Source organism: Lygodium microphyllum, chromosome 14 (genome assembly GCF_053477565.2).
Source record: "Lygodium microphyllum isolate KBCC chromosome 14, Lygodium_microphyllum_v1.1.10, whole genome shotgun sequence".
Classification (NCBI taxonomy): Eukaryota; Viridiplantae; Streptophyta; class Polypodiopsida; order Schizaeales; family Lygodiaceae; genus Lygodium; species Lygodium microphyllum.
This window is the reverse complement of record NC_141148.1, coordinates 125,990,789-126,062,877: the sequence shown is the minus strand read 5'-3', so window position 1 is coordinate 126,062,877 and position 72,089 is coordinate 125,990,789. Positions and strand designations below refer to the sequence as shown.

The 72,089-nt window shown below is 41.2% G+C and overlaps 1 protein-coding gene across 2 annotated transcripts; it reads left to right on the top strand.

Annotated features, from left to right (window-relative positions):
* The first annotated feature begins 39,362 nt into the window (after window positions 1-39,362).
* LOC148026080 (inactive rhomboid protein) lies at window positions 39,363-65,708 on the top strand. Of its 2 annotated transcripts, XM_087693318.1 has the most exons (12): window positions 39,363-39,616; window positions 39,740-40,634; window positions 40,740-41,186; window positions 41,326-41,433; window positions 62,907-62,978; window positions 63,106-63,172; window positions 63,252-63,385; window positions 63,562-63,855; window positions 63,953-64,069; window positions 64,151-64,210; window positions 64,540-64,626; window positions 64,761-65,708. In XM_087693318.1, exons 2-12 carry the CDS (start codon window positions 39,987-39,989, stop codon window positions 65,469-65,471), a joined length of 2,745 nt encoding a protein of 914 aa, XP_087549444.1. In that variant the 5' UTR covers window positions 39,363-39,616; window positions 39,740-39,986; the 3' UTR covers window positions 65,472-65,708. The 2 variants fall into 2 exon arrangements, with proteins under 2 accessions (XP_087549444.1, XP_087549445.1); XM_087693319.1 differs by lacking the exon at window positions 39,363-39,616 and having other exon boundaries at window positions 40,504-40,638; window positions 64,761-65,706.
* The last annotated feature ends 6,381 nt before the right edge of the window (window positions 65,709-72,089 follow it).

Sequence of the window (72,089 nt, the reverse complement as noted above, 5' to 3'; positions counted from 1 at the left end):
ACCTAACCTTTCCATCAGTTCAGAACTCATAATGTTAACAGATGATCCCGTGTCGACAATGGCATAATCTACTAATATCCCATCGACATAGGCTGCAACCCTTGGGCAATGCTTCTCAGCATGCTCAAACCAGTCATCACCAACTCGCGCAATATCCAAAGGTTCTACGATATAACCGGTACGTAAGATCTTTCTAAATTCCTTACGTACTCCTGGGGAAAGCTTAATAAGCTGCAAAAGATTCACATCCGGCTTGACTTTGCAAAGAGAGCTCGCCAAATCGAATTCATGATAATTTGATAGAGCTCGCTTTTCACGCCAAATCATCCGCTCTTTAGGTCGCTGAACTGGCTTTATTGCCTCTTTCTTAACTTTCACCTTCTTCTTTGGTGGTTCCTTATCGGCTTTACTCTCTACGGGCTTCAAAGGTCCCCCTTCTAGGGCAGGATCCAAAACTTGCGTTCCTTTGTCGCCTTGTTTAGGGTTTCCGTCGACAGGCTTATCCATGTCGGCTTCTCTACCCTTTTTACCTCTTGTAAGGACAGCTCGTAGATTAGAGGTTTCAGCATCATTAACGCGTACAGCCTCAATCAAACTAACCCCACTACCACTTGGTAGCTCTTCCACTGTAGTCTTTCGTCGTTGAAGTATTTGTTTAGGCCCGTTTTCTGGCTGGGAATCATTTCCTTGGCCACGATGATTGACAGGCCCTGGTTGCCGACTACCTCGCTGGAGGGAACTAATCTTACTCCAGCAAGTAGCTGCTAGATGGCCAGATTTTCCACAAATATCGCACTTAACATTTGGGCAATTTCTTGGATAGTGCTGCCCACCACACCATTTGCAACTAAACCTCGACGGTGCACCCTCCTCCGGGTATCTACTTCCTATCAAATTTTGTTGTTTTTTAAGGAAGTTGACATCAACAGCTATTTGTCGATACTGCTCCGTAATCATGTCGGTATAATGCTTCATCATGTCCTTAACCTCGCCAAGAACATTGGAAGAACTCGACTCATAGCCTTGGTCATTACCATGTCGCTCCATCGGCCTAACAATTCGATTAGGCACAGGCTGTTGAGCTGCAGGCATGGTGTTAGAATTGACCGCCTGGCCTCCACTACTTGGAGCCATTTGACTGCCCGTCGGCATCGACATGCTAGGGGGAGCTAGTAATAAAGGGACATTCTGTATCATGTTCCCTCTCCCATTAGGGTTAGCCATCGCTATCCCTTGGCCACTACTGCCATTGGCTATTGCCATATTGTTTCCCAATACTAAACCCATATTCGAATTGCCGCGAGAAGCATAGGCTGCTTGTAGTCGGGATTCCACCTCTTGTGCTCGTGTAATGGCAGTATCTATATCCCCCAAGGGAACACTACTCAACTGCAATTGGATATTAAAGTCCAAACCATGTAGGAAATATTGCAATTGGGCAGCTGCAGGGATAGGAATAGAGGTGTCCAACTTACGGAAGACCTCTTTTATCTTCTTCGCATAAGCACGAATATCCTCGTGTGGATCTTGGCGGGTCACGTTGAGTACACACAACCAATATTGCCCACCCCTTTCAGGGGCAAACTCCCTTCGAAAAGCTCCATAAAATGCATCAATGTTCAATATGGTTCCGGCTTCTAAACCATGATACCATATAGCGGCTCTTCCTTTGAGAGTCATGTTGAAGAACATCATTAAATGTCCTTCCTCTTGAATGCGACAGTTGAACATCAACTTTTGAAACTCCCTAATGTGGAGTTCCGCATCTTCCTCAACTAGCCCATTAAAAATGGGTAGCGGGTAACCTAGAGCCGGCAAATCCGTCGTTCCTGCTGGAATTGCAATAGGCTGCGCCATGACGCGGATTGGATTTGCACTAGGAATAAAGACCGGTGGGGTTACACCTCCCGTACTTGACGTGAATTGGCTTATAGAAGGAAGGGGAGCACTAGAGCTTCCACCTTCTCCTAACTTACTGCTTGGGGTCCTAAGACCACTAGATCCACTCCCTCGTAAGGGTTCAGCACCGCTACGCTTAGGGGAATATCTCCTAAAAATTTCAGCACGTCGCCTAGCTCTTTCGTCTCTTTCTTGCTTTTGGATTTCTGCTAGACGATGCGTATCACTAAATAACGGATCAAGCTCAGTATCCTCTGGCATAAACTGCTAGTTGGTCCTTAAACAACCAAGATTCGAGAACCGCCACTTTTAAGCAGCTCCCGGCAGACGCACCACTGATGGACCAAAAAACGGGCCGGCACTGGCTCATGCACTAGCCGGACCTCGTCACTATGCACAAGACAACCCCTCGGCCTCGCGGCCAGGAGCGTCTATGAAAATCTCTGCCTTCCTAAACATTGCGTTTGTAATACGTTGTAGTCCAACTGATCCTAACCCAATATTACTCCTCAGAGGGAGTCCCTTTCACATAGCCAAAAGGCTCGAATCACACACACATGGGGTTCCTCCTACGGCTGAATGCCGTCAACCCTCTGCGACTCTCCTACACCTTGGGGATTGGCCCCTCGATGCGCCGCTCAACATTTAGACATTTCGCACAAACGTCGCTCAAGGTACCAAATAAACGTATCCAGGAATGTACCATTGTCCTTACTTGACTTCCCCTTTATGATCCCACAACTAGCCTACAGCATGGGTATCTCACTCTCTCAACGGTGGGTCAAGGGCCTACTGAAAACAATTGCTATGCATGTCCAGGAGCTAACTCTGATACTTTTAATTTTCTCTAAATGATCATGCAAAGAGGTGGATGCCTAGTGCTCAAACATTTTAAAAACCAGCAGCGTGCAAGTGCAAAACATCTCTTTCATGCTTTTCTTTCTAACCGCTTTATGCTTCACTGCAACACCTAGCACTGAAGTGATCTTCGTGCTACTAGGTTTTAATTTTTATCATTATTATTCCGTCCTAGATGCAATGCATATAAAATCAGCAAATTATTCCTCATGCTCAGCGGCATTTAACCATTTTTTTCACAACTCTACCCTTCCCCGTTTTGATAGTGCATCATTGCATTCATTTCTTTTAGGGTTTCCTTGTCATTTTATGTGGAGAAAGGAAGGGAACACGCACTAAAACATATAAACAAGGCTGAACTGAAGCATAACTTCATGCCCCAGCCTTGTTATACATCAACAAACATAAATCCTATTTTTCTATATTTTTCGTAGCCCCAAATGTATTTTTCCCCTATTTTTCATGGGTTTTTTATCATTTTCCCGCCATTTTCTTCATTTTCTTGTATTCTTTAAATTGCTGAAAATGAAAACCAGTTTGTGGGCTGTGGCCCTTAGTTCATTTGCAACAAAATTGAAAGATTAGTTGATGTGTATCGACGGTTTTCCCCATTTATATGCCCAAAACCCTTGTTTTTCCCCATTTTTCATGCGTTTTCGGGTTTCTTAACACTGTTTCGAGCCATGAAATGCATGTTTTTCATAGTTTCTGGTTATAAATAGTAAGAACTCAGAAGAATCAGCAGCATAATCAAATCTTAGTCCATATGAACGGCATTCCATCAATCAAAAGCATAAAACACTAAATTTCCTTTGTAATTTTTTAGTTTACCGCTTAAATGCGTGTTTCGGGTTTCTTTTCCATGGCTGTAGATTTGGAAAACAGCAACACTTCATGTCCAGCAACATCACAAATCACCATTCTCAGCCCGTGGAGCAATCCGGTCCATGCCGGACAAGCCTCCATCATTCTTTCTTCATTGCTCCTTCCCACACATGAACTGCCTCTTAAAAGAGAGAGAGGAAGGAGAGAGAAAGACTGAAATCAGAATTCTCCAAAGAGGGCATCATTGCGCGAGCGAAGGGCGGCGATAGAGTCAGGATACAGAGGGGAATGAAGGGCAATGATGATTGGGGGGGGTTGTTTGCAGGCTGGAGATGAGATGATCAACATTGAGGGCGCATTTTTCGGACGTGATGGCGCCATCTCCTCCTCCTTTCTCTCACCACGATTTTGCATCTAACATTTCATGTGACTTTTAATCTTGGGCTCCCAAGAGTCACTTACTCATTTTGGCCAAATTTTGTCCACCTCTTCGCATCTTGACCGGTTTCTTGGCCATTTCCCCGTCCGGACTCGGAATCGAGCTCTGAAAAATCCTGGGCGTCCGGCTTAGCATCCCGCATTGGCCAGTAGCTCGTGTCAACCCGCACGACTGTCTGAAAATTTATGAAAAATCAACAAGTGTCGCTCGGGCGCCTTTAAAGCACTTTGGCGCTTAAAATCGTCCTAGATCGAGCCGCCGCCTTTGACATTGAATATTTTTCCCTTGATCTTCATAATTTTTAGCTATTTTTAAGCACTTCCCGTCACCTAAATTCCGCTCTCAGCCATGCTCCCTTCTCAGTTCATTCCCACAACACAGTCTAAAGTCAACTGTGTGTACAACACACATACAAAGATCAACTAACCTAGATCTAATCATGGTTAAGTTAGTGTGACTTAACCTTATTCACTAAGGTCAACAACTGACAGAAGACTAATGAGCTTGAATCTCAACACCTCTGATGATAGGGCAAGGTCAAGACCAAATATGTATTTATTTACCTTAGCAAAATCTCAAATGCCTTCAACATACATGGAGAGATTTAAGTAGGTGTTGGAATAGTCTCTAATAGGCATTCCTCTTTGAGCATATATATACCATCTTCTTTGGAGTCTTTCTTTTTCCAAAGGAGAAAAAAGACATGAATCGTTGCTTGCTTGAACTCCTCCCAAGTGACAAAGTTTTGCCCAATCTTGTGCATGTAACACCACCAAGTATGGGAGTAACCTTCAAGATGAAGAGTCGTGAAATAAATCTTAGCTTCTTCACTTCTAGGATAAAGGGTGAAGTACAATTCAAGCTTATTAATCTACTCCTCCCATTCCGAAGGTGAAACATTATCCCCTTTGAAATTAGTAATATTGATCTTTCCTTATATTCTTTTTCATTGTAAGATGGCTGCCCATAAAAAGGTTGCCTCCATGAATCTTTGTTCCATGAGTTTTGCCTAAAAGTAGGTGGCCCAAAACCATGAGATGAGGATTGACCATTGAAACATGCTCTTGGTTTAGGATGTCATGGGCTGATCTTCGTTCATCATACCTTTCACCTTTATGAGCTTGATTGTTGACTACATTTCCTTTTTGTACCTTTGTGGGTTCATGATAAAAAGTCTTGTAGAATGGGTCACATCCATGATAATCATTATCCCATTGAGCATTGTCTTGTTCCCCTTCATGTCTATGATTATCTTTTGGGCTACTAAACTGAGGCCTTGGGGTATGAATGCCATGGATTTGTGAAGGGTTATGGTTGCCCCTCACTCTAGATGGTTCTCCCCTTTCAAAAGTGTATATAGCTGGCTGAGAACTCTCTTTTATTGGATGGGAAGGATTACCAACAAAGGGGATTGCATGGGAATCTTCAATAGTTTGAGGTTCCCTTTGTGGCTTGCTCCCAATTTCCTTTATGGCTAAGATGAGTTCTTGGAGTAAAGATTTGTTGATTTGCTGCAAATCAAAGATTCACTTGTTTACTTGTGCTATCCCTTGCAACAAACATTGATTCATATGGGTTAAGCCTTCATTCAAAGTCTTAAAACCCTTAGAAAGGCCTTCATTGACATGTCCCAACTCTTTTGAGAGCAAAAGGTAATAATTCAATGCATGCACTTCATGTATGTCATGACGTCCTTGATGTGTGTTGTAAGCAATCCCAATGCTTAAATCTTCATCTATTTGTTCAACATTATGGGCTTCATCTATGTAATTTTGATCCTCTTGAGAGACCCTGACACCATCATTCAATGCTTCAATAATGGGGTCTTTCTTCTTATTCCTGGCCATTAGGAGACAATGATGTAGTAGTGGACAATTTGTCAATTAATCCTCTGTTTCTCTCAAAATATAGCACCAATCCCAATACTTAATAGCTTTATGGAAAGGTTATTATATGGGGATATAATAAATTTTAAAATATATGGACTTGGACTGGATACTTTGGGTAAAACAATGGCAAACAGTGTCCCCATGTATGTTGTTTGGGTATTGTCTCAATATACCTAGCGTCAGAAAATCAGCAATAACTTGAGCTCCCGACATCGAATTGCCAAAAAATTTTATTCAAATCAAATATTAGGATCCCCTCTCCAAATGGAGCTATCAATTTCTCAATTTGGATCAGGACAAAATTTTGTGTAATTGAATCTTCAGGTCTCTAAACAGGAGTTTCCTACACTCTATCCACCACCTGTAAGTACCCTGTTTGTCCCTGTAAGAATACCATGAGTGGAAGAAATCCTTGTAAACCACTATAGTAACTAGTAGAGGGTTATGGTGCACCTATAGGGCTCAAGGATAACTTGTAGATTGGTATGTACCTGCTGTATGACCTGTAAAAAACTTTGTCCAACACCTGTAGGTATCCTAAAACTAGGAGATGCCCTGCACCTCTTCCAATCTTATTCCACTGGGACCTTCAACCACCTGTGGTACCCTGAATAGGGCTGATCATCACTGTTCTATTATTGCTAAACCCTGATAATAGGGAATGTACCTGCACCTAAATTTGAAAATTACATGGGCTCCGAGGCAAGAGGGGGTGTGCAAAGTTCCACCACAATCCAGGTTGTGCACCCCTTTAGGGTCTTAATCCGAAATGCAAGGTCGCCTCTCTTTTTTCTTTCCAACTTTCCTTGCATCCACTTTTCCTCATGGGAACCAACATGGAAAGTACATTCTAATGGCTAATCAAACAAGGATGCTATGCATTGATTGAAAAAGCCTTTAGATTCTTCAATGAAAGGCAAGTGGGTATTGGGAAATGACTGAATTGAAAGGGCTATGGATTAGGGCATTACCCTTTTGCAGTGACTCACTGCTTTTATTATATTCCCACTTACCTTTTTCATCATTATTTCAATCCTATAGCATCAATGTTGAATCATCCAACAAAAATCCAAGTTAAGTAGGCAGAGAATAGCATTTATGCAATCAATTCAACATCAACATTTGAATGGGCAAGAAAGAAATTCATCAAGCAATCATATTCAGTACTAGGATCAATTCTACATGCCCTTTAATGGGAATTAAGAGGTTCTATTACAAGCAATCTCTCTTATGAACAATAGGATTGGTTCAACAATTAGATGAAAATATAGATTAAGTTGAAAGCAATAGAAGAGTAGTAGATGAATCCAACCAATTAATACTTAGCAAAAACCACCATCAATGGACCAAGATTGAAGATTATATAAGACCAACTTTAAGAAAGCTTTATCTAATATGATTGCTCCCATGTAATCTTTAGCTCTCAATCAATAAGATTTCTCCAATGCAATCAAGAGAATCCACTGATTTGATAGAAGTCTACAATAGCTTGTTCGAGAATATCTTTTAAGCTTTGAAGAGTGTAAATTCTTGTTAGAATCAAGGATTCCATGAATTTTCAGACATTGCCATGTTCAAGAGGCTGGAAATGCCTTCAATCTTGAAGAAATTCTTCAATGTAAGCCCAATCTTTATGAAATACTTTCAATTAAACCTTCCCAAGGTTGTAGACAACAAAAGCTCCATGAATTGAAGCCTCAATGAAGCAAAATTTGATGAAGATTGATGGCTGCCCTATTTTTTCCCAACTGAGATTATGAAAATGTTTCAATCTTGCTTGGAAGCTCCAATGTTTTCCCAGTGTTGTAGATACTTGCTTTCCACTTCTTAAAGCTAAAAGAGACCAAGATTGACTCAAAACTTCAAGAAATTGCTAAAATCTTCATGATGTCCATTTTTAGGCATAGTTAGGGTTGTGAAGGAAGCTTCACGACTGAAGGAGAGTGAAAGATCAAGCATTAGAGGGTAAGTACTTCATGTCATAGCTATCCCATTAATCAGCCAAATGAAGGAGAAGCTTGAATGGTGCAAAAGATTATTGATTCTCCAAGAGGAGATGAGTTGGAAAAATGGGTGCAAACTATCCAAGAGCTTCTCCTGCATCACATGATGATCATCTTAATGAAGAACCATCAAATAGGTGGTCCATATATTACCAAGGTATCAGGAATCATCTCCAATAGGTGGCTTGAAGAGAAATGACCATGGAAAAGAGAAATGAGAAGAGATCTCCATGGTAGTTTTCAACAAGCTTGAAAAGAGAAAAGAGAAGCTTGCTCCAAAAAGTAACTAGGGTTTAACCTCTCTAAATCCTATTTAAGCTTCAACTAAGTCCACGATCCTTCAAAATGGCCCAAAATTGACCACAAACCACCAAAATGACCATGAATCCACCATTTTTTTCTTTAGGAATTCTTCAAGACCATCAAATTTAGTCACAACTTACGATAGAGACCTTAACTAGTCACGGTTTTAAAACTGAATCAAACCCTGACTAATTCTTGTCCTCCAGTTACTCTGTGCCTAAACTGTAACCAAATTTACCATGAAGATGACCTTCCCATTGGATCAAAGATGTGCTCTAATACCAATGTAAAGAAGCTAATTCCCACAAGAAGCCATTAAACTGAAAATACAAGAAATAGAGTAAAATGCCAAGAAACCATAGCCAAGGTGGCTAGGCATAAAATGATATTACCAATGTTGGATGAGAATCAAATGATGAGTGGTTGCAGCATGGTATACACCCCAAGCTATGGTGGCCAAGAGTATTCACCCTCTTAGATGGTGGGAGGTTGAGACTTCAAATATGTAATGTTGTAAATGGCAAAAAGATGCTAGGCTAGTTATAACTTAGCCTTTTATACTTAACCCTAGTAGGCTAAATATTGGCTAAGGCATTTAGATACTTTTACTCTATTACACTACTAAATAAAAAGCCAACTGTGCCGAGGAGACCCACCTCCCTCCACTCTTTCTTTATCTCAACCTAGGAATAGATAGTTGTGCCATGGCTCGGCTAAGGATGAGGGCTATGTTGTTACCTTCTTTTTGTATGAAGGTACTCAAAGAAATGAATGATAGCCATTTTACAAGGTGTGGACAGCCCTTTTTGTCAACCACACCTTTAAATATTAGGTCTAATCTCAAGATCTACATGCAAAGTCGTACCTTTTTTAGTAAATCCCTTAGGCCACCCCGTGATGCAACATCAAAAGAGGACCGGGGTACAACCTAAGAGCACAACCTAAGAGCATCCCAGTATCTATGATGTCAATTATGTTCATCTATTTTTTTAAAGAGAAAAACAAAAAGAAAAATAATACAAAAGAAAAAGAAAATAAAAGAAGAAAAGAAAGAAAAGGAAAAGACTAAGTCCTTGAAATCATTTGAATGCCACAATCACTGCACCTAGGATTTTTTACCCACCCCCATCTCCCCCACTTCACACTTAGGGCACCTCAGGGGGGCAAGACTTCCAGACCTGTCTCCCTAAGCCGTGCACTGCACCTACAACGCTACATGATTTGGGTCCTCAAGTATGGGACAACACCGCAGGCTTGCCTAAGGTTCTGACCCAACTCCTAGTTCCACTGGCACCATCCACCATTCTCTAAGAAGAAGAATCCATTTAACACCATCATCAATTTTAAAGGATAGATCCACCCACCATTAGCATGAGGGAGGGACCCACCCCAACACCATCTTGAATTTCAAGGGTAGATCCATCCACCAACACCATCCTCGATAAGGGTTTATATACAAACTCAAAAAGCCATTTGGCTACACTCACCCCATCTTCCAACTACTAGCCCATCAGTGCCATGGGACTAGCACTCGGCTAGGAGGGGGTAATATTAACCTCAGCACAAGAAAAAGTGAAAAAAGTGGAAAAGTGCAAGTCAAGAGCTGAAAGAGATGGCCTAGAAGAAAATTGAAACTAGAAGAGCCCAAAAGCACAGGCATGGCCACAAGAAGGGCGCAACCATTGGAGCCCAAAAAGTGCTAAAAAAGAGAATATGTGCCTTTGAATGTAAAGACATAGCCAAAATCCTTGTAAAAGAGCTCCAGGCTCCCTCCTGTGCAAATTGTAAAGGTAGACGAACGGTAGAAAAGAAGCTGGGAACATAGGAGGACAGTAGGAAAGAGGGCCCTAGCCATGTAAAAAAGGAAATGACCGCCAAAGAGGGAAGAGGGCATGCATAAAAGGTAGAAAGTTAATGAAAAGCTCATTTTTTGGTGTATGGAAAAAGCTCTTCTTCTTCTTCTTCCTGCCTTCTTGCTTGCACTTAAGTGAGGAGTGAGGAGTGTGAGTGAGTGAGTGAGGGAGTGAGGGAGTGAGACCGGGGTGGAGAAGCTCCTCTCCTCTCCTCTCCTCTCCTCTCTTCTCTTCTCTTCTCTTCTCTTCTCTTCTCTTCTCTTCTCTTCTCTTGCATGGCTATGAAGGATAGAGCTTGAAGGAGAGGGATTGAGGTTGTTCAAGCTCACATCACGAATCGTGAAGCTACCGACGTGCACATGAGGGAGGAGGGTGCTCAATCGGCCATCGAGGTAAGCTCACTACACTCGTAGAGAGGGATAGCCCATCGGCTATATGAGAGGTAGCCTTTAGTTCTCGGTTTAAAATGCTTGAAAGAATAAGCGGTCCATGGGTCTTGGCAATTGAGTTTGAGCTCCCATCATGTGGTGAGTTTACCTTCATGCTCAATCAAGTTACCTCCTCCCACAAGCTCTCTTGTAGCTCCACAATCCAAGGTGCAAGCTCAATCCTCAAGCTCCAAGCTCCATGCTCCATTTCCACACACGCAAGAGAATAAGAAGAAGAAGAAGAAGAAGAAGAAGAGAGGAGGAGATGATGGAGAGCTTCTCCACCATGGCCCCTCACCTTCACACACTCACTCCCTCACACTCCCTCTCTCAAGCACAAGCTCAAGCAACCAAGCAAGAAGAAGAAGAAGAAGAGGAGGAGGAGAGCTAGTTTTGGCCACACACAAGAATGAGCTTCTTCATTCTGTTTTTGCCTTTTATACAAAACCCTAACCCAAATCCCCTTCAGGCACCCATCCCTTTTTTACATGCTCAACCATTTTAGCTTAGGTTCTCTTTTCCTATTCCCTTCCTATTTGTAATGTGCCTTCACCCATGCCCACTTACATTTACAAATTGCACAAGAGGGATCCCGGAACTCTTTTACAAGGATTTAGAGTGTGCTTTTATATTTAAAATGTGCCTTTTCTCTTTTGTGCCTGTCTTGAACTTTTAAGGTTGACCCTGTGCTTTTGGCCTTTTTGTCTCCTATTTCTTTAGTTAAGCCACCTTTTTTCACTTTTTCCTATGTCTTTTTAATTTTCTTTTTTCTTTCTTTGCACTGGGGTTAACATTATCCCCTCCTAATCGAGTTCCAATCCCATGGCACATGCAGGTACGTATTGATGAGGGCTCACGTGGTTGAAGGGTTGCCATGTGGGTCAGTGATGGGGCTCTATGGAGATTGGATGGGGAGAAAAAGCATCACAAAATTGAATGAGAGATTGCGAAGGTTGAGGATAGATTTGAGTGTGTAATGGGGCCTCCAATGTCAATGGTTGATCACAATTGTTGAGTGTACCTGAAAAAAACAAAGGAAGTGTACTACTTGGGGGTATGTCTACCTCACCGTGCAATGCAGGGGGTCCATGTGCCAGTGAATTTGGGAGTTGAGTTGAACCTCAAGGAAGCCTGTGGTGTTATCCCACACTTGAGGATCTAGTTTGTGTACAAGGGAGGTGCTATGGGTGTGACTTAGGGAGCCAGGTCTAACGAATGCAAACTCCCTAGGCGTGTCCTATCCTTGATGTGTCCTCACTACGAAGTGGGGGGACATGGAAGGCTAGGGGATTAGGCATGAAAGGCTAGGAGGTTAGGCATGGAGCTAGCCAATCCAGGCCATTAAACACATCTAACTTGAGAACCCCTAGGTGTAGTATTTGTGGTGCTCTGATATTACATGGGAAAGCTCATTATTCCTTTCCTTTTGCTTTGTGTGGGTCTTTTCTATGTTTTCTCTTTTCTTTTTCTTTTTCTTTTTTCTTTCCCCTCTCTCTCTCTCTCTCTCTTCTCTCTCTCTCTCTCTCTCTCTCTCTCTCTCTCTCTCTCTCTGTGATACATCAGGAGGGAGCACACTATACATCATCTTGATGCTCTTCATTAGTTACATTTCGAGGGGACTTAAGAGATTTTCTTAGGAATGTATGGCTTTGCATGTATCCCCTTTGGTTAATCTTACATTGAGAGGGGTAGTATAGAGGAAATGATGATTGCATTTTGAGAACTTGCTATCACTCATATCTTCCAAAAGGCTCAAGCAAAAAGCTGGCAAGAGAGCAGCCCTTAACATTAGGCAGGTCATTGCAAAGATGTCTATCCCTACATTGATATCAAAATAGAGAGGTTGCATGCACTCTTCTCGGGCTACTAGTTTTTGTTTTAGTAGAGTTCACAAGAGGCAGAGGTAATTACAAGTGGTAAGGAAAGAAAGGTTGGGGCATGCCGTGAACTTGTTTAAAAGGTGGGTAATGGAAGGTCAGAGGTCTTGTGCTCCAAGGGTCAGGCATTCTTCACCAGGAGCAGCAACATTGATGTTGTAGATCAAAGGGAAGGCATACTTGCCATACTTTCCCTGGTCAAAATCCACACCGTGGTGCCTTGGGTAAGCCATGTAGGTGGGGTCATCCCTTTCATATGGTAGCATGTTGCAAAAAGCCATCCGTGCTTCAAAATTGGTGTCCTAGATTCTTCAGCACCATTTAGGTTGGGCTTCATAGCCTTTGACCTTTCTTGGCTCTTCCATGACCTTATCCTCCCAATACCTCACAGGCTCTCTTCTCCATAATGTGGCTTTATTACCCTCTCATCCAACCACCTCTTTCTCAACCTCTTTGTGACTTGGATGGCTCCTTCAATCACTAGAGAGGGTAGCACTCAATTTAGGGCAGAAGGGTAGAAGAATTAAAATTCAAATGGTGCGTACCCGTTCTCCCACTACTCCCAATGGTTTAATTCCAATGCCTAATTGATAGGCAATTGTTCCTCATTTACAACATCCGGACATCGGTGATATCTAGTAATCTAGCATTAAACTTTCTCCTCAGGAAGTTAGCCAACTCTCTACATTTTCTTTAGCCTTGATGATTGTTTTTGTAGTGGTAGGATCTTCTTCTTCTTAGCCTTTTGCTTATGTGATGGAAGTGGGGGAGGGCTCTATTCACCAGACTATGCCTTTGGTGTCGACGGGTTGCTCAAAATTAGGCCCTTCACTCCTTGGTGGTCCTACTTGTGCTGCTATGGTTGGCTGCTCTTAGTGCTCCTATTCTCCAATTCGGAGCTGCTCTAACTCCTCTATCGAGAGCTTCGCTTGTAGCAAAAGTTACCTTCATTGCTCCGAACTTAGGCTAGTGCTGTTGATCCTTGGGGTGTGCTCTTGGTGCCCATATTTTATGGCTCTCCTTGAGTGATAGTACACACCAACAATGGCATCAGTCTAGCCAACATTCCTGATCTCGAGGTTCAAATCCAAGCCAAAATGGTGTACACTCTGTTCTTCGATCAACGGTATAATGCATTGATGAACAAAATCAATGTACCAATGCTAGAGAGCATTGTTGCCTGGAGTTAAACCTCAATGGCTTCATGAGGAAGATGATAGAGATGTCTACAAAAGCATTAGCCGCTAGTGGAAGACCAACGGGGGGAGAGTCCTTGGCCTCCAAAGCTAGGAAATCGTTGTCCTCAAAGGCCTCCACCATGCACTTCAAAGGAATCTTGACAGCCATCATAATAGAAGCATTAGGGAAACCACAAGACGGCAAGGTAGTTGGTGAGATGCAAGATAGGTCCCTTCCACACCAAGGATAGAAGCAGTTCAATGAAAGGACCATGAGTGAGGACAGAGGAGAGCAGGAAGCACAATCTCGCCAAGGAAGGGCCAAGAAGTTAAAGAAAGAGACTCCATAGAAGAAGCCAAAGAAGAGAGGGAGAAGAAGGAGAAAACAGATCTACACAAAGCACAAAGCAAGTCCAAAATCATGAAAGAACGACGAAAGAAAGAAGGGATGGGGCAAATAGAATAAAAGAGGAATCTAGAAGAGCAGAGGATGAGAGAAAGAAAAGAGCTGAGGAGGAAGAGGCAGAGCTCAGGAAGAAGGAGGAAGAAGACAGAGCTCTCGCTATCTACCTCTCAATGGAGTAACCTTCAAGACAAGAAAAGTTGGCAGCCATGAGCCCACCCCGACACGAAGGTCCAAGCACGAGCTCCAAGGCAAGGGTTTGTGATCCTCCCTCTCCCAACCATCCTACTATCCGCCACCCCAGTCACACTACACCCACCTAAGACTCCTCTACCACTGTAGATGCTAGCAATGTGGTGGCATGGGTGCAGTTCCTAGCCAACAAAGAGGCGACTCAAGGTGTAAGTGCAAGAACTCATGTGATGGGTGCAAGAAGACAAGTAGTTGTAGATGGGGAATCCAGACGGGACCTCAAACAGTCAAAGATAGAGGCATCTACAACCAATGGTCCCTCTACACTACCATTGTCCACAACCTACGACACCTATGTGTAGGAACTCCTGTCAAACCTGGAACGGGCAAAGGAAGACAAGAAGATAACCATCACTGAGCTCAAGGTCAAAAGGGAGACCATGGCAACCTCTCAATTAGAAAGGACCCGAGAGGTGGCCACCTATCAAAGAGAGATCAATGGGCTAAAAGAGAAGCTAGATGCCAAGGGAGAAGAAGATGAGAGATTGCAAGCCAAACTCACAGCAGAAGCACACAGTCTTATGAGCCTACAATGCAATTTTGATGAGCTAGTGGCACTATAAAAAGAGCTCCAAAAAGAAAATGAAAAAATCCGAGATGCCACAAAATAGCTAGCAATAATCAAAGAAGAGAGAACCCAGCACAAGCATATAGCAAATCTGGAACAAAGGTTAGCCTCAGAGCTTGAAGAACAACAATGCTTAGAAAGAGAAATCAAAGAACAGGAAAAGAGGCTTAGGGCATTAGCCTACAGGCACAACAAAATCCTGGAAGAAATGATGAAAAATTTTTATGACTACGTGAACAGCAGTGAAGAAAGAGTAAGTGCCTTAGCGCACCGACTAGCCCTTGTAGAAGGTAACAAAGTGCTAGCAAATAGTAGGGAAGAAGAGGCTGTAGAGGTGACCTTGGAAGCCTAACAACATGCCTTCCTCTGCACTCTCTTAGTAGATGCCACACAATCTAAGATAGAGGAGGCCATTGAGTACTTAAAGAAAAACTCTCTTAGTAGATGCCACACAATCTAAGATAGAGGAGGCCATTGAGTACTTAAAGAAAAATCTGGAGATCACCCGTAGGGTGTTAGATATGCTCAATGCCCCACCCTCATAAGGTACCACCAATGATCCATGGTGCTCAAAGTTGTAAGGCCCCCATTATGAAGAGAAGCCATATGTGAGCTTGGATATTGGTTGAGTCCTGACTTGTATGTCAGATGAGGACTATGCGATCATATGGCAAAAAAGTGACCATTATGAGTGTAACCTTTGGGCTAGACAGAGCAGTTAAGCCGGTAGTAACTCGAGGCACATTGCATCATGTTGTGAGGTAAGGGAGTTATCACGGGCCCTAGCCAATAGTAAAGGGAATATTCCCTAGCCAACTAGTGGAGGTGCACATGGAAGGTCAACAAACACATGAGCATGTGGAAGGTCAATAGACACATGTGCACATGGAAGGTCAATAGACACATCTGCACATGGAAAGTCAACAAACTCAGGTGCATATGGAAGGTCATCCATCATGATCCCCTTCATAGGCTATAAAGGGTAGATCCCTTCACAATTTTCATGATCTATCTTTCACCCAGTCAAAGTTGTTCTAGCTAGCCTTAAGCTCTTCACCTATCTTCTATCTAGATTGCCATCTAAGCTTCATAGTGGAAGCGCACGGGTGGACAAAGCCATCTTTGTATTAGTTGTTTGGAGCTAAAGAATTTTTGTTATTCTCCTCTTATCTGTTGTGTACTCTCTATCTCTTTCTTAGATTCTGCTCACTGCATTGTGTAATTTTTACATGGTCTCAGAGCCTAGGGTGCTCTAGGGATCGAAGAGTGCGCAAGAGGAAAATGCTTCAATAGCAAAGAGGAACGATGTCGTCTTCCAAAAGCGGTCTTGGTGCATCAGGATGTTGAGAGAGAGATAAAGAGAATGGTTGGAGCAATAGAGAAGAGACGCATACTCTCATTTCTCCTTTTTCATATTATTTCATAACACATATATCAAAGTGAATACAACACTATAAGGTCTACAGACCAGTCACACACAGCCTAAAGCAACTGACTTATTTAATGTCCCACACTTGATGATACAGCTGGATTCTATCGGTCACACATACGAGCTTGAAGTCTCAACACTCCCCCTCAAGCTCAAGATAAAACTTGTACACCAAGTAGCTGTTGGAATCGATTGAACTTATCTTTACCCAAAGACTTGGTAAAGATATCGACAACCTATTCATTAGTCTTCACATGCATAAGGTCTACTTTCCTTGCAAGAACCATCTCTCTGATAAAATGGTAGTGTACCTCAATGTGTTTAGTCCTAGCATGATAAATTGGATTTGTTGCCAGGAGTACACTATTGAGATTGTCGCATAACAAGGTCACTAGAGCATCCACCTATATGTCTAAATTAGTCATAAGCTTAAGCATCCATGAAATCTCACATGTTGTCAATGCAGCACCCCTATACTCTATCACCTCAGTGTGCTAGACAATGCAACCGTAGGTTGCTTCTTGCTGCTCCAACTAATCATTCCACTTCCAAATCCAAAAGCATAACCACTTGTAGATCTACAATCATATGAGCATCGTGCCCAATCTACATCCATGTATCCAACTAGTGTCAAGGGCTTATCTTCCACATAAAACAGCTCATAATCTATAGTGGACTTTATATATCTCATAATCTGCCTAACAGCATCCAAATGTGGCTTTCTGGGCTTTTTCATGAACTAACTTATGAGCCCAATAGCATAACTCAAGTCAAGCTTGGTGATGGTCAAGCAGATCAGACTTCCAACCATCTACATGTACATAGTCATATCATCAATTTCAGCTCCAGTGCTAATGTCCAACTTGACATTCTGAATCAAGAGGTGTATCCAGTGGTTTACATTCAGCCATGCCATATTTCTTCAACATTTCCATGGCATAGTGTTTCTGCACCAGCCATAAACCATTTTCAGCCTTGATTACCTCAATACCCACGAAATACTTCAATTCACCTAAGTCGTTCATATCAAATTCAAATTTCAGCATTCGCACAACATGCTACATCCCCAAGTCATCATCACCTATGATTATCACATCATCAACATAGATAACCAATACTACCATCTGTCTTTTTTGTAAATAGACTATGATCAGCCCTATCAACAATGAATCCCAAACTCCGCAAGTAATTATTGATCCTTACATTTCACGCTTTCGGAGCCTGCTTCAGCCCATACAATGCTTTTTTCAGTTTGCATACATAATGTTGAAAATCAAGGTATACATACCCTTCAGGTTGATCCATATAAACATCCTCTACTAAATCACCATTGAGAAACGCATTCTTAATATCCAACCACTGCAATTTCCAGCCAAACAAATACTTTCGTGTGACTTATATCAAGCTTGTAGCCATACAGCTTTTCAAATGGTGTCATATCATGAATACCTATAGTGGGAGTCCTATTCAAGATATACATGGTTGTCATAACAACATCATCCCAATAATAGAGTGGCATGTTCTTCTCATTCATCATTGCACGCGCAGCTTCCATTAAGACTTTGTTTTTTCTTTCAGCTATCCCATTCTGCTATGAAGTGTAGCTACATGTAAGCTACCTACGTATGCCATTTTCAACCAAAAAATGATCAAAGTCATTTGACACATACTCCCCACCACTATTAGATCTCAAACAAGAGATGTAGCAATTAAATTAATTTTCAACCTATTGCTTAAATTGTTGAAAAACAGTAAACACATCATCCTTTTTTTTCAGTATATAAACCCAAGTATAGCGAATAAAGTCATCAATGAATGTCACATAATACCTAGAGCCTCCCATAGATGCATTATGGGTTGGCCCCCATGCATAAGTGTGAACCAACTACAACAATCGCTTACTATTTCCTATATGCTTGACAAATGGAAACCTTGACTCTTTACCAAACTAACAAGCATCGCAAACATGACCAATATCTGTGTAGGCAAACTTAGGTAGATCTATAACCAGCTGTTTCTTTTGCATCATTTGTAGTCGTTGAAGATTAACATGCCCCACTCTTTTATGCCATATTTCTAAATCTCTAACTATGCCAAAGCCATGGGCAAACACGACTGATTTCAACTGTGGCAAAGTGGCATCAAGAGTAAACATCCTGCCATTCCTATGACCACGAGCAATCAATTTGCAGCCATTACCAAACTCCTCAATGAAGCAACCATGCTTATTAAACCTAACCTACAAATTTTGCTTAGTCATCTAGCCCACAGACAATAGATTTTTAGTAATTGAGGGGACATGCAGTATATCATGTAAATTCTTCTTCTTGCCATCATGGATTACCAAAGGCACTTTGCCTTTATGTTCAATGATATACTTCGTGTCATCCCTTGTGCATACATAGCCATTCCTCTCAGACACCATTTCAAGAAACTAGTCACCATGAGGTCTCACATGATTCAATGCCCCTGAAGTAATATACCAAACAACATCCTTAGGAGACTTCTCAGCACCCCCCTCTTTCACATATGTCATGGCAAACAATCTATCCCCACCAAAAGCATCATCTGTCAAACTGGACGATGCATAATGTCCATGATGCTTGCCCTTTTGATTGCCCTACTTCTTCCAATAGTCCTTGGCAATATGACCATATTTTCCATAGTAGTGACAATCCTTATCCTTATTAGGATTATTAGATGGACGTTGCTACTATCAGAAGCCTCTGCCTCTAGGGCTATATCTCCCCCTACCTCTAAAATTTCCACCTCCTCTTGCATTTGAACCCTACTGGTTATTATGACCATAAGATACATTTTGATGGCCTCCTCTGCCAGAACCATAACCTCTACCACAGCTGCCAACACCACATTGATTCGAATAGAAGATAGCATCCTTGCTCTTAGAACTGCTAGAGCCTGTAGCCAAGCCAAGTTTAACTTCCTCATGAATAAGCAGTGCAACCAGCTCATTGAAATTTGGCATTTCGGCCCTTATAGAGATAGAAGTATCAAATGACTTATATTGAGATTCCAAACCATTTAATGTCACTACAACCATGTCTTCATCTTCAACCTGTGTGCCAATGGATGCCATCTGATTTGCAATAGTCGTAATCTCTATGGCATAATCCTATATAGATCTGCCTTTTCTCTCCATGTTGTTGAATTTTTGCTTTAACTGTATCTTCCTGGCATGGGTAGTTGTGCCTCAATACCTTATCAATATGTTCCATGCATCTGTTGGTGACTTGCAGTTCATGATCTGCATTACCATAGCATCTGAGATACACAAAGATAATCAATGTAGCATCCTACGAGCTCTTTCCAACTAGGCTCGGTGCACTCGTCTTTGATCAGCTGCAGGATTCCTCTCTGGGATTTTAGGTTCACCTTCAACACCTGTCACCAAGTCCAAATATCCTTTACCTATCAAAAATTTCTCCATGGGAAACTTCCATATGGCATAATTATTGCTATCAAGCTTTTCCCCCACTATCTAGGTTATATTGTTGGTTATGTCTGCATTTGTGATGTTACAAACAATGCTTGACTACCTGGAAACCAAGGCTTCTTAGCTGATCAGTTTCAGCTTTCCAATGCAATGATAGTTTTTAGCATCAACCTCTGTTCAAATTAGTGTATTTCAGTCCATGAATTTATCAAATACATTCACAACCAAGTGATATAGGATGTGGGTATATCAATCAATACATAGATCATGTAGATGTTGTAAACTCTATGACATTCAACCTCACTGCCAATAGATATACGTGTATTCTAAAAGCCGTAAATGACGAGCAATTCTTTCACAGCCAAAACAGATATGTATACATGTCATACATGCTCAGAACATCCAAAAACATATGCTATTTCATGCAGGAGTCCATGCATAATCATACGGACATTATTCAGTTCATGTACATCAAGTACAAGTGTCAAATGTCATGCTTGTAGATTGCAGTTAGCCAATACATAGCTCAACCAAGGTTTATTCCAGCCCAAAAGATCCTCAAACCACTTCATACATGTACTACTGTGTGTAGGGGTCAATACATGACCATATAGACAACCATAGACACTCTGTCTTCAACAACAGACAATGTCATAGAATGCATTCCCTATTTGTAACCAGCCAAGATAATATCGATGCATTTGTTTCTAGCTCAAACTTCAACTTTCATGAGCATTCAATGCTCATCTCAATCCTCCAAACCTTCAACAAACATATGCCATGTCATACACTTGACAGAAGCTAACCAGTGTTATGTAATGCTTCAAGACCAATGAGTGCTTGTTGTCCATAGTTTTATGATAGTTTTTAGCCTATCATACACTTCTAGATTTAAGTATTTTCTTCAAGAAATCTCAACTCAAATGCATAAGTCACAATACATATGTCTTCCAAATGTATCTACATTGCAATGGAGCCAAGAATGCATGTCAAATAGCTTCAATACTTCAACCAAGATCTAGTGTATGCTGTATATTCACTGTTTGCAGCATTTCATTCTCTGTTCCAGGTCTATGTACATGTGCATAACCTTCAAACTGAGTTTCCTAGTGATTATTTTATTGATTAGCAACCATGAGAAGCAATTTGGACACCAAGCACAATCATGTGATGCAGCCTAGGGGTGTATTCAACAAGTCTTCAGCACACTGATGATCAATCCTCTCTTTAATGTAGTCAATGAAGCCTCCAAATGCTTCAAACAGGACCCACACAACCTCTCCTTCAAGCAAGATGAAATACCTTCAGCACATACATTGTAAAACAACAATGGCAAGCAGCTTACTATTCCTAGAAATCCTTGGCCTTCAGTCTTCAAGTCTTCTTCCAAAATGCTATCCACCACAAAGCCCATTCATGGCTCTTATACCATGTTGAGAGAGAGACAAAGAGAATGGTTGGAGCAATAGAGAAGAGTCATATACTCTCATCTCTTCTTTTTCATATTATTCCATAACACATATATCAAAGTGAATACAACACTCTAAGGTCTACAGACCATTCACACACAGCCTAAAGCAACCGACTTATTTAATGTCCCATACTTGTTGATACAATTGGACACAACTAAGACTCTGTCGATCACACACACGAGCTTGAAGTCTCAACACAGAAGTGGTGCAAGAGGTGGTGCTACTGTACCGACTATTCAAACACTAAGGATTCGTCAACCAACCTTCAACGAGGGCAAGTTAGAGGTACAAAGTACACCATGTGGAAGTTCAAAATCACAACTATCCTTGATTCTTATGAGCTTTTGGAGACTATGCTGGGGACTGACACAGAACCATAGCCTACCCCCGACCGAACAAATTCTAGTGTCATGATTCCTCCGAATGCAGATCTTCTACTAGCTAGGAAACGAAGGAATGCGGATGCATTGTATACCTTAGGTACAAGCTGTTCTGACAATGTTCTGACTTTGATTCAGCATACAACCAAAGCATTAGAGGCTTGGAATGTATTGAGGAGTCAATATGAAACGTGAAACCAAAGAAGGATTCAAAACTTGGAGAATCAACTAGTAGTGAAGAAGTTTGCTGAAGGAGAGACGGCTGAAGAATTCATCACTCAAATTAAGAATCTGTGCAACCAGATGGCTGGCACTAGGATACAAAAGACTAGTGAGGAGCTAGCTCAGAGGTGTCTTCGAATTTGTCCACAAAAGTTTGATGGACTAGTAACTGCCCTTAATACTCATGTGAGACCTCAAGCTTTGAATTTTGTGGAGTTTTGTGCATTATTGATGGAGGAGGAGTTGAGGCTGAAAGCTTGAGAAGGAAACAACAATGGAGATGTTGCATTTTTTGCCAATGCAAAAGGCAAAGGTAGTTCCTCTGCCAAAAATGATGGTGACAAAAAGAAGAAGGGCGGTAAGAAGAAGTTTCAAGGAGAGTACTTCTACTGCAAGAAGAAAGGACATGCAATCGCAGATTGTCATGTCAAGAAGGTAGATGAAAAGAATGGTACCCTTAAAAGTAAAGGGAAAGAGATAGCCAATACGGCTGAAGCAAAGTTGGAGTTATTCATGGCGACCATTGAGGAAGTGTGCTCCTCGACACAAGAAGAATCTACCACTGACTCATGGGTGTTGGATAGTGGGGTCTCCTGACCAACCAGAAAGGTCTATACATTTCTATGCATCCTCTACAAGAATCCATCACTATGGCGGTTGAAAATGATGCAAAATGCCATGCTGCAGGCACAGGTACTATTTCCTTTGTTGCTACAAATGGTGAAGTCAAAAAGGTTTCAAATATCTTGTATGTTCCCAAAATTAGGAGAAATTTGTTATCAGTTGTTGCCATAATTGATCTTGGTCATGAAGTGAGATTCAAGAAGACAAGTGCAGAAATTCTCGACACAGTGTTGGCAAAGTTGTTGGCAAAGGAGAAATAAGGAACAAGCTATATGAGCTAAGTGCTTTTATAGCCACCGTTGGAGTGGGCACAAGTAAGCTTTGGCATGAAAGGTTTGGACACATTGGATTTGTAGTGTTGAAGGAGATGCACAAGCAAGGTATGGTTGCTCACCTACCTGCAGTGAGGATTGAATTAAAGGAACCATTCGAAGCTTGTATGATGGGCAAGCAACAGAGAAAGGCATTTCCATAGGAAAGCAAAAATAGACCACATGCTCCTCTAGAGTTGGTGCATGATAACTTGTGTGATAAGATACCTACACAGGCCTTGGGGGGATCTTCTTGTTTTATGTTGATTGTCAACGACTACAATAGGAAGATGTGTGTGTATTTCCTTCGTTCGTGATAAGGCTCAAGCTTTTGGTAAGTTTAAAGAATGACTAAAACTTGTTGAGAATGAAACAGGGAAAAGTGTGAAGAAATTTAGAACAAATGGTGGTGGTGAGTTCAACTCAAAGGAGTTTGAAGACTTTTGCAAGAGTAAAGAGATCAAGCATCGATTGATGACGCCTCACAACCTCAGTCGAACAGTGTTGTGGAACACAGGAATTGCACCATTGTCGAGATAGCAAGATGCATGCTAAAGGGCAAGGGATTGCCTAACCATTTTTGGGCTGAAGCTGTTAATATTGTAGTCTACATTCTAAATCGGAGCTACACAAAGGCTCTCAAAAGGGAAAAACACCTCATGAAGCTTACATTGGTAAGAAACCATTTGTCTCACATTTCAAAAATTTTGGATGTGAATGTTATGTGTATGTTCTAAATGAGAAGAGAAGCAAGTTAAAACCAAAAAGCAGAAAATGTATCTTCTTGGGCTATACTAATGAGTAGAAGGCCTACAAATTATATGACCAAGAGGCAAAGAAGATCATCACAATCCGTGATGTGGTGTTCAAGGAGCAGCCACATATATGGAGGAGGAGAAGGTAAGCTCTTCCACTTTACCATCAAGTGAAGAAGTAGTCCACAATGAACCTATCTTGACAGCTATCCCTATCCTTAAGGAGGAGAAAGCATCATCTTCAGATGATGAGGAAAATTTTCACCAACTTGACATCACCCTACTGGAAAAGCCATTGCCGCATTGGGTGAATCAACTCTATGACCACAATAATCTTATGTCTACATCTATTGAGGAGAAGGCAGACGGTGGACCAAGGAGGGCTTCTGCTCACATAGTCAATATGGCCTTGATGGCTGAGATTATAAGAGAAGTAAAGGAGCCAACTGACTTAGAAGACACACTTGTAGATCTAGCATGGAAGGCAACTATGCAAGCTGAGTATGATAGCATAATGAAGAATGACACTTGGGAGCTACTGGATTGGCCAGCAAAGCGGAAGGTTATTGGCACCAAGTGGATCTGGAAGGTAAAGTACAAGGCTGATGGTACCTTAGAAAAGTACAAAGCCAGACTAGTTGCACTGGGATTTTTATAGGTTAAAGGGTTTGATTTTCAAGAGTCATTTGCCCCAACTACCAGAATGACCACTATTCACATTGTATTTGCAGTAGTACTTGCAGTGGCCACCCACAAAAGCAATGGCATGTTTACCAAATGGATGTTAAGTCAATGTTCTTAAATGGTGACCTCAAGGGGGAGGTGTATGTGGCTCAGCCACTAGGGTTTGAGGCCCCAACATTCTAAGAAAGAAGTCCCCAAAGCATGGTACTAGTGGATAGATAAGTTCTTGTTAAGATTAAACTTCAAAAGATGTGCCTCAGATGCTAACTTGTATGTTTACAGGGATGGTGAAAAGTTTGTAGTGATTGTGTATATGTGGACGACCTTCTTATTAAATATGACTATGAAGATATGATCAACAAACTCAAAAGGCTTTGAGTTCTAAGTTTGAAATGACAGACTTAGGCTTATTGCACTATTATTTGGGGATTGAAGTCTAGCAAGAGCATGGAAAGATCTTCATCTCTTAGAAGAAGTATGCATGGGAGATCTTGAAGGCATTTGGCATGACCGAGTGCAAGGAGATAGCTACACCTATGGAGGTGAATGCAAAAGTTATCCATTAAGCATACATTAGAACTAGCAGACATTGGGAGGTGGAGGAGGTTGGGTCGGCAATATGATCTACTTGTGTAACACTAGACCAAATATCAGTTTTGTTGTTGGTGTTTCGAGTAGGTTCTCAAACAAGCCTCATGAGAGTCATTGGAAAGTTGGGATGCAGGTGCTCAGATACTTGAAGGAAACTCTTGACTATGGTATCACATACAATTTCGGAACTTCTCTTGTGGGGAATTATGACTCAAATTGGGTAGGAGACAGTGATTCTAGGAAGTCAGTTTCTAGTTATTGTTTCTCTTTGGGTTCAGGAATTTTCTCTTGGAATAGTAAGAAGTAGCCAACAGTGGCATTGTCTTCTACCGAAGCAAAGTACAAGGCAACTTATTTTGCTGAACAGTGGCATTGTCTTCTACCGAAGCAAAGTACAAGGCAACTTATTTTGTTGCATGTGAAGCAGTATGGTTGACTATGGCATATGGAAGTGCAGGATGAAGAACCAACTGTGCTGGGATGTGACAACCAGAGTTGCATCGCCATTGCCAAAAATCCAATGTTTCATGCACACACCAAACATATAGAGATCCAATATCATTATGTGTGTGATTTGATCAAGGATGGGATAGTGGAACTGGTCTATGGTCCAACAAAGGAGAATGGAGTGGATATCTTCACCAAAGCACTTACGAAGGATTTGCTTCAAACTTAGCATTGGGCCAAGGAGATAGTTCACTTGCACATTGAGGGGGGGTGTTAAATATGATCAATGCCCCGCTCTTATAAGGTGCCACCAATGATCCATGGTGCTCAAAGTTATAAGGCCCCCATTCTGAGGAGAAGCCATATGTGAGCTCGGATATTGGTTCAGTCCTAAGTTGTATGTCAAATGAGGTCTATGTGACAAGATGGCAAAAAGGTGACTGTTGTGGGTCTAATCTTTGGGTTAGACAGAGTAGTTAAGCCGGTAGCAACTCGAGGCACATTGCATCAAGTTGCAAGGTAAGGGAGTTATTTGGGGCCCTAGCCAATAGGAAAGGAAATATTCCCTAGAATATTCTCTAGCCAACTAGTGGAGGTGCGCATGGAAGGTCAACAAACACATGTGTATATGGAAGGTCAACAAACACATGTGCATATGGAAAGTCAACATATACATGTGCACATGGAAGGTCAACAGACACATGTGCACATGGAAAGTCAACAAACACACGTGCATATGGAAAGTCATCCATCATGACCCCCTTCATAGGTTATAAAAGGTAGACCCCTTCATAATTTTCATGATCTATCTTTCACCCAATCAAAGTTGTTCCAGCTACCCTTAAGCTCTTCACCTATCTTCTTTCTAGATCATCATCTAAGCTTCACAGTGGAAGTGCACAGGAGGACTGAGCCATCTTTGTATTAGTTGTTTAGAGCTAAAGAATTTTTGTTATTCTCCTCTTATCTATCCCTTTCTCAAATTATGTGCGTTGCGCCATGTAATTTTTACATAGGGCTCTAAGGCGGATGAGCTACACATCCAAATACAAATTGTAGGGCCCACAGAAACAGAGCCACCAAAGCATAAGGGAGAAGAAAGCTGAAGGTCGACTGAAGACACAAGGCCAAGTTTTGAAAGGGGGCAGCAAGCAACGGTTTCTTAGAGGGAGATTTTTACGACAAGGATGCCCCCACCACTCTTTTGGACCTCCAATGCCAGCCAAGATATCTATTATATCGCTAGATCAATGTGTGGCAAAAAAAAGGGAAGCAAAATGCATGTAAATCACTATCACTGCACCTAGTGGTCCTCAAGTTAGTCGCGTTCAGTGGCCTTAGTTGGCCAGCTCTGTCCCTAACCTCCTAGACCATTTTTGATTTTCCACATCATGCTTAGGGCACCTCAAGGCCAGAACTTCCAGACCTATCTCCCTAAGCTGTGCACCACACCTCTAACAACGCATGAACTGGGTCCTCAAGTGTGGGACAACACCCAGGCTCAACCCAACTCCCAATTCCACTAGCACGAGCACAATGCACCACATGGTAAGGTAGACACACACCTTGGTAGTGCACCTTCTTTTCTTTTCAGATACAAACAAAGGCTGCAACCCACCAACTTCGGAGGCCCCATCATCCATGCAATACATTCTTGGTCCCCACTATCTCAACCGATTAATCAACCTCTCCCCAAAACCAATCCCCACAAGACCCCATCATCATCGACTCACATGATTGCCCTTTTCAATCATCGACTCTTCATCAACTCAAAACTTCTAGTGTCATGGAACTTGCAATCGTCTCGGAGGGGAGTAATGTTACACGATATATCACCATGCAGCCCACATGACGCAGAAGAAAACCAAGGAATCCCTTATCAAAAAGTGAATGAAGAAGCTCATTCTACTCAGGCAGAAACAGTGCCGGAGATAGCAACCTCTGAAAAAACATAGGGCAGCTCCAACTACTTTGGCAAGGTCCTCTCAAGGATGAGGGAGGCCCTGTCAAGGATGAAGCATGCTCTCTCAAGGATGACAGAAAGCACCAAAGATTGTAGCAAGGTGCTTAGAAAGGATGGAGGTTTCCTCTTGTGCAAGTGGTGAACTCTAAATGGACATAGGTGAAGGGATAAGGCAACTTAAAGGGAATAGAGAAAAGCCATGTTCTACTTGTGTCATTGCAACCTTGAAGGGCAAGAGAATGGATCCGTCTAACACCATTGTCAATTTCACAGACTGATCTGTCCACCCACCATTCTCCAAGCAAGGATATGTCCAACACAATCTTCAATTTCAAGGACAGATCCACCCATTGCCAGCATCAAGGAGGGATCAGCCCCAACACCATATTCAATTTCAAGGGCTGATCCATCCAACACCATCCCCCACAAGGGCTTGTATACAAACTCAAAAAAGCCATCTGGCTACACCCATCCCACCTTCCAATTACTACCCATCAGTGCCATGGGACTGGCACTAGGCTAGGAGGGGGTAGTGTTAACCTCAACACAAGAAGAAAGCGAAAAAAGTGGAAAAGCGCAAGTCGGGACCTAAAAGAGGTGACCCTAAAGGAAATTAGACAAATGGAAGAAGTAGGAAGGGAAACGGCCGAAAGCGCAAGGACGGCCTTAAAATCTAAGTCAAAGGCAAAAGCGTATTTTAAAATGCAAGGCGCCCCTAAAATTTTTTATAAAAGAGCACCAGGCTCCCTCTTGTGCAAATTGTAAAGCTAGATGGGCAGTAGGAAGGAAGGTAAGAAGATAAGAGGACAATGGGAAAGAGGGCCTAGGCCACGATCGACTATGTAAAAAAGGGGATAAGGGGATGAACGCCCAAAAGGAATTTAGGGTTTTGTATATAAAGTTGAAAAGTGAATGAAGAGCCCATTCTTTGGTGTGTGGCAAAAGTGGACTCATCTTCTTCTCTTCCTCTCTTCTCTTTGCTTGCTTGTGTGTGCTTGAGAGAGGGAGTGTGAGGAAGTGAGCATGTGAGAGTGAGGGATCTTGGAGGTGAAGCTCTCCATCTTCTTCTCTCTTCTTCTTATCTTCTCTTCTCTTCTCTTGTCTCACATGCGGCTATGGAGGATGGAGTTTGGAGATGGAGGCTTGAGGGTGCTTGAGCTTGCATCACGAATCATAGCTCTTTTTAAGGTTCTAGAGGCAGTGCTACCTCAAGTTGTGGGTCTTGAGCTCCTCTCCTTGAGTAGGTCATCCACTCATATAGCTTCTTCGAAGACCCTAGCTAGCACATCCCTTTGTAAGGTTGAGTTGCACACCAAGGCCTTGTAAAGCTCTTCGCTTCGAATCCCGCTTATGAACACAGTGGAGACCGTTCATTCACTAGGTCGCTCTGTGGCTAGGATTCTCTTAAAGAGACTCCGCGTGTGGGTGACATAGTCTCGAATATCCTCCTTATCCTTTTGACTGACATTCATCAACCTGACGATGAGGTTGTCAAAGTATCTTGCCTCTGAGAATATCTTGATGAAGAGACTCTTGAGGTTATTGAAGTCATTGCGTTCAGACTAGTGTACCACGTCCGTCCTTTGTCTCCTAAGCAAAGTTCGAAAGCTTTTGCATGTTGAGCAAGGACCATGAGACCGTTCAGACTAGTGTACCACGTCCGTCCTTTGTCTCCTAAATAAAGTTCGAAAGATTTTGCATGTTGAGCAAGGACCATGAGACCGTTATCCTCATACACTTGCTCAAACTACTCCACAAAGTTACACGGGTCATTGTCAATCTGATAGTTGTCGAGTTGCTTAACAACCACAGGTATCTTGGTCTGGCTCTTAGAATTCGAGGTGATTCCCAGTCTTGCTAACAATGTAGTTGCTAGGGCTACTCTACTCTACTCCACAACTATGTTGTCCAAGAGTTTCTTCATGAGAAGCTCGCTCAAGGTCAGCTTCTAGTGCTCTCTCCCTCTTAGCATTTGGTCCTGCCCTGTTTCCGTTGGCAAGCGCTAAGACACGTTGGACCTTGCGCATTTCTATATTTAGCCTCAGCTTTTGAGCTCGTTGCTCTTAGTTGTAGGTGGCCATGCTTTGCAACACTTTCCTTACCAACCTTCTCTCCTCCTCTAGATTGGCTATGATGTCCTCGACTAGTCTGCCGTGATGCTCCAATTTGGTTTGCAAGTCATATGAGGTCATCAATTGCTAGGTATTGACTAGGAATTCTCCCAAGTCAAGCTTGTCATTTTCTAGGTTGGTTATGGTTCCTGACATGTTGCTGACTTCTTGACAAACTAGGTCATTAATCAGATTGATCAAATTGGGTAGATTTGTGTCCCTAATTATGCTTGTCGCTATTGCTCTCTAAGTGGCTTGACGATTCAAGTATCTCAGTGTTCAAGGATTGGGATCCTTGGCCACTATTCAATGTTTAGGGGTCCCCTCCTACTAGTGGGTTCGTTCAACTTATCTTATCTTGCATGAATTCCTTGTTATTTAAAGCAATCCTCAATGTTACATTCACTCAGATGCTAGTGGGGTGCTTCTCAATGTGGGTCATGAGAAATTAGGCTTTCAGCTTTTTGGTGTCGTCAAATGTTTAATTGCTGTAGTGTGCGAATCCAATGAAAACAATACAATGCAGCATGCACTTTTCCTGATTCTTTGTGCATTTAATGGCCACTCTAGCTGGTTTGTTCTAGTCTCTACAACATCCTAGAAGTGTGCTCTAAGGGGTAGTAGATTTGGTCAATGAGTCCAAATCTCTATTGGGACATGGGGCTAAGGGTTAGTGTTCCGTAATCATTTTCTGGGCTGTTAGATCATGATTTGTGAGTTTGGTGATACATGAGTTGTTCTACGTATTTGGAGACCTATGGGGGTATCATCTAGATTGGGCTTAGTGTTTCCATGCCCTGGGGTGGATCCAATTTAGCTCGTTCAAGTGACAATGTCCAAGTTGGAGCGCTCGAGTCTAAGACTCCGACGTCCTTGTCCGAGTTGCGGAATTTAAGTGCTTGACTCGGACTGTTTGAGTATCCAAGTTTGAGTGGTCCAATCCGAGTCCATGTGGTTCTAATGAATGGGCACTTAGTCATCTAAGGCCAAATATGTGAGCGTCTGAGTGGACGATTTTGGGATGTTCCCAAATTTGGCCCGACTAGATCCAAAGTCTGAGTTTGAGTCTAGGACTCATACAATTTTTGGTTGTTTAAGTGGACTTGTGACTCACACTGTCCAAGTGGTAGCGAGACCCATATGATTGTGGAATTTGTCAACTGCGGTGGCCAGGGGTCCAAAATGTCAAAAATCCTTGTGAATCTCACATACACCTAGATCAGTATTCCATCTACGATCCTGGGAGAAATCATCCAACATGAAGGCACACTCAAAGCTTACCTACAGGGCTGGAAGGTGTGGTAAAGATTTCCAAGCATGAAATGGTTTCCATCCCTATAGCTCTCTCTCTCTATCAAGCTCTCTCCCTCAACTCAGAAATGACAAATGAGCTCTTGTAATGTGCCCGCTTGTTGGCTATCCAAGCACGTTTTTAGCAGTCCATCGAGAGACGAATCTAAGCGTCGCCACTTGGCACTCCCATGGAATGTTACGAGGTTTGTCACCTAGGGTTTCTCAAGTCCGCCTCACAACGGAACGTTCGCATAGTTGGACCCACTAGGATCGACCTGAAATTTGGGTTCGTAGTGGTTAAGGTCTCTTGACATCATTCTAGCGTCGGTAGTCTTGGACATCCTACTTTTACGCAGAGATACCCAAGCCAAAGCAGATCTATGTCGCACTTGGTTCAAAGAGAATGGGAAATGAGAGGGATGCACTGCTCAACCTCTCTGCCCGTAGTAGGGATTAGTCCTATTTCGGTCCCCTAAAATGGCATGAATCGGGGTTCTAACCTAACAATTTCTAAGGGTTGCTCATTGGTAAAATCTTGTGAGAAGCCTCTCAATTCTCTAGGACCACCCTGTCGTAGGGTCCCACCCACCCATTTCCCTCAATAGGCGTTCTTTAGTTATCTAATTATGTCCTACCACATTTACGTGTGACATTTAAAACCAACTTCCTTAATTAAGCCTTTTAGGGAACAGGGTTCATTTGTGTAATTTATAGCACAGACACGAATACAGAGTAAGCAATCCTTTTGATAAACAAGTTCCTTTTACGCCACAGACGTTGGGGCCACAGCAGTCTTCAACTCCGTTCCGGAGTAGCAAGGGGTGTCTAAAGCTCCACCTAACCCACAAGCGCCCTAAGAGTGAAACATCATTTCCATGGTTGACCTTTTTACCACTCGATCTCGGCCCATGAATTGAACAGTGCCCTTCTCGGGTTAATCCGCGGTGCATTCTTGGAGATGATCCACCCGTGTAAAGAACCTTTTTTTAATTCAATCCTTTAAGAATCAAGCACAAACAAGGCATTCAACCCTAATATCATCTTTCAAAAAACATTCCTTTATTCCCATGGCAACTTGTCATCACAGACCCCTAACATGCATTTACCATCAATTCACAAGAATGTGGAATAATCACCCAAACCACAATCCAACAATCCGTTAATTGTAAAAGCATTTAGGGTGTTGTTCGATCAACCCACAAAACCAATTGCATTTTTCCAAACAATGCAAGAATAGACACCATAACAATTCCATCGCATATTTGCTCTTCCCCTTGGGATCAAAGAGCGATTCTATGCAAAATTTACTTAATACTTGTATGCACAATTCTTAATGTCATTATTTTTATGATTATGCCATTCCTAACCCCTGACTAATCCTTCCTTGTAATTGCTATATCAATGAATAAGCCATATGCAACAAGGTACAATTAACTTCCCTTGATACATGAACTTCACAAACTCCATCTTGTGAATATTTGCGATGAATTTATCCTTTTCAATAACCCATTCTCGTGCGGCATAGTACAAGACCTAATGTATCTCATGCGGGAATCAAAGTAAGCAACTAACAACTTAGAAACGTATTATTTATATCCAGTATCGTAGCTATATTGGGGATGATACCCTTTCCCAAAGCTTTGTTGTTAGTTGTGGGATTGCTATCCGCACATGACACTCTTCGCTTGGGGGCCATCATCCACAAGTAGATTTGAGAGATAAAGAAGGTGGAATAGATTTGAGATGGGAGAGTATAAGAGAAGATGGCTTAATCGAAGACCAAGATAGGGGGAATTTGAGCTAACTCTCTCCCTTGCAGCCTCTCGGGGCAACTCCTCTCTCTCTCTCTCTCTCTCTCTCTCTCATAGCCTCTCGGGGTCTCCTTGTGCTCCCTTGTGCCTCCTAAACTGCTCCCCATACCTCTTATTTATAGTGAATTAGAGAAGAGGGGTTGTGGCTGATAAGAAAAGCTCTTTGTGGAGAGGATATTGGAAAAATCAATGATCTAATGCTCAAATCACAAATCTAATGGTTCCATTGGCTCCGAAAGGGGGGTGACATCCCAAGACTCTTAATTAGAAATCTTTCAAATCGCTCCTTTTTCTCCCTATTCGAAGTGTTGTTTATTGCATGTAAACTGCGATCGCAACGCGCGCAATTTCGCAAATCTCTCTTTTTTGGACTAAATCTCTAAAACTAGCTAAAAAATCACTTACTTTTTTTTACATGACATTTAGTTTTAGAAATTTCCATATCTCTTTAGGATATTTGCAATAATTAATATCTAAAATATGCTAGTTTTGCCCAAAAATCTAATATTTTTGTGCCATCCATACTATATGCATTAACACTAGTGATTAATATGGCTCATAACTCTTGTTCACGTTGTAACTTTTGTGAACGGTGGCTATAGTCTTGCCAATCTGAGAAAAATGTCGGATTACAACTCTCAAATTTTTTTAATATATTTTTAATTAAATAAAAATCGTTAGTTATTAACATTAGTTAGTTTTTGCTTTGGTTAGTCTTTAGTTAGTAATCTTACTAACTTATTAATTGACTAACTAACTTTTGAACTAACCAACTAACTTCTAATTGTGTGAAAATATTACCTCTCTCCCTCCTGTCCTCTTGGCTTCTTAAACCCTTTCTCTCTTACCATGTTACTTTCCTCTTCTCTTTTTTTACTATTCCAATGCCTTGAAGCTCTATTTTCTCTTTCTTTCGTTGTTTTGGGCCTATTGTTACATCAAAAACCCTACTAATTTTTTCTCTATTTTCCTTTTTTTTTGCTTACCTAAATGCATACAAATCACAAGTAACCACTTATACTAATCCAATCTACATAGTTAAATCTAAAAAACCAGAAAAACTTACATGCAAAGGAGATCAAATACCTCTTCAATTCTCTTGCTTCCTACCTATCTGAAGAAGAGGAAAGCTAGTTTTGGCTACACAAAAAAATGAGCTTCTTCATTCAATTTTATCATTTTATACAAAATCCTAACCCTAATCCCCTTTGGGCACCCATCCCTTGTTTACATGCTCAGCCATTTTAGCCTAGGTCCTCTTTTCCTATTCCCTTCCTATTTGCATTGTGCCTCCACCCATGCCTCCCTACATTTACAAATTGCACAGGAGGGAGCCTGGCACTCTTTTACAAGGATTTAGAGTGTACTTTTATATTTAAAATGCATCTTTCCTCTTTTGCACTTGCCTTGAACTTTTAAGATTGCCCTTGCACTTTTGGCATTTTTTCCTCCTATTTCTTCAGTTGGGCCGCCTTTCTGGTTTGCCTTACATCTTTTTAATTTTCTTTTTTCTTTCTTTGCACTGGGGTCAACACTCTATAATACCATTCTAGGGTGGGGTGTATGGGGCAGTCAATTGACACTTAGTATCCCTCTCAGAACATACATGCTCAAAAGCCTTAGAGACACATTCACCGCCATTGTCAAACCATAGGAATTTTAGCCTATACCTAAATTAGTTCTCAACCATGGCAAGATAGCATTGAAATGTAAGCAAAACATTTGATTTCTACTCAATAGAAGTGACCCAAACCTTATGTTGATAATCATCTATGAATATAACAAAACACATCACACTACCTAAGGATTGATAGGGCATGGAGCCACAAACATCTGAATGCAAAAGAGCCAAAGGCTCACTCACATGCATAGAACTAGACTTCTTATGCAACTTATGAGTCTGCTTGCCATATAAACAATGGTCATATGAATCAAAACAAAAATAATCCAAGGGTGGAAGGTACCACAAATGGGTCAATACTTTCACTCCTTTCAAAGACATGTACCTAAGGTGATGATACCATAAAGATACATGTGGAAGATTAGTCACAGCCAAGACATGGTCAATAGACCCAGAAATAAGCAAAGGGTAGAGGCTACCAACCTTGTCACCTCTATAAAAAACAAGATTACATAGGTTGATCTTCCATGAAGAATCACCAAAAGATACATGATACCTATCATCATCCAATTGTCTAGCTGAAAAAAGGCTTTACATCAAAGTCAGGGCATGACATACAACATCACGAAGCACAAAAGGAGCACTAGTACCAAATTGTAACATCATCTATGCTAATGATATCTAGTGCAATGTCATTTTCCAGTCTAACAAAACCTATAACAGTGTGCTAGCTATGAAACCAATGGCGATGTGGGTAATATGGAAAGAAGCCTCTGAATCAAGAAGCCAATACACTGAGCGTAACTAGACAGTGCATCCATTAATTGAGTAGCATCAAGAGATGAAGTAGTAAGAATGTAGTCATCAAAACTATACTCCAAGATATTTATCTCCTCAATATTCACACTGGAATCAGGTATACTCCCAGTGAACTTTGCAATTTTTAATACTTTTTCCTTGCCTTTGTCATTGTGCATTTTATGGCACTGTGGCTAAATGTGACCTTTGTGCCCATAATAATGATATGTCAGAGAGAACTTACAACCACACTCACAACCACAGGACTTATAACCAGATTGCCCACAAGATTGAGACTTGCTCTTGTGGGCTGTGCATCTCTACCACAATTATTATTACCATTTCCACCATTTCTACCTTTAACAATAAGTGCATGAGAAGTGTGGTCTGCATCAATATTCTTTATGTTAACTTTAATCGTAAGTGCATGAGAAGTGTGAGCTGTATCAATATTATTTTTGTTAACTTCTTTAGTAAGTAAAGCACTCTCTACATCATTGCATTTAAAACCACCCTTAGGAAGATTAGCACTCATAGTAGTATGACATGTATTCCGTGATGCTAGTACTGTGACAACAAGAACAAAGACTTTATGTTGTCCTCAAACTTGATATCCTGTGCAATAAGCTAGTTGAAAATAGAGTGGAACTCATTCAAATGAGTAGACATAAGGACACCCTCCTTCGTGAGAATATCCACAAGCTTCTTCAACTAATACAATTGAGATGCAGGTGTCTGCTTATTATTATTACAGTTTCAACCTCTAGCAGTAAGTGCTTGAGAAGTGTAGTCTGCATCAATATTGTTTATGTTAACTTTAACAATAAGTGCATGAGAAGTGTGGGTTGCATCATACTTCTTTTTGTTAACTTTTTTAGTAAGTAAAGTACTCTCTACATCATTGTATTTAAAACCACCCTTAGGAAGATTAGCACTCATAGCAATATGACATGTATTCTATGATGCTAGTACTATGACAATAAGAACAAAGACTTTATATTGTCCTAAAAATTTATGTCCTATGAGGTAAGCTAGTTGAAAATAGGTGGAATTTATTCAAACGAGTAGACATAAGGATGCCTTCCTTCATGTGAATATCCACAAGCTTCTTCAACTAATACAATTGAGATGTAGGACTCTGCTTATTATTGTTATCATTTCTACCATTTCTGCCTTTAACAATAAGTGCATGAGAAGTGTGGTTTTCATCAATATTATTTATGCTAACTTTAACAGTAAGTGCATGAGAAGTGCGGGCTACATCAATATTCTTTTTGTTAACTTCTTTAGTAAGTAAATCATTCTCTATATCATTGCATAAAAAACCACTCTCAGGAAGATAAACACTCATAGTAGTATGACATGTATTCCATGACTCTAGTATAGTGATAGCAAGAATAAAGACTTTATGTTGTCCTCAAACTTGATGTCCTGTGAGATAAGCTAGCTGAAAATATAGTGAAACTCATCCAAATGAGTAGATATAAGGGTGGTCTCGTTCATGTGAATATTCACAAGCTTCTTCAACCAATACAACTGAGATGAGGGACTCTACTTGCCATAAAGATCAAGGATCTTCTTCCATAACTCATATACACCACCCTCAGTAGAGATGATATTGAAATACATATGCTTAGATAAAGGTAGTATGATAGTAGACTTGCATAACTCATCAAGCTCGTCCCAATCATCTCTATTCTAACCTTCTAGCTTTCTAATACAATGACAGCTAGAACAAAGATTTTATGTTGTCCTCAAGCTTGATATCCTATGAGATAAGCTAGCTGAAAATAGAGTGAAACACATTCAAATGAGTACATACAGGGAAGACCTCCTTCATGAGAATATCTACAAGCTTCTTCAACCAATCAATTGAGATGCAAGACTCTACTTGTTATAAAGATCAAGGATCTTCTTCCATAACTCATATACACTACCATGAGATAATATTGAAATACACCTACTTAGACAATGACAATATGATAATAGACTTGCATAACTTATCAAGCTCGTCCCAATCATCTCTATTCCAACCTTCTAGCTTTATGCCCTTGGTTTTTAATGGCCTAACTTGCTTCTTTTGCACCAACGCTTGGCATATTTGTGTCTTCCAATGTTAGAAGTTGTTATCATCAAGCTTTTCAATGTTGAAAATAGCAATATCAGCTTGTGCATGAGAAGTACCTATCATAATGACTATAAAGTCCAAAAGTATGTGCTACTATAATTACACTAAAGCGACCCCAAAATTGAGTCAAAAGCAAGTCCAAATAGAAGGGAATACAAGAATATATGGCTAATCACCAACTACAATCAAAAGAGTGCAAAATAAAAGTATATACTCTCTAAAAGAATGTGAAAAACAATAATTACAACACTGATAAAGTAAATGCAACAATGCACATCAATCCAACTACATGCATATAGACAAAATAGCAAGCTTTCACTGCCAGGAATATTTGGATAGCAACTAGGATATAAAAAATGCAACTAGTAGTGAATAGGAATAGACTACCAGCACCAAAGATTGTCAATAATTCAAAGTTGAAGTAAACCATACATCCCATATGAATATACATCATGCATGTAAAAGACTCCATGAGAATAGTAGAGATCCACCAAATGCACAACGAATGGGTCAATGAGCAATGATGCTCAGTACATAACCAATATCCATGTATACATTATTTGCAAACTATTAACATAGGTAAGTGCTGGTGTCCAAAGAATGTGGAGTCAAATTAGCCCATGAGGGGAAGTAATTACATCAAGTAGCATACATGAGAGCATAGACATAAGTCAAAAGAGTCCCATTGTCTCAAATAGCATACATGAGAGCATAGACATAAGTCAAAAGAGTCCCATTGTCTCAAATAGCCAAGATTTGCATAAAAGAATCAAAGCACATCCACTAAAGCAAATCGAGAATGGTAAATGAGCAAGCCAAGCTTGATGCATATACATCAAAGCATCTAGGAAGCCCAAGTGCATCAAAGATACATTTGGGAGCATGAGTATTCACTAAGTCTTCAGTACCCATAAGTGGAATCATTGAAGTGACTAACCAAAGCTCAAATACATCGAGTGCAGCTCAAATCCAAGCCTCAAAGCATATCATAAGCATATCTAGGCATGTAGATCAATGTAACATCAATGTAGCCAAGTAGCATACTCGAAGCATATGTAGACATAATAGGCATAAAGCTTCCCTAGTAAGATACTCGATGTCGCAGGGTTTATAGTAGCAGTAACAAAACCCTGCAAAGTGTTGAGCTATTCCAACTCAAAACATCCCAAGAAGCTCCTCAATACATTACCATGGCATCCTAGTATCAATGCATGAAGTGTATAAGCATCAAACAGAAAAATATATAGATAATTTTTGGGTGTTACCATATAACCCTTATTTAAGAAGACATACAACATGCATATAAATGTGGAGGTCGATATTAAGGGCCATGAATGTGCAACATTAGGCTATCCACTATGCTTGAGTCTATCTCCATGATGAGGATCTTTATGATGTGGATGAGATTGAGGGATAGTTAGATACATGTGCTTTTGAGTCACCATTTGAGTGGTTGACCCTCAATATGAGTTCTCAAATCTATCTTAATTTGTCTTTTTGAATCAATGCACAGAAGGTCTTCCCTGGATGTCATCCAAGGTCCTATTTTAATCCATTCTCCAATGAGAAATATATCTACAAAATCATTATTTCTAGTGTTTGGAATTGCATTACTTGTGAATGTGGTGCCCTAGGAGGAGCTATCACCTAGAGTTCATGAAAAGAGTGAAAGCCTACTTTTGCCTAGGATAACATGTTTCTACGCAACAATTGAATTCAAATCATTGCATTGCATAGATTGATAGTAGTTCTTTTCAAATGTACATTTTTTGTTTCATGCAACTTGAGCATTGGCAATTTTCTATGGTGCAGTGGATCATTTTGATTATGTTTGGTTGATTTGCATATTAAATTAAGTTTCAAAAGTGAAACATGACTACTTGATGTCAATACAATTACACATTTTTGCATCTTGACATTTGTGGGTGTGACATGTCATTGCATACAAAGTGCGCTCGTTGCACCTATTTATGAGCAGAGGGACAATTGTTTTGCTACTTTCTTTCGTTTACAAAAGACATGAATCGGGTGAGATGTAGCCTTGCTACTTGGGCGTTAGTACAATTATTAATGTTTCAGGAAACATGACGATGTATTGAAATACATGATGTGAAGCGAGTGAGATGTAGCCTTGTGCTTCTTGGGCATTAGTATGATAGTTAAGGTTTGTGAAGTCGCGATGGTGTATTGCAATAGGTTGATTGTCGCATCGTTTGTGTGGGAACCCCTTCTTAGTTTGGATATGAGTTTGAAAAAAATGGGCCAACGATGCAGTAAATGGAGAATGGTGATGATGAGTCCAATGATAGGGACATATCCCAACGGTCTTGTAGGGGGTGGGCCAGCGATCTCTTTTCTCTAAGGTTCTTTTCCTTGAGCTGTGTATTTAATAATTTATAGACGACGTATTTTTTCAAAGGAAAATTGCAAAAGCTGGATTGACAATACGACGGCACAACTCCAGCGCCTCTCTCTCTCTTCCCCCCCCGCCCCCCCGACCCCTCACAGCCCTCTCGTCGTTCGTGCCTTTGCTTCTCGCGGCTACCTGGCCAGATCAAAGCAACGTCCTCTTCCTGCAGCTCCCTTCTGTTGGGTCGTGTCCATAGCGCTCGCATAAGCATTTCTCAAGGCTTCTGCACACACTCTCTTCTCTCCCTTTCCGCAAGCTTAGAGAGAGTACATGTATGAGAAATTGATCGCTCTCTCCAAGTAACCTCAAAATTTGAAGCCTTGATCCTTCAGATCAGGTACATCTTCGTTCCACTCCTCGCATTTGATACAGTCGATTAAGGTCGTTTATCCCTGTATCATTCAGAAACCTATCATTCCAGAAGCGCCTTGTGTAATTCAGTTTGTTCTCTTTCACAAAGGAAAAGGGAAATGCTCTTATAATTGGAAGAAAGATTGTGCTTTTCTTCAGCTCTCATGAGGAGAGAGGAGGAAGGCTGTCCGATGAGGATAAATGAGGAAGATGAATTTCCGCATACTGCAGGCAACTCCTTCATTCGACCTTCCTTGGCAGCACTCTCATGCGCCATTTCCTGCCTTACAGAGGATTGGCGTAGTACAGACCAATGAGCAATATCGTTTTTGAGCACATCCCCTACCTTCATCAACATGTTTCAAGGCATGTTCGGTGGTCACAGCCAGCTACAGGACAATCATTCTCAGGAAATATCTTTTGAAGCTCAGACGTCAATGTCTGGGAAGCCATTACCTGAGCTCAAATTTGAGAACAGCTGCAGTTTCATTCCAGAAAATCTTACAGGTTTTCCAGTCAAAAGCTGTGGTGAGAGTTCTTCTTTCAAGCAGATAGGTAATCCTGAAGAAAGCACATCAAGCCTTTTGTCAGACCATCACGAGAGGATGGTTCACCGTGTGTCATTGAGAGGAAAGAGACAGAACCCATACAGAAAAGTCTCAGAAGTTCGAAATATGCGAGCTAGTTTTGGGAATTTGCGCAATACATCAAGTGCCTTCTCAACACTCTGTTTTCGGTGCACAAAATGTCATGAACCCTCCTGGCAAGATGGACTAGTAAACAGAATGGCTTGGATGTCTCTTGATGGTTTACTTGTCAATGCTGATGCTGCAACATCCAGAAGAGTTGTGGGGAACTTAGGTGGATTGGAAGCAGCAGTCTGGGATAGCTTTGCCCCACTCCAAAGAGTGCTTCTACTTGCCATAACAGCAACTGCAGCTGCATCTGCCAGAGAACAAAATTCCAAGGAATTGAAGCGCTTGCAGCTTGCCATTGATAGACGTGTAGGTTGTTTTCTCTTTCTCATTCCATTCAATCCATCATTCAGTTGGATTTTAGTCATTCATCTTTGCCCGTTCATTTCATTCTTGACAATTGTTCTTCTACAGGACAAAGAGACTGCAGAGTTACATGAGAAAATAAAGTGCTTACAAGGGCACTTGTCTTTTTGGAAGGAACGCATGTGGCCCACTTGCAATGGTACAGAGCATTATGAAGCAATGGATGGGCTTGAATTAGTGGACAAATCACGAGTGCATCCGAATTTTGAACTTGATAGCACTCCGAAGTGTGCATCGAAGCTTTTGGAAGAATATGCTACACCTCAGCTGGCTGAAGGGCTGAAGAATAGGGCAGAATGTCAAGCTTGTTGCAAAGACCAAGGACCATGTCTTGATCAGTGCTGCAATGAGCATACATGCGGGGGGTCAGATTTCACAGAGTATCAGCCAAACTGTACTTTGCTTGCAGAAGATACTCCAAACTGGCTGATTTCCAAGTTGTCTCATGGATTAGTGCATTGCCATTGCACCCCTCCAAATGACTTTAAGAAACAGGCAGGTTCACTTTCGTGCATGAAGAAGTTGCTTAGCAAACACCCACACAATGTTACGTCAATTGAAGTTGCACTCATTGCACTTTCTCAAGACACAGTTTACTGTGTTGATTCAAATGGCCAATATTCTTCTAATGCAGAATACTAAGGATGTTCCTTTGGACCAAAAAGAGTCTTGTATGATGAATCCCGATCGACAAAATACTGCATGCTACAGCTTATCATCGACAGCAATATTTGAATTTAAGGTTGGAAATGAGCATTAATGCTTGAATTTCAGGATTCTTTTAAACAAGTTAATTGTTTGTCAAGACAGTTTTTATGACTTAGTCAAATGGAAAGTTTTCAATGGTACCTTTTGATGGCAAGGCTAAGTTTTGGCCATTCCACTTAATCATATGATTGAAAATTCAACTTCCTTTCATTACTTTTGAATGGTGAGGGTAATCTTTTTGCCATTCTAGATTATCATATAATGGACAAAACAAGCTCCATTTGGTAATTCTATAGCATAATAGAAAACAAAATCACAATTGGGGTTAGATTAGGATGATTCCATAGGTAAATGGTATAGTATTTGCTGACCTAGTTTCTACATCATAAAACACGGTTTAGGAATGGTCATATCTTCTTGGCATTCTCGTATTGGCTTCTTAGCGCAATTTATGCTGAGATAGTTGTTTATTATGCTTTGAAGTCTGAAAATATGTCAACTATTACCTTGCAATTACAACAATAAAATAAATGTAAATAGTATTATTGATCAACGCGAGACTCATAGAAAGTAAGTTCAGCTAGGCTTCTTTTATTAGCACCAATTATGTTGGCTGAATTGCCTTTTACAGTTCTCTTGGATTGTAACTGTATCATCTACAAGGTGAACAATGGGATGTTTGATTAAGACAATGATGGGGGCAAATGTTTATATCTACAACATCAAATTGCAATCTACTTCATATTTTCTATATGCTAAATAATGCAAAAGAGAGTTTTTGACAATTTGTAGTGTCACAATTATTGTTATTGACTTGTAGTCATGTAGTCATTTTTATTTTGGCCCTTCATTGCTTGAACAGATAGCACAAAGAATGCTTTTGGACATCACCGAGGGACAAGGCAATAATCTTTGTTCTTGTTCTTGATGGAACTTCATTTTGGCACTAGAATTGCTGAGGAGTTTAATGGCTGATTGACCAAGACTTGTATCATGGTCCATACATGATTGGCTATCAAACTAGTTCTCTGTTGCATGTGAGATTAATAGATGATGGAGAAGGAATGAATTGTCAAGATGGTCATTTCAAATTCCAATAATGAGGCTACTAAGTTCTATTGCTTTTCTTCATGAACAAGATGGGCTCAATCACTTGCAACACTTCACTCATGTTGGCTTTGAGCTCTAGCAATGCAAGGCATTAAAATCCTTCAAGGATGGACCATGTGGCATGAATGCACTTCCCACAAAGTTGAATATTCGTTTACCCTCTATGGTTGACGAGGAGGTTTTATGTTGATGTCATTTTAATGGATGTCAAAGAACTACAACCTAGCAACTTGATGATTGCATTATAGTATCTTACATTTATACCTTTGTGGAAAAGCCTCTAAGCAATGATGCCAAGAGCAAGTGCATGTATAGTATCTTGGGACTTAGTCTATGAAGAAAAAAAACAAGACACTCAGCCAACTTTCAATATGTACAGTCACAAGGATGTGAAATTTTAATGTTGTGCTTGGCATTTTGGCTTATACATTAATGAAATGTGCACATGTAAGGTACAAGTATTGTGCAAGTTAGTTAAGTCACAATGACAGGCCGAGGACCCTAAGATGTCAGTGGGTGTCAAAGGCAAAAGTTGTAATTAGTTATATTGGTTAGGGATTAGATGTGTGGTGTTTGATGTTAGTTTTGGCCTAGGGCATCTAATTGGTCAATAAGTGTAGATGGTGACACTAGGAACTAGGCATTAATTAATCTATTAATAATGCATAGCACAACTTGGGAATGAAAATGGTGTAGCCAAATAAATTATGGATGGGCACATGCAATTTTTTTGAGTGGGGACAAGGGCTATATTAATTTTCAGAATTATCAATTTTGAAAATGAATAAAAATGGCTGAAAAATCTAATTAGAAGGTTGCCACTTGGCAAAAATTGCCCATGCAAGTCAAGGAAAGGCTATTGGGGGCTGGTTGAGCCTCGTTCCAGCATTGCAGAGGTTGTGAGAGGAAGAGAGAGAGTTGTTGCTACAATTTTCCAGCCATTGGTGATTAGCCTAGCCATTGGAGACTAGCAAAGAGTTGCCACTAGCTGACTAGGAGGCCAATGGAGGCAAGTGATAGCCCTTGTAGAATGTGTACAAGCAATTTGAGCACTTTCTCACAATAGAAGTCAGAGATTTCTTCTCCTTTACAAAAAATTCCTTAGTAGATTTCAACCATTTTCAAGTGTTTTTGTTGCTACAAACCCTAATTTACAACAAAAATTTGGGTTTTGCAGCCACCTCTGGTCTTGTGCTAGGAAGTTAAAGGTTAAGTACTTGAAATCAATAGTTGGAATTTGGGTTGCTAGAGATTTCAAGAAGCCAACCATCCCATTTAGATTTGGGGTTCATTTTGACCAAGGGTTCATTTTGACCAAGGGTCAACCAATCCCTGTTAGATCGAGGGGAAAATCAGATTGAAGGCTTGATAGCCATTATTGATAGTAAGAGACATTGGATAGTGAAGGGTATTGGAGCCAATCTCAATGTACTTCATCTAATTTTAATAGAAGCCAAATAAGTACTGCTAGGGGCACTAGTTTTAGGGCCAATGAGGTGTCTTGTCAGAGTGCAGCGATGTGGAAGCGTAGGACAAAGACTGAGAGAGAGTGAACGCAGAGAGAAGAGAGAGAGAGAAAAGGAGACAGTGTAAACGCAGAAAATCTGTGGTGTAGTATGCTGTATAAGAGTGCAGAAATACACAAGGGGGCAGAGGAAATATTTGCATATGTCTCCAACTTGATGACCTCGATCTCCGTCAGCCCTATCTTAGTCAACAGATCTCAAGATCAAAATCTGAAATCACTGAATAATGTGTCAACAATGTGTTGGAGGACTGCTATATAAAGTAGAAATAAAAGGCATAAAATAAACAATGCAGCCGGCTGCAATAAAATAATGCCAAAAAAATTGTCCGATTGCATTGCAGGCTGCCACGTGGCACTTGCGTAGTCTACTGACGTGGCTGGCTGTTGATGTGGCACTGTACTTTGTTTGCTGCTGACGTGGCTGGCTGTTGATGTGGCACTGTACTTCTGTTTGCTGTACCAAACCCTAACTGTGCAGAAATCCTAATACACCCTGTCCAGGGGATGACTCAAATTCTAACACCTCCTCTCAGATCTTGGACGAGGCATCAGATTGAGGGATGTGGAATGTTGTCGAAGAAGAGCCTGGGGAAGTGCCTTCGTAAACAAATTTGCAAGATTATCCTCCGTTTTGCAATACTCCACATTAATGGTCCCATCCAAAAGCTTCTCCTGAATGAAGTGATACCGGATCTCAATGTGCTTCGTCCGGGCATGGAATATGTGATTTTGTACCAAGGCAATGTAGCTCTCAGTGTCGCACCGCAGAAGAGTAGGATGAGTCTGGGGGCAGCCAACCAAGCTCCTCCAACAATCTCTGAAGCTACACAACCTTACATGTGGTGGAAGACGCAGCCCGATACTCCGCCTTAGTAGAAGAAAGGGCTACTGTGGGCTGCTTCTTGCTACTCCAAGAGATAACACCTGTACCCAAGATAAAATAGTAGCTTGTAGTAGACCGTCGGTGGTTCACATCACCAGCCCAATCCGAGTCACTCCAACCTGCAAGAGCCAGATCTGAAGCATCTATACCTGCAGGATAAGAAATCCCTAAGTCAGAGGTCCCCCTCAAATACTGAAGAATCCGCAAGGTAGCCTGCTAATGCACCTGTTTGGGTTCTGTCATGAACCTTGCCAAAAGACCCACAACAAAACAAAGATCGACACGAGTATTGAGAAGCCAAATCAAGGATCCAATCAACTGACGGTAGCGTGAAGCATTCATTACGGAAGAATCTGAGTGTGAAGTGGCCTTCCAATTCGGATCCATAGGAGTAGTAATGGGCCGACAAGTCTCCATCTCAAAAGTCACCAAGAGCTCTTGAATGTACCTCTGCTGAGAGATGAAAATCCCCCTCTAAGACTGATAAATCTCGTGATCCAAGAAGAAATGAAGAAGCCCCAAATCTGTCATCTTGAATGCCTGATGTAAAGCTATCTTGGTCTCTCGGACCTTCTGTGTATGATCCCCTGTCAAAATCAAATCATCAATATACAATACAAACAACACACAACCAACCTCGGAAGTGTGTACATAAAGCTGCGAATCGGCCGTAGAGTTCCGATATCCCAACTTTGACTGAAGAAACGAGTCAATCTTCTCGTTCCATGCACACGGAGCCTGCTTGAGGCCATACAAGGCCTTCTTCAACTTGTAAACTTTCCTATCCGAGGATCCAAAGCCAGGAGGCTGCTCAACATAGATCTCCTCCTGCAAGTCACCATTAAGAAAGGCCGACTTCACGTCCAACTAATAAACAGGCCATCTCCTATGGCTAGCCAAGGCAAGAACAACTTGAATAGTTGCCATACGAGTAGTGGGGGCAAAAGTATCATGGAAATCAATGTCTGGGCGTTGAGCAAAACCTTTAGCAACAAGGTGAACCTTGTGTTTGTCCAAAGAACCATTGCTAAGGTACTTGGTCTTGAAGATCCACTTGACACCAATCACCTTCTTGTGAGGGGGACGAGGCACAAGAGACCAAGTGCCATTCCTCTCAATAGCCTCCAACTCGGCTTCCATGGCCTTCCGCCAAAGCCTCCTTCAGTGAAGTGGGCTCTCGATCTTGCATAACATGGGTTAGTAAACAATAGTTGGAGCAGACAAGCTCTGAAGAATGTGCTTGGTTCCTCCATGACCTCTGCGGTTCATCCTGCGGTTCCCACTCCTCAGGGACCATCTCAATCCCTGAATCTCGGAGTGTGTCACGGGCCCAACGAGGAGAACGAACCTCTCTCTGTCGCTCTCCATCTGCTGAAGACTCAGAAACATCCACCGGCGGAAGCTCCTCGAGGGTGGCCGATGGAAGAGAAGACTCTGAATCCGAAGAAGAATCTTCATCAAGAGGCTTTGGCTCCAAAGAAATCGTCTCGGGAGTCCAACTCTCCCCTCGATTTCCAAGGACGAGGTGCTCCTCACCCCCCTCTGTGGTCAGAACTTCCACGAACCGCACATCTCGGCTCGTGTAGGCATCCCGCTTGACGGGATCAAACAAACGATAACCTTGGGATTGGGAGCTATAGCCAACAAAAACCTGTCGTAGGGAAGCCACCTCGAACTTATCACGCTGCGTCTTCGGAATGTGCACATAGGCGTCACATCCTAAGATCCTGAAATAAGAGACATCAGGCTTAGTCTCGAAGTAAGCCTCAAAAGGTGTCATCCTGTCAACGGCCGAAGTGGGAGATCGATTAAGGATGTGAACTGCGGTAGCCACTGCCTCGGCCCATAGAAACTGAGGTGTCTGTCGGTGCTCCATCATGGTGCCTGCTATCTCGATCACACTTTGGTTCTTCCGCTCCAAAATGCCATTCTCTTGGGGAGTGTTGGTGTTAGCAAACTCTTGGTGAATGCCCCTATCTGCATAAAAACGAGCAAACTCATTAGACATAAATTCACCTTCCTTGTTTGAACGCAAGGTCTTCAATCGTTGGCCAGAACGGTTCTCCTCAAAGAGAAGCCAATCCTTGAAATAAGAGAAAGCCTCCGACTTCAAAGTCAAGAAGTAGGCCCAAGTTATCCTGCTGTAGTCATCTACGATCAACATGAAGTACAAGCTCCCCTTTAGGGACTTGGTTCTCATCGGGCCACAAAGATCCGTAGATACAAGCTCCATGGGTGAAGTAGACTGCCTAGAAGCTTTGTTGGGAATCGCATCCCGATGCAGTTTCCCACGAATGCAGGAGACACCATCCTGCTTGACGGGATCAAACAAACGATAACCTTGGGATTGGAAGCTATAGCTAACAAAAACCTGTCGTAGGGAAGCCGCCTCGAACTTATCACGCTGCGTCTTCGGAATGTGCACATAGGCGTCACATCCAAAGATCCTGAAATAAGAGACATCAGGCTTAGTCTCGAAGTAAGCCTCAAAAGGTGTCATCCTATCAACAGTCGAAGTGGGAGATCGATTAAGGATGTGAACTGCGGTAGCCATTGCCTCGGCCCACAAAAACTGAGGTGTTTGTCGGTGCTCCATCATGGTGCCTGCTATCTCGATCACACTTTGGTTCTTCCGCTCCAAAATGCCATTCTCTTGGGGAGTGTTGGTGTTAGCAAACTCTTGGTGAATGCCCCTATCTGCATAAAAACGAGCAAACTCATTAGACATAAATTCACCTCCCTTGTTTGAATGCAAGGTCTTCAGTCGCCGGCTAGAACGGTTCTCCTCAAAGAGAAGCCAATCCTTGAAATAAGAGAAAGCCTCTGACTTCAAAGTCAAGAAATAGGCCCAAGTTATCCTGTTGTAGTTATCTACGATCAACATGAAGTACAAGCTTCCCTTCAGGGACTTAGTCCTCATTGAGCCACAAAGATCCGTAGATACAAGCTCCATGGGTGAAGTAGACTGCCTAGAAGCTTTGTTGGGAATCGCATCCCGATGCAGTTTCCCACGAATGCAGGAGACACCATTTCGCTTGACGGGATCAAACAAACGATAACCTTGGGATTGGAAGCTATAGCCAACAGAAACCTGTCGTAGGGAAGCCGCCTTGAACTTATCATGCTGCGTCTTCGGAATGTGCACATAGGCATCACATCCAAAGATCCTGAAATAAGAGACATCAGGCTTAGTCTCGAAGTAAGCCTCAAAAGGTGTTATCCTGTCAACAGCCGGTGTTATCCTGTCAACGGCCGAAGTGGGAGATCGATTAAGGATGTGAACTGCGGTAGCCACTGCCTCGGCCCATAGAAACTGAGGTGTCTGTCGGTGCTCCATCATAGTGCCTGCCATCTCGATCACACTTTGGTTCTTCTGCTCCAAAATGCCATTCTCTTGGGGAGTGTTGGTGTTAGCAAACTCTTGGTGAATGCCCCTATCTGCATAAAAACGAGCAAACTCATTAGACATAAATTCACCTCCCTTGTTTGAACGCAAGGTCTTCAGTCGCTGGGCTAGAACGGTTCTCCTCAAAGAGAAGCCAATCCTTGAAATAAGAGAAAGCCTCCGACTTCAAAGTCAAGAAATAGACCCAAGTTATCCTGCTGTAGTCATCTACGATCAACATGAAGTACAATCTCCCCTTTAGGGACTTGGTCCTCATCGGGCCACAAAGATCCGTAGATACAAGCTCCATGGGTGAAGTAGACCGCCTAGAAGCTTTGTTGGGAATCGCATCCCGATGCAGTTTCCCACGAATGCAGGAGACACATGGCTGATGGCTCACCACTATGTTCGGCAAGCCTCGGACAAACGACCCTCGCAACGCCTTCCGAAGGTACTTGTAGTTTAGGTGGCCAAACCGAGCATGCCATAACTCGGACTGTGTCTGGGAAGTAAGAAGAAGAGAAGTAAGAACTGAAGAAGACTTCAATTTGTAGACTCCATTCTTCTCATACCCTGCAGAGAGAACCTTCCTCGATCCACGATCAAGGACTCGAATAGTATTACTGTCAAACTCCACCAAGAGACCAAGAGCACAAATCTTATGAACCGAAAGTAAATGATACCCCAATCCTGGCACATGCAACACCTCAGAGGTGTGGGTACCACCACGTCCATTTGGAATAAGCTGCATCTCACCCGGCGCAGCAATAGACACAGAAGGGCTGTCTCCAATGAGAACCTACCCATGCGAAGGTTGCAAATGGGCAACACCAATGGAAGGAGTCATGTGCCGTGAGGCACCACTGTCCACAATACACTCTCCAGCGTGGGGAGATGTCATCGCAACATCAGAAGTTGTCGGTGTATAGTCCTCAATGACTGCTAAGTGTAGAAAAGCAGGTGATGAGGGTGTAGCCGCTTTAGAGTCCTTCGTGTCCTTCTTCTTGGTAACCTTCTTGTCTTTGTCGAGGCAATCCTTCTTCCAGTGACCGGTCTTTCCACAAATATGGCAAGTTGATTCCTTCTTCTTGTCCTTCTTGGATTTGCTGTCCTCCTTTTTCTTCTTTTGGTCCTTCCCCTTCTTCTGAGAGACTTGACCAACCAATGCCTCCGATTTGGAAGCATTCTGTCCCTTCAATTGTTCCTCCTGGTCCAAGACCATAGGAACCAACTATTCCCACCGAAGAGTCGACTCCCGCCCTAATGCAATAAGAGCGGAATAAAAAGTACCGAATCGTGGCGGCAATTGGGATAGTAAAGTGATCGCCATGTCTTTGGAGGAAATAGGCTTTCCCGCATTTTGAACTTGCATCTGAAGGTGCCAAAGCTTGTTGATGTGTTCTCGAAGCGAAGAAGACTTATTCATGGACAAGGTCCGCATCTGCATCTCCAAAGAAACCCTCTTCATCAAGGTCATCCGATTGTGCATCTGGTCGAGCTCCAGCCATATCTCACGAGCCACCATCAAGTGCTCGATGTGAGCTATCACGACTGTGGTGCAAGACAGAAACAGAAAAGATCGAATCTTGGCATTCAGTTTGTCCCAATGAGACTGGGCCTTGGTCAACTCCGCACGAGCATTGGAAGAGAGTTTGGACTCATCCCTCACCGAGGGCTTGCTAATCTCCTCCATCACCAGTTCCGCCAAATCATAAGACTCTAAAATGGCCAACATCATCACCCGCCAGATGTGGTAATTGTCACCATCAAGCTTTTGATCCGTTGGAAGAGCCGGTAGGACAAGCACCTTCCTGTCCATGATCTCCTGGAACTCCAAATCAGTCTCTGTAGACATGTTAACTTGCAATACTTGCACAAACGTAAAAGCAGTCCCCTTTGACTGTGAAGACGCCTCCGTTGCCCAAACCTTCTTCACTCACCGGAGGCGATGAAAAGGTAAAATCTACAATGGAAGGCCTTAAACGCAGCCTTCCTCCCCTTCGAACAGTAATAACCTGCATCAAATTCACCGATTAGACTCCTTTCCCACATGCCCATACTCGCTTCAGCCTTGATCCGATGCGCAGCCCTCCCGCTCACCCTCAAATCCTGGAAACGCAGCCTTGTGTTGTGCTGAAATCTCCTCTTCAGATAGGTTCAGCCCTCAGTCAGTCCATCTTCACCGCTCTGATACCATATTAGGGTGTAGCGATGCGGAAGTGTAGGACAAAGACTAAGAGAGAGTGAACTCAGAGAGGAAGAGAGAGAGAGAGAGAGAAAAGGAGAGTGTAAACACATAAAATCTGCGGTGTAGTATGCTGTATAAGAGTGCAGAAATACACAAGGGGGTAGAGGAAATATCTGCGTATGTCTTCGACTTGATGACCTCGATCTCCGTCAGCCCGAGCACAGTCTGTCTCAGCCAACAGATCTCAAGATTAGAATCTGAAATCACTGAATAATGTGTCAACAATGTGCTGGAGGACTGCTATATAGAGCAGAAATAAAAGGCATAAAATAAACAGGTCAGCTGCATTAAATGGAGCTGACTGCAATAAAATAATGCCAAAAAAACTGTCCGACTGCACTGCAGGCTGCCACATGGCACTTGTGCAGTCTGCTGACGTGGCTGGTTGCTGACATGCCATTGTACTGTCTGCTGCTGATGTGGCTCTGTAATCTGTAAAAGGCATAAAATAAACAGGTCAGCTGCATTAAATGTAGCCGACTGCAATAAAATAATGCCAAAAAACTGTCCGACTGCACTGCAGGCTGCCACATGGCACTTGTGCAGTCTGCTGATGTGGCTGGTTGCTGACATGGCATTGTACTCTGTCTGCTGCTGATGTGGCTCTGTAATCTGTTTGCTGTACCAAACCCTAACTGTGCAGAAACCCTAACACAGCCTGTCCAGGGGATGACTCAAATGCTAACAGTCTAGAGTCACAAAAACACAAACATAAATAGAGAAGAAAGAGAACTTTGAAGTGAATGAATTAATGTTGTAAATGATGAAAAGAGCATACAAGGTGCTCAAAGGCAGAGCAAGAGAGTAGTCAAGAGTGTGATGTCCTTCTCAGAGATGGATCCCAAGTGTTGTAGTCACCTATCAGAGCTGAAATAGTGTTGAGAATGGAAGGGCAGCAGGTTGGTAATCAAGACTTAGCAGTTTGGAGGCTGGATTTGGTTGAACGCAGTAATGTACCATGCCCAAAGTTCTGGAAATTGTTCATTGGATGTTGGAAATAGTTAGGCGACGGCTAGGACGGCTAGGAGAGGGTGTGCTAATGCAGAGGGTAGCTTGCACAACCAAGTGTTGTAACCACCAATCGGAGCTGAAATAGTGCTGAGAATGGAAGGGCAACACACTGATAATCAAGACGCAGTAGTTTGGAGCATGGACATCAGTGGTTGCTGATAATTTGGAGGTTGAAAATTGAAGATACTCTTTAGAAGAGCACCAGCTCTAATATCATGTGAAGATATATCAGGATTTGCACTAAAAAAACACATAATATACAAACACAATAACTAAAACAATAATGCAACGAGCACAACATGCAAAATACAACATAAACATAGAAGAAAGAGAACTCTGAAGTAAATGAATCAATGCTGGAAATGATGAAAAGATTCTACAAGATGCTCAAATGTAGAGCAATGAGAGTAGTTGGAATTTCACGTCCATCGGAGACGGACCCAAAGTGTTGTAACCACTAGTCGGTGTTGGGAATAAAAGCTCATCATGCCTTTTACGGTGTTCGGGTGTGAATGCACCCTTACACTCATGCACTTTATATATATTATCTAAACCTAAAGTGGTACACCTGTCATTGTACCAAATACTGATTGTATTGTGCTCTCACTCTTGTTGCTCACTCTTTCTATTCTTCTTTTTGCACTCAGTTTGCATAGCACTCAGTTTGGGGTGCAAGAGAGTAGGTGATGGGTGGCGCGAGTAGACAAGCGAGCAATTGACAAGTCGACATGGGGCGTACAGGACTGGCAAACTTGGTCCACCACAAGTGACGGATTGCAGGTCGACTACAGAGGCGATAAGTTGCAGGTGGTCGCCACAGGCGCATGTCATAGGCAGCTGGTTCGTCCGGGTACAGGTAGCATAGGAGTCAGACCTCGTCGGCTAGTCAGGCGACATCAAGCGGGCGACACGGAAGCAAGTCCAACCGGTGGGAAACTAGTCGACAAGCTTGCTTTCCTCTTCCTCATTTTTCTTTAATTTTTGCTATTTTTTATTCTCGCCTTTTCCGGGCATTCACATGCACAAGTACAGCGTACAATTGACCAAGAAAATTGGAGCTTTTCCTAGATTTGGGGACTTCAACATAGGACAAGACAATCTGACTTAGAAATTGCGCATTTGCCCAAGAAATTTTGGAACTTTTCACATTTTGGTGGAATTTCTTCAATTTCACTGCAATTTGTGCACTTTGGACCCAAGAAAATTGGGGCTTTTGCAAAATCCCTTCAATTTGTGCAATAACTGTTTGGTATATGCACTTGGGTACATGCATTAATGCAATTTGGATGGATTTCCTTCTGAAAATTTGGGGCTTTTGATCAAAATTGTCAAATTTGTTCTCGGGAATGCGTTGGGAGCAGAAATTGCAGTGAAATTTTGGGGATTTCACATGTAATTGGTGCCTTGGTATCTAAATGTGTCAATAATTGCTTGAGGAGTGCAGCAGTAGACACTCTAATTCTGAAAATCTGTTTGCAGATCTGAAATTTCTTCAATCTCTGGATTTTCATTGCTGGTCAGTACTTGCAGTGTACAATGGTTACTTGTGTGACATTTGGGCTTGCCTTTGGTGACTTTTTTAGTTAATTTAGTATTGCAAATTATGGCTGGAAACAGTGACAGCAATAGTCTTTTGCACATCAAGAAGCTTGAGGGTGCACATAATTTTGCAATATGGCAAAAAGAATGCTACAATATCTTGGTGTAGAAGAAACACGTGAAGCCCATCAAAACAAAGGGAATAAAACCATCAGACATGGAAGACAAGTGGGATGACTTGGATGAGCTTGTCTGCTCTACCATTGAGCTCTCAATGTTAGACAACTTGCTTTTTAACATTGAGAAGCTGAATTCAGCATATGCAATGTAGCAAAGGCTCGAAGAATTGTATGCTCCAAAAAGTGGAGCTAGCAAGGTTTATTGATTGAAAAAATTAATGGACTTTCGTGCAAGAAAGAAGGTAAAGCCATGTTTGTACATTTGAACAAGTTCAACTCAATTTTCAGTTAGCTGATTGCTTTTGATTTCCATATTGATGATGAGTTCAAGGCTACTTTCTTGCTATGTACTTTGCGTGAAAGTTGGGATACTTTCAGGACAGCTTTCAATAACCTCGAATGCTCAGCTGTTATTTTCTGATGTGGAGAGTTCCTTGCTAAAGGAAGAACTCAATAGGCAAAATAATTCAGCAAATAAGTCTTCTAATGCATTGTACACTAGAGGTAGATTTCAGCAAAAGGGCAGTTTTGAAAATAGAGCATGCAACAAGTCTCATGGCAAAAATGTGGAGTGTCATCATTGTGGCAAAAAAGGGCACTACAAACGAGACCGTTTTCAATTGAAGAAAGAGAAAGGCAAAAACAAAAACAATGAAGACAACAAGGCCGAGAAAAAGGATAGCTAGCCTGCAAAGAAGAACATTGTGAAAATAGAAGAGGTTAATGTAGTTACTCATGAAAATGATAGTGATGGTGATGTACTTCTTGTTTCTTCTTTGAGTGCACATGCATTAATTGTAGATTCTGAGGATAATATGCACACTTGGATACTTGATTTAGGTACATCCTTTCATGTCTCACCACATCATGAGTGGTTTTCTGACTACAATGGTGGTGCACATAGTGTTGTCCACTTGGGGGATAACTTTGTATATAAAACTGTAGGCATTGACAGTGTGAAACTGGAATTTCAGTATGGCTACGTATTTGTTTTGGATAATGTGAGACATGTATCTCAGCTCAAGAAGAGCTTAATAGGCACAAGGCACCTAGATGATGAAGGCTATCACACCACCTTTGGGAATAGCAGATGGAAAATTTGTAAGGGCTCTCGCATTGTTGCCAAGGGCTCCAAAAGTGATACTTTGTACCACCACATCATGAGTGGTTTTCTGACTACAATGGTGGTGCACGTGGTGTTGTCCACTTGGGGGATAACTATGCATATAAAACTGTAGGTATTGGCAGTGTGAAACTGGAATTTCAGTATGACTCCGTGTTTGCTTTGCATAATGTGAGACATGTATCTCAACTCAAGAAGAGCTTAATAAGCATAGGGCACCTAGATGATGAAGGCTATCACATCACCTTTGGGAATAGCAAATGGAAAATTTGTAAGGGCTCTCGCATTGTTGCCAAGGGCTCCAAAAGTGATACTTTGTACCCTTTGCATATATCTTGTGTACGTGATCATGTAGTCACCATAACCGAGCAGTCAAGTGTTTTTTTGTGAACAACCCCCTTGGATAGGGTCAGGCAGACAGTTGGAGGTAACTGGTACTGCCTCTCCCTCCATGCTTTCAACCTGAAGCATTAGTTATTTTCCCTGAATTAGTTCCTTGAGCAAAGAAGTACAAACAGTGCACCTTAGCATACAATCAAGAACATTTCCAGTGGTCGTTTGTATGGCCAACTGCCAAGGCGTAATTTCTTTTCCGCGAACACTTCCAGCATTTGATCCTGGATCAATCGCAACTTGGCAAGATCCCAAGCGTTTCGTAAGCTAAATTGCTTGATTACCCTTCTTTCCTTGGGTTCGGGTTTATACCATGTTGACCCAAATTGTCAATAGCTTAGGTTTCCTTATATTAAGGTCAATAAATCCTGGGCAACCTCGTCGCCCTAACTTCGTTGGTCAACTGCTTTCTTGGCAAATTCGTAACTTCCCTGGCTTGGCAAATCGGTCCCAAGGAAGAGTGAAGTAGCAGGATGACTACTCATCCTCTAGAAAAGTTAGATTTGTACTTAGAACTCGCCAAACTTGGTCTCAAGGAGTGGCAATACTATTTTGTGATTTAGACACAGGACCATACGACGTTGCACGATATAGGTGTCAATACCAACTTGTGGGATTCTTTTTCTCGTCACATGGTATTCCTTGGACGAGAATACTTTTGATCAAGTTGTAGAGACTGAACAGTCAACAAATCTTGACCATTGGGGCCGTAGGTCGACTAGAGTGCAACGACAACCAAATAGGTTTGTTCTTGGTATCAATGATGTTGCTGATTTTGTCATGTTGTCAGATTGTGGTGAGCCATCATGCTTCTAGGAATCAATGGACAGAAAAGACAACAAGAAATGATGTTACATTAATAAGGTAAATTATGGGAGACAAGCGCGAGGGATGACCGTCCGGGGGCCTTGGGCACCCGAACAGGGTCTAGGGAAGCCTAGAGAGTAAGAGAGTCCAAGGATAGTAGGACTCGCCTGAAGCGGACGGCTGGCAGAGGAAGCGGGGAGAGAGGTGCGAGTACTTATCTAGGCGAGATTGGGAGGAGAAACGTATCACTCGTGCCATTGTTTCACGATCAGATAGTCCGTCATCAAAAGTTGGTCTGCTGCTCGTCAGATTGGTTAACACTCCACGCTGGTATCAGAGCCGCCGGGTCCTCACGAAGAGTCACCGGGTCTTCACGAAGAACTATCGGGTCCTGCTTTCACCTGTCTCCTGCGAAAGCTTTCGACTGTCTTCACGTGAATGCTTTCTCCCATCCGGACGCAAAACAAGACTCGAGAAGACGGCGCCCACACGTCACACTGGTATCAGACTCGAGAAGACGACGCCTACACGTCACACGTCACACTGGCCCGTACCTCATCATACACGATTGAGTTCGTGTAGCGCAATTAGACGGCAGTATTAAGCCAGTCGGGGGGCGAAGTCCTGTTTGACACATAGCTGTGGGTATAGCTAGTTCACACGTGACTTGTTTAGGGAGGGGGTGTGTTTAATCCCCTCCTTATTCTGTGTTCTTGCCCAACACGCTTCATTTCAACGCGACCGGCTCGGTTTTGGGAAAGATGAACTATTCCTCACTCTTTGGGGTTATTACTAAACTGTTAAAGCCATCAACAGCTGCCCTATCACTATAATCAGGGAAGTACTTCACTTTGTACGCAAATTTCTTATATTTGCTTTCCAATTCCAGTGTATTAATGGAGGAGAAAGGGAGAGAGGGAGTAATTGAGGGTTCTAGATGAATTTCAAAAGACAAGGATTCATTAGGGGACTAGATAAGGCCTGTAAAAAGGAAGTGAAAAGGAGTTCACCTAAGACGCTTGAAGAGGCAATTAAATTTGCATTAATCAATGAAGATAGTACGCGTCCAGGTACACTCACTAGTCTCACTGATATGGAGCCTAAGACTAAGGAATTGGGAACCTCAAAATTTATAGGTAAACTTAAAAGGAAAATGCCATTTCTTAAGGGCAAGAAACAACCCTTTGAAAAGAAACAATATGTAAGGCCAAAGTTAAGTCAAGATGACTTTGATAAGGCGAGTCTCTCCCCTAACCATGCTGCCTGGAGTTGCCCTCAAAGGAAAAAGGGGGAAGATAAAGGAAAGGATAAGGACAAGGGCAAGGGAAAAGAAAAACAAATCCATGTAGTGCAGACCTTGGAATTAAAGGGGCATGAAAAGTATAAATCTTTAGAGGTTTTGCATAAGGATGTACAACATAGGTAGTGGGCATCAATATGTTGTTCATATGATGCAAGGTCAAGATAATAAAATATGGGATACAATGGTATCCAATTTGGAAATTGAGATTCAAGGATATAAAGATAAACTTGATTTCCAAATTATGAATACGGAAAGAGCTGATATTGCTTTAGGGAGGGAGTGGACACTAGAATTTGAAAGGGATGGTAAGACTTTTGTGATTCAAGGTGAACATGAAGTATCTGATAATCCTTTGTTGTATTCCACTGAAGTTCAGAAGCTGATAACGAAGGAAGCTTCTGAGGTATATATGTTATGGTCTCTCCCTGTACAAAACACTTTTACTTTCTGTAATATAAAGCAACAATTTTCTTATGTTTGTGAGTTGAATGTAAGTAATGAATTAAGTGGTTTGTTAGATGAATTTAAACATGTGTTTCCTTCGGATTTACCAAGTGGCCTTCCACCAGATAGGGGTGATATAAATCACCCAATTGACACAGATAGGGATACACACCCTATTTCTAAACCACCTTATAAGTTAAGTGAAACACAGCACGAAGAAGTTGAAAGACAAATTAAGGATTACCTTGATAAAGGGTTTATACAACCCAACAATTCACCTTGGGCTTCGCCAATTTTACTGGTAAAGAAAAAGGATGGTTTGTTGATTATAGAGCACTTAACAAGATAACAGTGAAGAATAAATTTCCTATGCTTAGAATGGAAGATCTTTTTGATCAATTACAAGGGGAAAAATTCTTCACAAAGATAGACTTAAGATCAGGCTATCACCAAGTAAGAGTTAAGGTACAGGATGTTCCTAAGACGTCATTTCGTACTAGATACGGGCATTATGATTTTTTGGTGATGTCTTTTGGCCTCACCAATGCACTAGCTACCTTTATGAAGCTGATGAATAGTGTGTTACGGCCCTATCTAGGACATTTTGTAGTAGTCTTCTTGGATGATATCTTTATCTTTAGTAGATCAAAAGAAGAACATTTGGAACACTTACGATTAGTATTCCAATTGTTAAGAACGCATTCCCTTTATGCGAAGAAAACTAAATGTGAATTCTCACAAGAGGTCAAATATTTGGGGCATATTATCTCGAAAGAGGGAATCAAGATGGATCCAGAAAAAGTAAGGGCAATTATTGAATGGCCATCTCCAAGGAACTTTGAAGAGCTGCAAATCTTCCTAGGATTATTTGGATTTTATCGTAGATTCATTCGAGATTATGCCAGAATAGCTGTTCCAATGACAGACCAACTTAAAGGGAAAAGAAAGAGCTTTAATTGGGAAACAGACCAAAATGAAAGTTTTTAAAAGCTTAAGGCAGCTATTGCTACAACTCCAGTACTATTAATTGTGGATCCCAATAAACCATTTGTGGTTGAAGCCGATGCTAGTGATAAGGCGATAGGTGCGGTCTTATTACGAGAAGGTTCACCAGTTGCTTTTGAAAGCAAGAAATTAGACCGTGCAAAACGGAATTATTCTGTTTATGAGAGGGAGCTGTATGCAATAGTACATGCAATGAAGAAATGGAGGCACTATCTGTACGGTGCCAAACTTTTGATCTTGTCGGATCATGAAAGCATTAAGTGGCTTAATGACCAACCGGATCTACAAGGGTGTAAAGCCAGATGGGCCGAACTCCTCCAAGAGTTCAACTATGAGATAAGGTATAGAAAAGGAAAGTATAATATAGTGGCTAATGTACTTAGCAGAATGCCCATCATAAATGAATTGAGTTTTACTCAATTCACTTTTGATTTACTTGAATCTTTGAAAGAGAAATGCCAGGTTGATCCGGCATATTCCAACATATGGCTAAAGCAAGCACTATGAGAATGGTATCATAAATTTGATACATTTATGCAATCTCAGGGATTTCATCATTCTCAAGAGCACATGGTATGTAAGCTCAACTTTGTGTGGGCTAAAGCAAGCACTATGAGAATGGTATCATAAATTTGATACATTTATGCAATCTCAGGGATTTCATCGTTCTCAAGTTGATCATTGCTTCTTATACATCAAGAAGGCAGCAGATGGCCGCCTTATTCTCTTGGTTTTGTATGTGGATGACATGCTGACTATATATTATAGGGGCTCCTCCTCCTCTTCTGTACATTAGCCATCATTTGTGGATTCTTCTGGGGAGAGAGGAGCCAGTGCCAGGGTGCCCACACAGCTAGTGACTCACTGTTGTATGCTATTGTCTCGTGTTCGATATGGATTCCGTTTCCCGAGCATACATTTGAGTTCTCATCTGTATTTGTGTTTATTCATTCATTCTTTCTCTTGTCTTGTGTTCCGGCAGTTTATTTCAGCATGTTGTTTATGCTTCCATTGCTGCACCACTTCTGATATGGTATCAGATTTTAGGATTTGTGTTTTTGTTGTCTTTTATTGCTAATTTCAGGACTGTTTTCCCTCTTCTTGTTGATTAGGCAGTTGCTGCTCCATCCACGCGACCAGTTTTGCTTGCGTGTTTTTTTTTTGCGGACATTAGCATCTGTATAGCCAGCGAATCCATTTCAGCCTGCGTTTTGGTGTTTCTGCATCATCAGGCCGTTTTTGCTGTTTTTGATAGTTTTTGACTTTGTGGAGCAGATTTTGGCTTATTTTGATTAGCTTTTGGGTTATACTACATGTGAACTCTTTGGCTTATTTTGATCAGCTTTTGGGTTATATTGCATGTGAACTCTTGGTTTTTGCAGTCTGTGCTCGTGGTTTGGCTATGTTCCCTCTCCCAATCCCTTCTTTTCTCTTATTTATTTTCTAAATCCTCTCCAGATGGCTCCTCCATGCACATCCACTGATGACAAGCTCCATGGACCTGATTATTACACGTGGAGTGCGGTGATGAAGGCTTGGTTTATTCAGAAGCGGTTATGGTACATAGTTAACGGAGCTGTGCTACGTCCTCAACAACCTTTTTCTGTTCCATCTGATTTTGATGAAGACAACCATGAGGAGGCAGTGCTTACATGGGATTCGGATGATGCCCGTGCTTATTCGACGTTACTTCGGTACATTTCCAAAAAAGTTCTACCGGCGGTCACCTCCTGTACGACAGCTTCAGATGTATGGTCAAAGTTATAGTTGATGTACGAGGCTCCTTCCACCATGAGGGCTGCTACTCTTTATGGCCAGCTCCAGCAAGTGAAGTTTGAATCCAAAGATATGATTCAATCCTTTCTATTTCGTGTTACCCAACTCCAGGACCCGCTTCAAACTATGCAGTCTGCCCTATTAGAGGCACATCTTGTTGGTACGGTACTCTACAAGCTTCCTTGAGAGTTTGATGGCGTGGCGAATGCTTTACGGGCGCAGACATCTATGACTCCTGTCAGTTTTCTTCACATGTCCTCCATGCTACTTGAGCATGAGGCTACTTTGCGACTACGGGGGAGGCTTTCGTCGCATTATGGAGGTTTAGGTGAGGCTCTTGCAGCTTCAGAGAGGGGTTCAAAGATGAAGAAGTCCAAGCCCCAGTGTTATCATTGTGGCAAGAAAGGTCATTTAAGGAAGGACTGCAAAGAGCTAGCGGCTCCCAGGAAGAACAAGGAGCAGAAGACGAAGCAGGATGTGGACTCCTCCGACGAGTCATCATTTGCCTCAGATTTTGATCCCGATTCTCCAGCCAAGGCAAAGTCCAAGGTGCGGAAGGGATCCTCTTCTTCAGATCATGGGAAGGGCTTAGTGGCCCCTTCCTCCGCTGCTTTCTAATGGTGGTGATGTGGACATCTCTCACGACTCTCTAGTGCCAGAGAGGGAGTGTGAGAGGGTGGCAAGATGGGGCAGCCGTGCCTCATCTATATGTCTATACAGATGCATAGTATCCAGAGAGGGACTTCCCTGACGCATCTGGCAGGTACAAATCCTGGAGCTAGGATTAACATCCAGGTTCATGATGGGTTGGTTACTTGACAGAGAGCGGGAGGCTTTCGTCTGGAGCCCATACGAGGGGACACTTTGGCAGTTTTGGCTGAAGGCGGGGATTCCATGGTCACATGTTCAGAGATATGTTTGGCGGATTGGTCTTGTATGTCTTGAGTGACATAGGTGACAGCTGCTATGATTCTTCTCTATTTTTAGAAGGTGCTGTTATGATCGACATCAATGTTAGATACTTTCCGAGGCATCTTGGTGGTGGGCTGGCCACTCACTGCTTGGATATCCATGGTTCTTCTGGTGGTTCTATGTTGTATAGTTTATGATACCCATCATTGTACTATTGTATTGTATCAGATCACCCCTGATTTGAGAGAGGGTGTTGGTAGATACTCACTGCTTGGATATCCATGGTTCTTCTGGTGGTTCTATGTTGTATAGTTTATGATACCCATCATTGTACTATTGTATTGTATCAGATCACCCCTGATTTGAGAGAGGGTGTTAGTAGATTAGTCAGCTCAGGTGTGAGTCTATGCTGCAGAGACTACAGTATTTTATGTAGTATTTTTACTGGCATTTTCTGGTGCCCTTGTTAGGGCTAGGGAGCATTTAAGGCTGACCGACCAGCATTATGATGTCAGCAAGTGGCGATGATTTGCAGGCTGAAAATGCAGCTGTTTGACACCCCTTGCAGCAGGGCAGCAGCTGGAAACTGAGTGCTAGGGACTGGAGTGATCGTGGCTGCAGTTAGCAAGGGCTGGACAGTTGATGGATGTGGGCTAAAGGCTGAAAACTAGGCACCAATAGCAAGAGAGAGAGTATGGACTGATGTGACTTGCAAAACAAGAATGGGCTGAATAGTGGGCACCAATAGTAGGAGAGAGAGTATGGACTGATGTGACTTGCAAAACACGAATGGGCTGAATAGTGGGCAGCCTGTCTATTTATAGATGAGTGGGACACAAAAACTCTCTAGGAACGCGCTTCTTTGTTAAAGAAAGCTTCGATATTTACATGCTTTGGGGCTGTTTAAAAGAGCTAATCAGTTTTGTATTGCATTTTTATCTCTCAACACACAGAAGGTGGAGCATGGAGCAGCATAGTGCAACCAATCCTTATGTTCTTATACTCGGCCTTAATTTCACTAGCAAGAGGTTCTCCAAAATCAAAGCGTTGGCAAGTTTGGGTGTCTTTCTTAAAAGTCAAATTCATTCTTACACATATGGCATTGAAGGGGTAATGAATTAAGCATCGTCATGCTTGTGTTGTCTATAAGCTATATTGTGCATGTCACTCTCTATTACATAATGCAAAAAGTAATTTAGAGCTTGGAAAGTTGTGCTTAATTTTGGTGAAGTAGGTGGGCTGTCATAAAAACCTCATTCACTGTCACTAAAACCTTGTTCCATGAAGCTCCAATTATACACTCTTGAAATGTGTTTAGAAGACCAAAAGGAAGGATAAAATAATTGTATTAGAACATGTGTGATTCTACTTTTTTTAAAATTGTAACAAAAAGCCTTAGCGCTTTGGAGTTCTTTAATAGTACTAATCTCAATGAACTGGTTCGTGTTTTGCTCAAATCTGTCCTTTGCTACATGCTGGTCCTAGTTTACCATGGTCCTGCAATCTCAATGTTCCATGTGCAATAGGTATACTATAAAAATATCGAATACAACTGCAACTTTATACATCTTACATATAGCTGATGCTCGAAGATTGGAGGCTTTGTGCTTATTGCCTGAAAAATGGAAATTGGTTAATAATATTGCAAAGGCATAACGATGACATTTGCTAACTGGAGACCTTATCAAACTGCGTTTCTGCAAGAATTGGAAATTTTTTTGACATTATGTGACCACTAGAAGAACCACATAGAAATATCTGTACATGACAATACACATCTTTATCTTAAATGATGTAAATAGGTGGAAACCATCTTAAACTGGCTTTCTTCTTATATGCATGCTATGATCTGCTACAACAGAATCAGGTGCAACAGCTGGCTCATTATGAATCTCCTGGTGTAATGACTGCTTTCTCTTCTGTTCTGGACAAGGTATGCATTTTCTTGAAAGTAGTTATTATCGGTTGGTCCGCTGTCTTGGAATCTTCACTCTCTAACTACAGATGCATGAAATTGCATGGTGACTTGTTAAAATGCCATTTTATGGGAATCCAAGCAGATGAAAGTGTTGGAAAGCATTCATCTGGAGTCGTTTAGCCAGTCACTAACTGTCCAAAAGCAGACTGGTAAGACTCATGTTCTTTCCTCTCTGTACTGCAGAAAACTTATACTTTTTCCTCAAACTTCGCTGTATTGGTTTCACAGCTATCAGGGATCTCAGCAAAAGTGTTGAGCAAGCATCAGCTCGAATCAGATCTCTGCAGTTATCGGTTTTTGGCTTGTGGCGCCTTCTAGAAGCAGATATTCTTGGAAATGATTGCTTTGAAATGTTAACTAGGGTAAGTGGCATAGGGAATCCAGAATTGACATGCATGCACAGGAACTTAGAGAATAAGATGAGTGGCAGGAACTTTGGAGTGTCAAGAGCTGACATAGCATGCCAGACTTTTACTTTGTATATTACTTGAGGACTCTTAGTTTGAAGCCCAAAGATTGTCACTTGTTTTTTTTGAAGGACATGGAGCTCCAAATGATGAGGGATGATTTTCTCAGCAGAAGACTTGATGCAGAAGAAAGACGCTTATCAGGCATGTCGGATTGGTCAATTGACACATCTTTAACAGATGGAAGTTGTACAGAACATCAGTCAGGTTCTGGGGCGGATGTTGCTTCAGCTATTGAGTTTGCAGTAAAGAAGACTGTTGATGATCTCATGGCTCCTCTGGGTAGGAGTCAGTCCGAAGGTGGGAGTTCTTCTGGAATTATTATTGAGCAGCTGCTTGGTGAACTAGAAAATGCAGCTGCAAAGGTAATCCCTTTTTATAAATCTCTCTCTCTCTATTCCCCCCTCCCCCCCCATTAATCGAATCTCTAGTCTTTTAAGGCTCAGAATAAATCACATTCAGGTAGCTGGTATGGAGGTGCAAATGAAGGCCTTGAGAGAATCTGCAAGGCTTAGTGAGAGGGAAAAGGAAGAGGCTCAACAAAAGCATGCACACTCTCAACCAGACTTGAATAAACAGGCAAGCTTTCAGATTTCAATCTAAAATTTCACTACACTCTTCTTAAGCGAACATCTACCAATTGAGTTGTGCTCTATGCAGGAAATTCTGAAAGATGTGCATGTTGATTCTACAAGTGAGGCCTCCAAATATAACCTGCAGGTTGGCCTTTGCCACTTTGCCATGTGAAACCTTTACTTTGGAACGTTCATTGGCCTTCCACATTTGCAGGATCTTAGTTTTCTTTTACAGATGAGGAGTAAAAAACTTAATGCATGAAAATTTGCGTTCGATTATGAGAATTTGCTATGACAGCTGGAAATCACTATCTTGCATTAAGTTAGCTCATTGATAGTGTATAGCTTCTTATTCTACGCTAACTATATGTGGTCTGATTTCTGCTTTCACAGTCATTTTGGAATTGGTAGCTTGAATTCACTGATTAGCATGTTTTCAGCTTGTTTTAAAAAAATCATGCTTATTGTTAGCAGGATATGATGGATTTAAAGGAGGCTTGCAGGCTGAAAGATCAGGCAATAGCTAAACTGGAAGGAAAACTTGATGCATTACAACTAAAGGTATAATCCTTGTAATGTTTGTATGTAAACAAACTTGATTGATGTGTGTCACCATGATCATGGACATACATTTTTTGAGCATTGACTTCAGTGTTAGTCTGCCAGATTCAAACTGAATTCTTCTTGGATATCAGATTACAGAGTTAACGAGCAGCCAAACTCCGCAACCTTTGAGATCAGAGGACCAGACCTCTCTGCCAACATTCCTCACAAACAATCTTCTGTTCAATTTGGACAGCCCAGTCAAAGCTGACAGTCCACAGAGCAGAAATGTGACCCTGTGGAAAGAGTTGGATGATTTACCTAGGCTGCATGAACATGTGGAGACGAAGGCTACTGGGGAACAATCTAAGGGTACTGAGATGTACTCTGAAGAAGATGATAGACAGTACTTGTCAAGCTTAAACAGCAGGTCAAAACAAAACACAGAGCGAAGGCTACGTGACAATATTGTTAGGAGTACTGCAGTACGTGCAGACTATACTAAACATGGGCAGTCTTCAGGAGGAAATAAAGAAGAATCTACAAGTAGTACAGTGCGCCTACATTATTCTCAACCAAGGATCAGCTCCGGGCATCACCCTCGCAAACTTAGAAATCCAAACTCTGAGTTGAGGCTGCCTGAAGATAACTGGAGACCTTTGACTGCAGATACTGCCAGCAGAGCGAGTAAACATGAAGGTAACCTCAGAGGAAGTGGTATTAATGTATTGATAGGTGTGGAGCCCAACACTCCCATTATCAAAGTGAAGAAATTTGGAGCAAAAGGTAAGGGCTTGAGCAGGAGTGTTGACAGTTTAAACAAAGCCAAAGAAAATTTCTCCCAGAGGCCAAGATGGATGTAAAACAGCAATTGAGCAGGAGTATTGACAGTTAAACAAAGCCAAAAGAAAATTTCTCCCAGGGGCCAAGATAGATGTAAAACAGCAGTTTGTTGATTTGCTCTACCTTGCAAACTGAGCTGCTGTTGGCCTATGTAAACTAGTGTAAAGCTATATCATGCAATTTATTAGCCCATTCTTATGTCCTCAGAAGTGAGGTTTTTTGACCTTGGAAAGATGATAATAAACTTTTTCCATTAATTAGTTTCAAATTTTTGGAGGGGAATTTTGATACCCTTTTAAATTAGACATATGAAATGATATGATATTCTAATGGTTAAACATGTGCATGCAATTTGTATGTAATCTAAAAACATCCATAGATGCACATACACTAAAAAAATGATTGAATTAAAAAAAAATAATCAAACCTATGGGATATAAGAATAATTTTAATGATATATAATCTAGAATCACACACATAAATACACAGATTATGAAAATACGTGAATAATATATGCACACATACACATGTATGTGCACACGTGTGCAAACACACCACACGTGCATGTATATATATGCACATATATACTCATACACACATGACCATATATGTGTGTGTGTGAGAGAGAGAGAGAGAGAGAGAGAGAGAGAGAGAGAGAGAGAGAGAGAGAGAGAGAGAGAGAGAGAGAGAGAGAGAGAGTGTGTGTGTGTGTGTGTGTGTATGTGTGTGAGGAGGGGGGGTGCATACTTATAAAACACACACTTAGAAATAAATAATTTCTTCCATCTTATCAATGTATATAGTTATCATCTTGGGGTGGCATTAGGGCCGTGGGAGGTTGCATAAGTTGTTTGGCCCACCAAGGATGCAATACCTCATAGAAGCATGATTATGGCGACGTCTCTCCCCTCCTCTTTCCTTTAATATTTTCGTCTTGATCTCCTTTGACCATAATACTTTGATCTTGCTTGCCTTGGCCATGGATGCATATGGGACATGGAAAACCCCCTTGTTCAGCACCAACTACGTTGGCTCCTCCAACTTTGCAATGCACACAATCTCTAAAAGCTCTGTGGGGTACATAATATGAACCAAATCAATCATTAGAGGAGAAATAGGAGGAAGAACTCATGGGTTGTTGCTAGCTCCAATAAGTAATATTAAGGGTAGGGGATGGGTAAACACAGGGGTTATCGAAAGATATTGTTGCCATCCACTAGCAAGGTTGGGACTTGAGCATCACTAGCCTTTATCATACAATAGACAAAAATTAAAATAAAATAGAAGATGAACAAATTCACAAAGCTTGTATGACACAAGATTGGATATAATCTCCCCCCATGCATATATTTATTTTTTGCATTAACTTTTCGTGCTCAAAATACATCGAAGGCATCTTTTTGTGTTCTTGCATTTTTCTTTCTTACATGACTTGCTTTGTTTATCGAAGATATATAATTTTTTATAATATATTTTTATATATAATTTATCGAAGGCAAAATAAATCTAGTATAACTTATTATAAATAGCTCTACATAAAAAATAACATTTTAATCTTTCTAAAATTTTATATAATAAAGATATTCAAAATAAACAAATTATGCATATGCGCATGCAAAGTCATTACACTTATGAGCACCTATAAAAATATAATATTTTTACATTGTGTGGTGGCATACACTTTTTTATAATATTTCCACACCATAGTGTATAATTTTTATACATTAAAATACTCATCGTAAAATATTTATTTTGCTTAATTCCATCTAATGATTTACACCACCACAACACATAACACATTAATATCCTTTTGTAAATCCACCAAGCATATGAAAAGTTATGGAGCGACAAATAAACAAAATCCACGATAAATAAAATCAACTTATTTCCATAGTGAATTTTGGTAAAATACCATGATATTTGTTTATTTACCATATGAGTGCATATGTGTGATACTAGTTACATTATGCCTGACGGAAGGAACTAATGTGCTTTGTATTGTAGCGAGTAGATTAGTAGACGCAATTAAGTGAAATAAAAATTTTGAGATGCACATTTTAATGCATGAAAATTGTACACTTTATATCGTGAATATATGATAAAAAATGGTGTATTACAAAGTGTGGAAACATTATATTTTTATAAGTGCTCATAAACGCAAGAACTTTATATGTGCATGTGCATTTACCAAAAGCAAATCGTATATATTAGGACTAAAAACACTTCAAAAAATACACTTTTGTTAATAGGAGATTAAGAAAATGGCCAAAGAGAGTTTGCTACATGTAAGAATATGGTATTCTTGTCTTCTTTTTGGAAATAGTAGAGTCAACTCCATGATTTTCTCCTCCTTTTTTAGCCAAAATGTCCAAATTCTAACATGTTTTGGTAGTTCCAAAGTCCTTATTTAGTTATAAAATTTGACAAAGGACATGATAAAGATGCTGTGAAGTTAATAATGAAATTTTCAAGAGTCGAGAGCTTTCAATATTCTTTTTGGCACCCAATATATTTCCATTAGTCTTCTTAATATTCCTTTTTAGTTTATTCATCTTTCTCATTGAGCTTCTTTATCTATGAATTCATTCTTTTTATAGCATCCACAAGGCACCCTTCTTGTTTTGTAAACTCTTGCACCATCTATTGGTGCACAGATCGGATGTTGTATGCATACGTAGCGAGCGTCAAAAGGTCCCCAAGAACAAAAGAACTTTACTTTTGCACAAAAAACAAGAGAGAAGACTTGCATGACATGAAGCAAAAGACTAATTGGGTACAATCTCCCCCCATGCCTGTGTGAGCACTCCACAAAGCATGTATTTGATATATTATTCATCTCCAAGCTAAAAAAATAGCCCAATTTACAATTAGCACGCTTTAGCTTTTGTGTTTGCTTTTGTCCCACTAAAGAATTAAAGCGATTGGGCACCCAAAGAGTCAGGCTGTGCCCAAATACAATGTCCAATAATAAATATTTAAATCGTGCGTCCATGTGCATACAAAATAATAAATAAATATCAAGCACTTCAATAAATAAGCACGTCAAAATAAATATTGGCGCCACGCCTAAGATGCGCGTCCATAAAAAATGATAATTTCTTCTAAATAACTTGAATACATGCTATCGCGCAGTGCTTCCCAACGCCACCGTTGCCTGCTCTACACATCAATTGAAGCATTCACAATTGTTAGAAAATAATAAAAATAAACCAACAAAAGTGAATACCTAGCAGTTTTCAACTACAAAATAAATAAATTGGTTAGAACTCAATCCTAACCTTAATTTATTACGAGTGCGCACTCTAAACTCATAAATGTCCATTAATTTAAATATGTATTTTGCGGAATCACCTGCTATGGAATCACCCACTTGCACATTAAATTAACAAGACACCCGAAAAGGACAGGCGTCCCCATCAACTTTTCGCACAAGGAATCCACCTTGTGTATGAGCCGCAGCAACAAATATAATTTTATGAAATCCACCACAAAACTGTGAGGTATGATGCTAGGAGGCATATTCCACGGTGGATTCTGTAAAATTATATTAGTTGTCGAGGCTTATACATAAGGTGGATTCCTTGTGCGAAAAGTCGATGGGAACACCTGTCCTTTTCAGGCGTCTTATTAATTTAATGTGCAAGTGGGTGATTCCATAGCGGGTGATTCCGCAAAATACATATTTAAATTAATGGACGTTTATGAGTTTAGAGTGCAAACTCGTAATAAATTAAGGTTATGATTGAGTTCTAATCAATTTATTTATTTTGTAGTTGAAGACTGCTAGGTCTTCACTTTTGTCAGTTTAATTTTATTATTTTCTAACAATTGTGAATGGTTCAGTTGATGTGTAAAGCAAGCAGTGGTGTCGTTGGGAAGTACTGGGCGATAACATGTATTGAAGTTATTTAGAAGAAATTATCATTTTTGATGGGTGCGCATCCTAGGCATGGCGCCAATATTTATTTTGACGCGCTTATTTATTGAAGCACCTAATATTTATTTATTATTTTGTATGCACATGGACACACGATTTAAATATTTGTTATTGGACATTGTATTTGGGCATAACCCGACTCTTTGGATGCCCAATCGCTTTAATTCTTTAGTGGGACAAAAGCAAACACAAAAGTTAAAGCGTGTTAATTGTAAATTGGGCTATTTTTTGAGCTTGGAGATGATATATACGTGCTTTGTGGAGCGCTCACACAAGGCATGGGGGGAGATTTTACCGAATTAGTCTTTTGCTTCATGTCGTGCAAGTCTTCTCTCTTGTTTTTTTGTGCAAAAGTAGAGTTCTTTTGTTCTTGGGGACCTTTCGGCACTCGCTACGTACACATACAATATCCGATTTGTGCACCGGGCGTGCATCTTAGGCGTGGCGCCAATATTTATTTGGACGTGCTTATTTATTGAATCACCTGGCATTTATTTATTATTTTGTATGCTCATGGACACATGATTTAAATATTTATTATTGAACATTGTATTTGGATATAGCTCGACTCTTTGGGTGCCCAATCGCTTTAGTGGGACAAAAGTAAACACAAAAGCTAAAGCGTGCTAATTGTAAATTGGGATATTTTTTGATCTTGGAGATGAATAATATATCAAATACATGCTTTGTGGAGTGCTTACACAAGGCATGGGGGGAGATTATACCCAATTAGTCTTTTGCTTTATGCCGTGCAAGTCTTCTCTCTTGTTTTTTGTGCAAAAGTAGAGTTCTTTTGTTCTTGGGGACCTTTCGATGCTCACTACGTATGCAGATATCATCCGATCTGTGCACCAGTGGTATCAGAGTCTATAGCTAGGGAGTTGATGAAAATTGGAAGCCCAAAATATTTAGCATAAATGATTAGGTTACCATGCTACCTTCTTGCAAGGGCTCTCATAGGTGAAAATAAGAAAATGAGAGGATATAAAACATAATTGGAAGGGATGTATCATTGCCTTCAAAATTATGCTTGAAGGGTGGTTTGTCAAAGTGCAACATGTTTATATAGCCAATGATATGCACTTGCCTCCAAATGAATGTGCTTTCCAACAACGCATTGTAAGTCTTTAGTTGATAACATATGTAATATATTTTTTATTTAAGAAAGTACTAATAATGAATTCTTGGTCGTAAACATATTTCTATCAATAAGTATTGAATGTCAACTTGTGAAAAGCTTAAGTGGAACCTTTTATGTGATTCATAAGGTGTTCGTAGACATTATCTATGATGATTAGACTGTGGGGTTTTTTAGTGAGGGTAGGGTTTTTATATATTATGCACAATATGTGGTTCCCTTTAGAGCATATATCAATATATTGAGGACTTGCCATTGCCAAGTCTTTTATCTCTAAATTGGAAGATTCTTGATAAGGCAACGGTGCACATTTTCAAATTCAAAATATCTCAAGATATTCAAAAGTCCATGATGGCTGGAACACTTATCATGGTTTGTACCCTTACATATCTTTGTGGCATGCTTCAAAAAAGCACATTTACAAAGGACAAATGTATGTTGGTCAAGTAGAAATTTTGCTAAAGAGGATTTGGACAACATTATAAGAAAGCTTTGAAAATCTAGAGAGTATGACCATAAGGGCGATATCATGAGGTGTATTGTATGCCCCCAATCCTTGGCATTGCCTTACAACATCACTTAACAAACTCTTGCTTTGGGCTTTGATTATAGGAGATGCAAACTTAAACTAGGAATTTGGATTCCCTTGGATTCTGCTACAGATTGTATGTCTTTTAAAGTGCAAGTTATAGCACATGAAGAAGAAAATGAGGTAAATGTTACTTCCAAATTGGAGTCTAAAGAATGTAAGGGATGCCTTGGAGCTACTAGACAATACATCCCCTAGATATAAATTCAAAGTCAATGGTAAAACAATTGGGAAAAGAGCTAAATGTTCTTTCTCTTGTATGAGTTGTTTGTTTACCACAATTATAAGTTTTGAGCTATAAATATGAAAATGTTGTAGTATCTCATCTTGTTGGGTGACATTATTAAAAAGATACAGTTCAATACAAATGTATAAGCCATTGTAAAGTATTTGACATTCTTTTCTTTTTGGAATTTTCCTTATTGGTCATTGCCATTGCCGTTGCCGTTGCCGTTGCCGTTGCCGTTGCCGTTGCCGTTGCCGTTGCCCTTAGTTGAGGGAAGTTGAAGATTTTTGTGGAGGGAAGTTGGGATTGACTGGTGTGATTAGCCTATCCAAAATCAACTCAATACATTGCTCCCTTATCCACCATATATATGAGTTAGGATAATCATGGCACTGCAAGAATAAATTTAACAAGGTGGTAAAGTGATAAGGGTCCCTAAAAAAACAAACAATATTAAAGAGACTTACATTCACCCCATCTATCTTAAGTATCTTTGAATCTACTATCCTATAGACATTTGAAATCACTCTCCATCCACAAGTATGTGCATCACTTTGCAATAGTACTTCTTGTTAGAGAAACTTGTATGGTTTTCCAGGATTAGCAATATCATCATATGTGGTGTCTAAGAAGGTAGTCACGAGCTTGCTATCATTGCACATGGAAAATTGTAACTAAAATAGACAAACAAATAAAATAAACCATTAGCCAAAAAGCAAGCAGCATTCCATTCAACGCATATTTTTTC

Excerpts from the sequence above, each read along its gene's own strand:
- LOC148026080 (XM_087693318.1), top strand. The coding sequence starts at position 39,987 with ATGTTTCAAGGCATGTTCGGTGGTCACAGCCAGCTACAGGACAATCAT. Across the intron at positions 63,173-63,251 it reads AACTGTCCAAAAGCAGACTG|CTATCAGGGATCTCAGCAAA; the intron begins GTAAGACTCATG and ends TTGGTTTCACAG. Across the intron at positions 64,627-64,760 it reads TTGATGCATTACAACTAAAG|ATTACAGAGTTAACGAGCAG; the intron begins GTATAATCCTTG and ends CTTGGATATCAG.